The 72,089-nt window shown below is 31.2% G+C and overlaps 4 protein-coding genes, 1 long non-coding RNA gene and 1 pseudogene across 5 annotated transcripts; 3 read left to right on the forward strand and 3 right to left on the reverse strand.

The window, feature by feature from the left end:
* Positions 1-7,216: 7,216 nt before the first annotated feature.
* LOC114128251 (putative nuclease HARBI1) lies at positions 7,217-8,734 on the reverse strand. Its single transcript, XM_050208916.1, has 5 exons — positions 8,545-8,734; positions 8,347-8,485; positions 7,951-8,270; positions 7,684-7,858; positions 7,217-7,528 (listed from the first exon to the last, which is right to left on the reverse strand). The coding sequence occupies exons 1-5, from the start codon at positions 8,697-8,699 to the stop codon at positions 7,235-7,237; spliced, it is 1,083 nt and encodes a 360-aa protein (XP_050064873.1). The 5' UTR covers positions 8,700-8,734; the 3' UTR covers positions 7,217-7,234.
* Positions 8,735-12,030: 3,296 nt separating this feature from the next.
* On the forward strand, positions 12,031-13,223 carry LOC126553805 (uncharacterized). The gene has a single exon (XM_050208918.1). The coding sequence runs from the start codon at positions 12,081-12,083 to the stop codon at positions 13,212-13,214; it is 1,134 nt and encodes a 377-aa protein (XP_050064875.1). The 5' UTR covers positions 12,031-12,080; the 3' UTR covers positions 13,215-13,223.
* An 8,388-nt stretch (positions 13,224-21,611) lies between these two features.
* Positions 21,612-22,929, reverse strand: LOC126553804 (death-associated inhibitor of apoptosis 1-like). Its single transcript, XM_050208917.1, has 2 exons — positions 22,568-22,929; positions 21,612-21,711 (listed from the first exon to the last, which is right to left on the reverse strand). Exons 1-2 carry the CDS (start codon positions 22,908-22,910, stop codon positions 21,680-21,682), a joined length of 375 nt encoding a protein of 124 aa, XP_050064874.1. The 5' UTR covers positions 22,911-22,929; the 3' UTR covers positions 21,612-21,679.
* A 4,257-nt stretch (positions 22,930-27,186) lies between these two features.
* On the forward strand, positions 27,187-27,939 carry LOC126553803 (uncharacterized; annotated as a pseudogene).
* A 13,919-nt stretch (positions 27,940-41,858) lies between these two features.
* On the forward strand, positions 41,859-42,807 carry LOC126553807 (uncharacterized). Its single transcript, XM_050208920.1, has 2 exons — positions 41,859-42,626; positions 42,760-42,807. The coding sequence occupies exons 1-2, from the start codon at positions 41,859-41,861 to the stop codon at positions 42,805-42,807; spliced, it is 816 nt and encodes a 271-aa protein (XP_050064877.1).
* Positions 42,808-65,754: 22,947 nt separating this feature from the next.
* Positions 65,755-66,749, reverse strand: LOC126553806 (uncharacterized). Its single transcript, XR_007606582.1, has 3 exons — positions 66,653-66,749; positions 66,289-66,570; positions 65,755-66,151 (listed from the first exon to the last, which is right to left on the reverse strand). It is a non-coding gene; the product is annotated as an uncharacterized LOC126553806 (long non-coding RNA).
* Positions 66,750-72,089: the final 5,340 nt, after the last annotated feature.

A 72,089-nucleotide genomic window follows, 5' to 3' on the forward strand; every position in this document is an offset into this window, starting at 1 on the left:
ATTGGAACTTGCGTTAAAAATGTAGATGGGCTTAATATCGGGTTCCGAATACTTTTTTCATAGTACGATTCTTGAAACGATTTATACATATCATATAATAAGGTGAAATTATTTTTCGTAAAATCTAAATTCAAATTATCATAAGGATATGCTATTGAGTTTAAAAATACTTTTACATTAGTTATATTACAATGATCGAATACACCACAATCTTTTTCTAACGAATTTTTACGTCCTTTTTGTAATCCAATTATATTAAATCGTGGTTTTTCTAATTTTTATGCTGTCTTCAAGTTCGACACAATTTTTTTTTGTGGTTCCGAGTTCAGGATATTCAAAAGTTTCAAAAGATCTGAACGGGATAAACAAACTTTTTTCTTTTTCAATAAGTTTTAATAATTTTAACCTTTATTCATCATCAACAGTAATATGTGGAACCTTCCAAACTATTTTATTCAAAACAACTTTTCCAGAATTTGTACTTGCATTGGTTATTACCTTTAGAGCGTTTAAATCGTTGACATCGAGTTAATATTAGTTCTAATCTAGAATTAACTAATATCTTTTTAAAGTCTTCAAATAGACCTAACCAATATTTCAACGGAATGCATGCACTAAATTTTCCATTATTATTTGCTGGGTTTGAACTATTTTTAAAAATCCAACCAGCATTTTCATAACAATTATAATTATCAGGTGTACCTGATAGATAACCTTTTAACGAACTAGAAATACCAAGTACACGTGTACTATCTACTTCTATTCTATATGAACCTTGAGCTATATTGCACAATACTTTTATTGAATTAACACTGTTTAAATTTACCACTTTCTTTGAACGATGACCATCAATGTATTGCATGTCTGGTTCATAATTTTTTTTTTCAAATCCCAATAAATGTCCTATACTGTTTGCTACGTTAAAACGTATTGTTGCATTACTGAATATGGTTGTCCTAAAATCTACTGGATCAATTCCGATATCAAAAGTTATTTTCTCTGTTAGTTTTATTAAAATGTATTCGTTAACATTATAAAAGTCATCTATTTGCGTCAAAATTTGATTTTTAATATCCTTAATACTGCAACGATCTCTGATAGTTAAATGTAATATATAAATTACCATAGCCAACAATACTCTAAACATTGGGAGCATAGAGGACATCCTTATAGTTATGTTAGGGTGAGCAGTCAAGCAAGCAATAATAAAACCGAATCTAAAAACAAAAGGTAATAACCAATCGAAAGTATCATAGCCCGTATGCTTTCTACCCGCAGGAAGGTAATAACAAATAATCTGGTGACATATTATGGATACGTAATTACCACACGGTAGAGTATATTAGTTGCGGAAGCACTCACCCGATAGAATATTATAGTCATATAATTGACGCGCGCTATCGCCCGGATGACGCAAAGCGTGGGCAGAAGCGGATGCAGGTGCAGAAGACCAACAGGAGTCTGAGGGTACCGTGGGAGTCCCTAGACGATAAAAAAGGGGGTCCAGATTAGGCACAATTCAGACGTGATCCACCAGAGTTAGAGCGAGCACCTTCACGTCACCCAGATCAATAGTTTTGTCATTTGGACATAGAATATTTTTCACAACTTCAATTAATTGGACTTAGAATAATTTTTAAATAAAAACACTTAGAATAATTTCGAGAGTTTTCATTATTTCAAAAACAACCTTTCCGATTCGACATCAATTCAACTGATTGTACGTGGCACGTTACAATACCGTAACACCCCTTTTTCAGTGTGATATAACAGGTTGGAAATTTATTATTATTTAGTAAACGATCGGGGTTTTCTAAATGTATTTCAAACTGGTTATTAGTTTCATTTATGTTTGGAAATGTATTATATGTTTGTAAATTTAACAAAGCAATTTCCGAGTCATCGTACTCATCAATTGCTGGAAAATAATGTACAGATAATGTAGTCGTATTACCAGTTAAACTTAATGTAATTGATTAATACATTGTAATAATTCAAGACATAAATGTCCATAATTAAATGAATTAAAATCTTGATAATTTGAATAGTTATATAAAATCGTGTTTCCTTTGAAATACTTTTGTAATTCAATTGGTGGAGGTAAATCACCGAAGCTATCAAAATATACAACCTTATCTTTAATTTTGTAAAACGCTACCCAATGACTTCCATCACCTGAAGATACGTCTAAGTTTAATATACCACATTCAATTGGTCGTGGACTTTTAGGTAAGTCATCTCGTGAAAAGACTCCTCGGAAATGATTGATATTAAACTTTACAATGTATTTTATAATGTCTCTAGATGTGAGTGGTCTGTCAGGTAACGTTTTTATCAGTTTTTTTCCTTGATCCATTATTGATTAAATTCAATCCGCTACCTTTCTTTTTTTCGAATTTTGAATTGCATTATAAACACTAGCACTCCCAGACATTAAACTACCGAGAGCTGATAACCCCGCGAAAATAGGAATTAGAGGAATCGCACCTCCTGTCTGACCTGGTGTTAAAAACAATCTTTTACCATTAGGATTTTTCTTAACCTTTCCTTTTTTTGCAGCTAGTGTTCTCTTTTTTATTTTTTTATTACTTTTATGTTTACCTTTATAACTCATACCTATTTTCTGTTTAACCTTCATCATACTTTATTTCAGTATTTATAAAGAAGTTTATAAAACCTTCACCAGTCTTATCTGATTTCTACTTACAGGTTGAGCACACTATCTTTCACTGGTTATAAATTTAAAAAATCCAGAGTATTTATAAGAAAAAAAATGGATTTGATTGAACAGAAAGATAAATTAGATATTTCAAACGTTGATACTCAAATAATAAAAAAAAACGTCAAGACATGGACCGTTATTACCTGATACTATACGTGCTATTATAGTCGGTCCTAGTGGTTCAGGTAAAACAAATATAATGTATAATCTAATCACTCATGAAAACGGAATAAGATTTGAAAATATTTATTTATACTCAAAAACTTCTAATCAAGAAAAATATGTTTTATTTAAAAAAATAATAGATGATATAAAAGGTGCTAACATTTTTATATTTTCAGACGCTGATAAAGTTATAAAACCGAATTTAACTAAAAAGAATTTTGTAATAATTTTCGATGATGTTTTATGTGGTCCGCAGTCGATAATAAGAGAATATTTCGGAATGTGTAGACATTCAGGTGCTAGCTCTGTATTCTATTTAGCACAAACATATTCTAAAATTCCGAAGCAACTGGTAAGAGATAATTCAAATTTATTAATAATTCTAAAACAGGATGATACAAATTTAAAACATATATTCAATAATCATTCATCAGCGGATATGGATTTCTCAGAATTACGGAAAACTTCTCATTTCTGCTGGAATCATAGTGATTACGGATTTATGGTTATTGATAAAACACGTGAAATGAATGAAGGTAGATATAGATGTGGTTTTCATACTTTTATTAAAAAAATAAGTATATAAATATAGTTGTAATATAGACAAAATCTACATAGTATTATCTTTAGTTGAAGGAAACAGATATATTAAGTTCATTATTTTCAATGAATAAAGATAAAGTTTTGTTAAAAAATTTGATATTATCAAAAAAAAATATCAAACGTAAAATAATGAACATGAAGCGTGGTGTTATAGATTCTGATAACTATTTTCGCGAAACATTTATACCTTTACTCAAACCATTGACTTCAATTCCAGAAAAAAACACTTCATTTATTTCTGACACTACTAAAAAAAAAAATACCTTGATCACTAGTGATGGAGATAGCGAAAACGGATCAAATTCATCGTTCGATAATTTTTTAATTTCTAATCCTAAACTACAACGGTATGATCAATCGTATGGCATGCATTATGATTCGGTTAATGATCAACTTAAAATATCAGATATTCCTGTCACTTTTGATTATGGTAACTTACGCTTGCTTGATAATTACTACCCTTGGACTAAAGGACTTTGGTCTTTATTATATGAGAAAGTACCAAAAAATATGACGATAAAAGATATGGAATCATATTATAATATTCTAAAAACAAGTAAAGTTTATTTAAAGGCAGACGGGAAACCTAAAACCTCAAGATATTTCAAATGGATGAACGTTGTAAAACCTCTATATGATCGAATGAAAATTGATGAAAAACAATTAAATGAGGAAGTATTGAAAATAAATAACACAAAAGTTAAAACTCCTTCTCAATTAAAATTAAAAGAATTTGATAACTTTTTATCTAGCCCAGGCGCAAAACGAAGAAACATTATTGATGATACAGCCATATCAAATGAACCATTTCACCTTCTTCTTCAGTGATTAGTTCTAAATTTGAAGAACCTCCAACTGTTCAGCTATTTAAATTTAGTTTATCACCGTCAGTTAAGAAAAGGATCTGGTTTATATAAAGATGTAATACCTCATACACAATTAGTGTATTATGATGATCCAAATGAATTAGTTGTTAGATTAAATCTTTTAACATCGTCCCAAAATGCTGATAATACTGGTGTAAATAATGAAATCATATCTATTATAGAAGAATTACGTGAGAGGAATATTATAGTTTAATGTCTACATTAGAGGGTTTAGGTAATGAGCTACATCGACCTGCAAGAAAAGTATTTCCAAGACGTAGTATAATAACACGATTTAAAGATGACCTTTGGCAAGCTGATTTAATGGATATGCAATCTCATTCTAAACAAAATCTTGGTTTTAAGTATATTTTAGTTGTTATAGATACATACACGAAATATGTATGGGTAGAATCATTGAAAAATAAAACAGGAAAAGAATGTACAAAAGGTATGTTTAATATATTAATACCCGGTTGCACCAAACTAATCGTTATCTATCGGTAAATTATTTTTCCTCGTGTTAAATTTTAATCTAATGATAAATAAACGTTTGTTAAATTAACACTTGTTAAATTTAAGAGTGTTGCACAATCATTGTTTTGTATTTCGGTTATTACCAAAATACTGGTTAACAAATAAATGGTACCTGCAATACAAGTTGATAATTGATATTATCATCATAATCATATCATCGAATCTTATCAATGATAAACTGATTTATACTTGTGTATAATTTAAAAATGTCTGTTATAAGCTCGAATTAAAGTTTATTTCGTGCCTTCGTGGCTTTAAGTTTTACTTTATTGTGTATAATTTCTGAACATGTACAAGAAAAATAGAGGGAAGAATTTTACAGAAGACGAGAGAAAACTTTTGTTAGATTTAGTTGTGCCATATAAAGAAATTGTTGAAAATGTTAAGGTAAAGTTATATCTCATATTATATATTTATATTATTATTATTGTTATTAGTTTCATTGTATTTATAAAAGGGTTCTAAATTTTAGACTGATAATATTTGGAAATTCAAAAAGGACGAAGTATGGGACATTATATTAAAACAATACAATAGTAATACACGGCAACTTTCTGGGATACGAAACGTATCTCAGTTAAAGACTTGCTATGCTACAACAAAGAGAGACACCAAAAAAGAAAAATCAAATAAAAACGTATGAACATTATTGTATTTTAAATAATATTTTTAATATTTAATATGAGTGTTATTAAGACTTGAATTTTTATTTAGGTTGAAATTTACAAGGAACATTATAATAAAACTTTACTATCTTCTGTAGATGAAATTGATGCCAATATATTAATTGATTTAATTATGCCACATAAATATACTATTGAACAAGTAAATATTTTATTTAACTTAGAAATAAATATTGTTATTCTTAAATTCTGTAAGAAAATGTTGTGATTTATCATAAATTATGTAAGAAATAGTATAATGGTATAATAAAGCCCCCCCCCTGTTTGTGCCTATGGTACAAATAGATTATAATTTTAGGAAAGTATTTAAAACATTGTACTTAAATACTTTTTCTTAAGGAGCACTCTTTTCTAAAAACCACAGTTAATCATTTGTTTTTTTAATTTCTATGAATAGAATGAGTGTCCACAAAAAATTGATGGCATTTGGGAATCTATTCAAGAGTCATACAACTGTCAAACTACTACTGGATATAAATCTAAATCAGACCTACAATATATGTATAAAGCATACATTAAAGAAGCAAAAACAACGAAACGTAAACACAAGGTATCTTCTTCAAACCACATTAATTATTTAATTTATTTTAAATAATAAAAATAATTTTAAAACTAGGAAGAAGTATATAAAACTGGTGGTGGGCAGTCATCTCTTCCATTGACATCAATTAAGGAAAAGGTCATGAGTATACTTGGTGATAAAATGGATCCATTAGAAAATAATTATGATTGTGATACTGAATACAGAGGTAATTTAAAAATTGCATTTAATTTTATTTATTGGGCACAAATACAATTTCTATCTAATGTTTGAAATAAGCTATAACTGTTGAAGAAAATAGTCCTATTGAAGAAAATAGTCTTGTTGAAGAAAGTAGTCCTGTTGAAGATCATAGCTATAAAATTCTGACCGTTGAACCTGTGTATGATGGTATGATCTGTTCAATTTTTTTTAATACATTAAAATACAATAAATTAAATTATTTTTTTTAGACACTGGTGTTTACAAAGACATAACATTAGTGGAAGATCAAATTAAAAATATAATGGATGAAAACAATACAGGTATTAATTGGATATTTTTAATTTTAATCCTAATCATTGTTACACATATTGTCAAAATAATTAAAATATTTTTTTGTTTGGTTAAAGAGTTTGATCCGTTTTTATTTCAATCAACATCTAAAAAAGAAAATAGGAAACAACCAGCGAAAGATATATCAGTTCTATCCTCTTCAAAAAAAGTTTATGAAGGATTAAACAAGATTGTTCAGCAACGTTCAACAATATCAAGTACTAAGTTGGATATGGAAAAAGAACTCTATCAACTTAAAATAAAAAAAGCTAAAATTTCTTTAGAAACGACAGAAATTGAAAAAGAAGTTATGCAAAAAAAATTAATAACACAAAATTTAGAAGTTCAACACAATGAAATAAAAAATCAAATTTTGTTATTAGAACTTAATAATAAAAGAAGCAACTAATTTTTTTTTAATTTGACAAACATTATTTTTATCATCAATAGTTTTACTACTTTATTGTTATTTTATTTTATAAAATGTTATGTTTATTGTTTATGTTATAAAGGTAAAATGTTATGTTTATTGTTTTAAAGAAAAAGAGTATTCTATTTTTTGTTACTTTATATTTTTTTTTTTTTAAATATGAAATACAGTGTTTATTAAATTTGTTCTCACTGCATTCCCAACTTCATTTTGCCTTGCTATTGGTAAGGTTGTAATTTCTTGAAACAATTCTTGATCATCAACTATATCTTCTGGTGGCATCACATCATTTTCCTGGATTAATAAATTATGGAGAACAGCTGTTGCAACAATTGTAGCCATGGTAGTGTCTTCCTTTGTACGTAATCCAATAGCTAATACTGGAAACCTTCTTTTCCAAATTCCAAATAGTCTCTCAATCACATTTCTAGTTCCTATTTGTGCTTTCTGAAATCATAATTTTACATTTGAATTATATAATATAATATAATATTAATAAATATATATAATATAATATAATATTATAATATTAATAAATATTAATAATAATAATATAATATAAAATAAAACTATTTGAATAGTTTATTAAAATTATAAGCTACCTGATATCTTCTCTCAGATTCTGATCGTGGATTTAGTAAAGGTGTCAATAAATAGCTTCGACATGGGTATCCTCCATCCCCAAGCAAAACACACTTGCCAAACTCATTATTTTCAAATTGTGCTCGAAGCATGCTATTATCAAAAATTGTTGAATCATGGACAGAACCAGGCCATCTAATACAAATTTAATGACATAGTTTTGTAAAAAAATTCATAAATTTATGTTCACACATAATTTTTACATGCTGTTTTATATAACTACTTACCTAGCAACTAAATTAGTAATTACAAGATTACTAGTACATACTGCTTGTACATTGATGCTGAAATATCCTTTTCTGTTTCGAAATTGTTCCCCTATATCACTATTGGGTGATTGTATTCGAACGTGTGAGCAATCAATAGCACCTATTACTGTTGGAAAACCTCTCATTCTATAAAATCCCAACTGTATAGCTTGTTGTTCATTTTGAGAGGTTGGCATTTTAATAAAGTGATGCCGAAGTTTAGCAATTGCTACAGAAACACGTTTAATAATCCGGCAAACAGTAGATTTGTGAATATGGATTAAATCTCCCATCACTTCCTAATTTCGTTTATAGGAATTTAATATGTTATATATTTAATTATTAGGTTATTTCATAATCATTTATAAAGCATACCTGAAATGCTCCAGTTGCATAATATCGAAGAGCCACTAACAATTGATTTACTGGTGAAATTGCATTATTGCGACACGTTTGATGCATAATTTCATCTTCGATCATGTGCAACAATATCAAAAACGTTTGTTTGGATAATCTGAATACAATTTTAATAAATATATTATAATTATATACATATATAATGTAAGTACTCACCTAAACCGACATTTAAACTCATGATCGTCAAAATTGTTTAAAGGATTATACCTCTCACGAACCACTCTAGGTTTTGGAAGTCTCATAATTATTTCTAAAACTATTTCTTCATCAGATGAATCATCTGATGAAGATAATTCTACTGAACTACTCATAAAAAATTAAAGTTAGAAATTAGTATTTAAGTTAAAAACTAATTAAGAATCTATTAAAACACAACACATTACACAATATAATATTACAATGAAATAAAAATATAGAATCATATATTTATCAATATTAAATAATGACCACAAAATATTGATAGCGAAATTTAACCATACATAAAATTTTACACGGCGATAAATCACCCTCTAATTTAACTGGTGATAAAGTAAATTTTTAACTACAGATAACATTTAAAACATGGTTTATGCAACAGATTTTATTTTAACTTTAGTTAAATGAGTTTATCTCTGTGTAAATATTTGGTGCAACCCGGCATAAAACAAGCTAATCCAAAATTATTACAAACAGATAATGGTACAGAATTTTATAATAATCAATTTCAACAGTTAATGAAAAAAAAATAAAATTAGACATTATAGTACGTATAGCAGGTACATGTAATTGGTTTAACAAAATATCAAAAATTATTTATAATTATAATCATACAAAACATAGATCAATTAAATGTACACCATATGAAGCTAGAATAAATACAAGTAAAATCAAATCAAATATACAAACAAATAAAACATTATATAAACCAAAATTTAAAATTAATGATAAAGTAAGAATATCAAAATATAAGCATATATTTTGTAAAGGATATACACCGAATTGGACAACAGAAATTTTCACAGTTTCAAAAGTTTTACATACAGAACCAATAACTTATCAGCTATAGGATGGATCAAACAATATAATTCTAAGTGGTTTTTATGAGCAAGAAATTAAATTGACCGATTTTCCGAACACATTTCTAATTGAACGTATTATAAAAAAAGTTAAAGATAAAATGCTTGTTAAATGGATGGGTTTTGATTCCAGTCATAATTCATGGATATTATCGAAAGATATTTTTAAATAATTTTTTTTTTTATATATATTTTACCTTTTTATAAAAATAAAAAAAAAAAAGTATTAAATTAAATTATTTTAGTTATTCATATAATGTTTTCCTTTCACTTTGAACGACACCCACTGATGATAATTGTTTAAATTTAGAAATAATTATTATCACTAGATAGCGTGGAAAAAACACCTACTGATGATAATAATTTAAATTTAGAAATACTAAATATCGATTTTCTTAAACATAGTGAATATTAGAATAATTATTTTTTTAATTTATAATGTTCGTATGCTAGTGAATTAATCCCATCGTTTGTTATAAAACGTTTATCATCGTTACCACTTAGTACAAGCTTATTCATTGTTTTAGAATGAACAACATGTTTATTCGATTGAATAAAATTCATGTTTCTACAAGTTTGTTTATTATCAAGAGAGATTTGGTTTATGTACGCATTTAATACTTCTATATAATTTTTAAAATACATATGTTGATTAATTACATATTTTTTTACACCTTTAGCTTTTTTAACCTCATCGTTGTTTTCAGTCTTGTAAGCATATAATTTCGGTCTTAATGAAACAAATTCTTTTAAAATTTTTCCTCCCATTTCATCTTTAAAATAACCAGGTTGGTTTTTATGATTTTCGCTAAAACAATAATGATCTTTTGGATAGTTTGATGTATCAAAATACGGAAATAAATCATATCTATGTTACGGAATAAACTGTATAAAAAGGTCTTTTTCAAGACCAACAACATCAATTGGGTAAGACAAGTAAGACTGACAGATAAAAACCACACCGGGTAAATACAAATAGCAGAACAACGGTGTGATTTTTATCTGTCAGAACGAATCACGCGGACCAATCAATAACGGACTAGATGGCCGAAGACGGTATAAATACCGGACACTTTCGACCATCTAGTCAGTCTTTTCCAAACCTTCAAACTGTCAACATCAACCAAAGAATCCAGACAGAAGAAGACCCGGACCACCATAGAAATACCGTTCAACGACCTCAATCATCGTTCAGCAGCCGACTACGGACGAAATTGCCGCTCCACGGCAATAACGTGATTCACCGGCTGACCAACAACGACGAAACGCGGATCTACGGCTTCAAGTATCGTTTAACAGCGGACTACGGACGAAACTGCCGCTCCACGGCAGTAACTTGCAGTGTCGGCTGACCGACAACGACGAAACGCCGCTCTACGGCTGCCAGCATCGTCCTGAGAATCCCGGCGCTGACTATCCACGTGGCTACCGCTCGACGGTATAAGACCCGTGTCGACGTGCAATCCGGCGCTGACTATCCACGTGGCTACCGCTCAACGGTATAAGACCCGTGTCGACGTGTAATCCGGCGACGACGATCCACAGACGGTGCCGTGTCCAGACGCCCGGCGCTGACTATCCACGTGGCTACCGCTCGACGGTATAAGACCCGTGTCGACGTGCAACCCGGCGCTGACTATCCACTTGGCTACCGCTCAACGGTATAAGACCCGTGTCGACGTGTAATCCGGCGACGACGATCCACAGACGGTGCCGTGTCCAGACGCCCGGCGCTGACTATCCCCGTGGCTACCGTTCAACGGTAAAAGACCTGTGTCGACGTGCAATCCGGCGACGCTTCAATAAAACGGCCCTTTTCAGGGCCAACACACTACCCACCTAGGCGCTTAATTAAGCTGTCCTATCCGATCCAGGCTCGTTGTCGGAATACCGCTTACATAAGTTTGTACCGACATCGGCCGGATCCCACGCCCTATGTATATATATTTTGTAATATAAACTAACCCACTGTACAGTTTGTACCTAACCTAACCATCCGGACGAACCGTATAAACTGGCGCCCAACCCGTGACTCAACACGACCAACCAGAAGAGAGGAGAAACAAATACATACGGCAAAACAATATACTCGTCGAGTTTACTAGTCGGTACGGCAGAAGCATATACCTACTCGTCGAGTTTACTAGTCGGTACGTCAGAAACGTATACCCGATAATAACCAGTACGGTTATTCTTTGCAAACAAATTGCCTAGCTGGCACGGCTGACAAACGGATCTACTAGTCGGTACGGCAGAAGCGTATACTCGTCGAGTTTACTAGTCGGTAAGTCAGAAACGTATACCCGATAATAACCAGTACGGTTATTCTTTGCAAACAAATTGCCTAGCTGGCACGGCTGACAAACGGATCTACTAGTCGGTACGGCAGAAGCATATACTCGTCGAGTTTACTAGTCGGTACGTTAGAAACGTATAACCAATACGATTATTCATTGCAAACACATTGCCTAGCTGGCACGTCTGAAAGATATAATCAACAAACGGATTTACTAGTTGGTACGGTAGAATCATATACCCGGCAATTTTACTAGTCGGTACGGTAGAATCGTATATCTGTCGATCTTATTAGTCGGTTCGGAGTATTATATACTTGTTATTAATTATTAAAACGACAACATGACTAGACGGAACCAGGCGACGCCTGGGGAGGACCCGACGGAAAAAACACGACAGTTAGAGGGAAAGGTAGCAGCATTAGAAAAGACCACACAACAGCTACATAAGAAACTAGAGATGATGGAAAATCAATATGAAGCGTTACGACAACTCATTAATGACACAGATACCAAACTACTAGTGACGACAGCACGGCAAGAAAAAGATATCCAGACATTACAGACCAATGTTACTTCATTACAGAATACAAAAAACGATGGTAATGTTATTAACACTATCACCAGATCAACAGTAGATATTACAGCCCCAACATTTAGTGGAGAGAGCAAGACAGAACACCCAAAACAATTCCTTAAGGATATGTATAATTACCTGGATCACAAACAAATTACTGCCAGAAGAGAAAAAATGATAGTAATAGAAAACAATCTTCGTGGAAAAGCATCAAAATGGTACACAATGATCAAAGATGCAGCTCTAGACGAAGTAACATTCAGTGAATTGTTCCTCAAGCATTTTTTCTCTGAAAATCATCAATGGGAGATTTTCATTAAATGCACAGAAGCGGGAAAAAAACCTATTAAAAAGGATTTTCAGGAACATTTTCATCATTGGATGGCGGAATTAAAACACTTAGACTCACCTAAGATGAATGAAGAACAAGCAATCAACTTAATTACAAAACATTTCCCGATAGCTATCCAAGCATATATACAAACAACAAAAGAAAAGAAGTTTTTACCTATATGGGAAAAATTAGGTGAATTAGAAAATAATAAAAATCACGAAGAGGAACCAATCAAACAAAATAATCAAACACAACAATTTGCAAGTCGATATAATATGCAGCAACAACCACGAAACTTCAACTATCGGCAGGGGCAATATAATGCAGTACAACAGACACGACAGCCGATTGGGAATAATCAAACGCCATACCAACCAAACACGCGGCAATCAGCGGGAGAAAAAACACAACAGAACCAATACGTCCCGAAAGCAGTAAAACAAATGGTAATATACAACGATGATGATAATGAGACATACGAGGAAAACGATATAGAAACTGAAAACAGCGATGAGTCAAAAAACCAAAAATGGGGGACGATGGACCTGGATCAGCCACTGTCATAAACACCCCTGACCAAATACAAACCACAAAAAAATTAGCAATATTAAAAGCATCGGACCTACTACAGGACGACGAATATGACGAAGAAATAAAAAAGACAACATCAAAAGGATGCCCATACGTTAAAATCAAAATCAAGGACACAACATACGAAATGTTAATAGACTCCGGAGCAGAAATAAGTGCAATTTCGGAGCACTATCAACAGGTAATAACAGACGAAAACCCTAAAACACCGACAATCCCGGTAAACGGACTACACATATACAACGCAATAGGGGACAAAATGACAAAGATAAAGACTCAAATATTACTACCAATCCAAATTGGAGAAAATGTATTGCAATCACCATTTATGGTAATAAAAAATCTTAACGAAAACGGAATATTAGGAAATGATTTCCTGGAAAACCACGAAGCATCAATCGATTTCGGGAGAAGAACATTGGTATTGAAAATTAATAATAAAATACACGAAATACAACTAATGGATAAAATACAGGAAAATCCAGTACACCTAAGGGCAATATCAACGAAAACTGTCACAGAAGTTCACAAGGAAAATAGAATAAAAAACTTACCAGGTCATTTACAACAGAGGTTAGACAAACTAATTCATGATTTCCCAGAAGTATTTAGTGAAAAACCAGGCAAAACCTAACCTAACCGACATCGGCCGGATCCCACGCCCTATGTATATATATTTTGTAATATAAACTAACCCACTGTACAGTTAGAGCCCGGTAATTGCCCGGCTAAAACCCAAGCGCCCCCGATTGTGTCGACCCACTTATGCAAGTCTGGTCGGAACAAATCGACGCTTTACTCGGCCCTTGCTTTGTCAAATATAATTATTATTTTATAGAAATAGAAACACGTAATACTCAAAACAAAGAAGTGTATTTATTTACGAAACGGGTCGTCCATCCGGACGAACCGTATCATCTAATATCATCAAAAAAATTAAATGTTCGAATATTATATATCAAAGAATCTGTATCCGAGTACAATAATCGTATTTTATTATTATATTTATTTTTCATTACATTATAATGAAAATCATACATAAATGTTTTCGAGACATCTAAAATTGCAGACCCTACATAAATTGCTTTATCGAATTTGATAGTTTCCTTATGTTGGTGAATAGCCATAAGATTTTCAGAGTATATAGTTCTATCTTTAAAAGTATTTTTCATCATCAATTTATTTGCTTGTTTATCTGATGTAACCAGTTTTAAAGAAACTCTAGTTCGAACATTCTCCATACATTTACCAAAAACGCTATTAATTAATAACTTCCAAAAATCTTTTTCAAATCTGTTTTTAGCTTCTCTCCTCATTCTCGTACATAGTTCGATATATGAGGCCATCCATTTACTCTGTGAAAATTTGATTTATCGATGAATTTTTACTAATTTAAGACCATTAGCAATTGCTTGTTTTAAATTTTTATAGTGTAATATATATTTTTTTTTTTTGATGATAAAGTAGTTAATAATTTTTTAACTTTTGAATTTGGAGGACATTCGTTTAAAGGTAAAAACGGGAAATCATTATGTTTTTCATGTAAATATTCAGGATAATCAATATCAACTTCTAATATATATCCGACTTTTGAATCATCAGGAATTTTAGTAACATCTATGTTCAAGTCATCAACCCATTCGAAATCTTTGAAAGGTAGCTCAGTTAACATCGAATTTCCATATAAATTTACACAATCAAGATATGTAATCCATGAAATTGATTTATTAGGATTATAGTTCAAACCTTTAATGTTTGGTATGTTTGCTTTAGCATATCTTTTAACTGATTGACAGATACCCCCTCTGATTGAGGATTCAAAATATAAAAGCATGTTATAATCAGTCAATTTTTCTAATTTAACCTTAGTATATTTAAGCATACAATCGAAAGCAAATCCTGGAGCAGTCATATAATGAGCAGGATCTAGACTAAGAGTGGATAAACATAAATCTCTAAAATTTTCGAACACATCCGTTAGTATGGTGACATCAGTTTTCAAATAAAGATCACTATACTCACCCAAAGTTTTAATATTAAATCCTTTCCAAATTTTTTTAGCATGAGAATAATCATTATTATTAATTTCTTCATTTTTTAAAGAGTTATAAAATGCAGATTTTGAAGGTAATCGAGTTTCGTTTAATTTACTCCAACTATCAATATACTCATAAGGGAAAACCCCATTTCGTGTGACTAAATCAAATGTTTTATTAGAAAATAATTTTAAAGTTTCTTTAAACCTTGATTTATCTTCAAGTAAATTTTTTGCAAGCTCGCTTAATGAGGAGGCCATAAAACGGAATGTATCAACGAATTTTATACTAAATCTCGGAGCAATCTCTTTACTAAAAAATATATATTTTTCTACAGAATTTGGAATAACATGTATATTCTTATCATCAAAACCAAGTTCTCGAATTATAAAGTGACTATCGTATGATAAGTTATGAAAAAAAAATGGAACAAATGATGGGTTGGTTATTTCAAAATTACATTTAAAACAAATACATTGTCTATATTTATCAGTAATATGACAGTGATCTCTAACTTTATATAATTCATTTTCTTCAAAAGATAATAAACATATTTTACAAACCTTTGCTATTTGAAATTCTTTTTCCTCCTTTTCAGTCAACGTAATCATTTGTACATTAATTTGATAAATATCATTTATATTTTTTGAAATATCAATCATATTTTCCATAAACTTTTTTGCCGCATCAATACCTCTATAAATTATTATGTTTGTTGGAATTTTAAACTGTCGCATTAACTTTTCTGTGATAATATTATAGTCGACTTTTACATAAAATGCATAACTCATAATTTCATGTAAATGTGTGATATAAGTTTTACTAGTTTCAGTGAATTCATTTGTCTGTTTAGGTTTTAAAATACATTAAAAGTCAGCATAAATAACAAATGGTATTCTAGAAGTTTTTTCATAACTTTTAAAAAATATGAATTTATTTTCTTTTCCTTCTTCAAACATTATCGGTCTTCCTAATTTATTCTTACTACACATTTTTTTATGTTCAGTTAATCCTGTTTCACCCCAAAGTTTACTTTTACATGGTTTATTTCCAAAAGTTGTAAAACACCTCTTGCAAATAATTAATTTAGAACAATTTTTAGTTTTCTGACTTCTAATAAATCTTAAAAAATCTTTAATATAACAATAATGCGATGTTTTATGATTATTGACAAAAAATAGATCAAAATGATTTTTTTCTTCTTTATTATTTATAAATAGAGGGAAAATAGTACCTTTATTATTTAAACTATAAACATTAACTGAAACATTATTTAAACGTTCAAATTTTTTAATTTGATTTATTGGTGTTGGGAAATCAATACATTTAAAATCTAACTCACTCTTTTTTTCGAGAAAATCAAAATATTTTTGGTTAAATCGTGATTTATTAGAACGCTTATCATATTTGGTCAGTATACAATATTTAAAACAGTATTTATCTTTATTTTTAACGTTTATAATAGCCTTTTTTTTTCGTATAAATTTAGGTAAATCTGCACCTCCTTTTAATGGATTTACTAAATTGATTCTCAACTGTAACCCATCTATTGAAACAAGTGTCCATCCTGAACCTTTAGCAATAAATTCAGATTCTTCAGCTAATATTTTATCAAACTTTGTGTTTAACAAACTAGCGAAATCGGATGAATTACATGCTAAAACATTCGAAGTTTTAAAAGCCACATCTTGTTTATCATGTGTTATAGGACGTGTGTAAGTAGCGTCAACGTGTAAATTAAATTTGATCGACGTTTTAATACACGATTGTTTTAACTTTAAAATTAACCCATGTGAAATATAGTTAAAAAATAATTTGTAATCTATATAATTTTCACAGTTCTTAATTATGAAAGTTTTTGAACCTTTTCTAAATATTTCTATTTCAATAAGTCCACTTCCAATCGTGTTCATACGCTGTTTTTTTGTTATTATATTTCTGTTTATAATGAGGCTGAAATAATAAAAAACACATAATATTTATATATAAATGTATGTTTTTTTGTTTTACATTTTTAAAAAAAATAATAATAATAACATTCTTAAATAAACTATGAGTACTTAGTTTTTTTAAAAAAAAATCATTTTAGATTCAAACAAAAAGATTCTGTTAATAAATTTAGATCATCCAATAATGTACAATAATCGCTATGCAGATGATAAGCTAAAAGCTAACGTCTGTTTTCGAAATCTAACATAACCATACAAATCATAATATTTATTAACAAGTAATATTTCATTTCTCAAATTTATTATATTCTCTTTTAAGATTTTTATTTTTTTTATATCTTGTAAAAGTGTTTTAGCTAAGTATTTTTCATATCTTAATATTTTAATTTTTCTTTTGATTAAAATTATGGTTTTTCTTTGTTCATGTTTACTTTGTACTTCCTTCTCATCATTATTATCGATTTCTTCATCCAATCGATGAATTTCAATTAAGATATGGTTAAGTAAATCCATTTTCTAAAAAAAAAAAACATTTTTTTTATGTTTTGGAAAAGCTATTGTGAACAAAGTAATACTTCTATACAAGTAGGTGTATAAAAAAGAAAAAATGGAAAATAGATTTATTTAAACAAATTTATTTATTAAATCTTCTAGTTGATTATTCAAAATTGAGGAACGATAACGTAAACGTCTATTACATTGTAGACCAATATAATAAGAAAAATTATAATCGTCTAAAATGTTTCTTTTTTCATTTCTTAACTTGTCTATTTCAATTAGGTTTATTATTTTTTGTTTTTATAAACCATGAATCTTTTTATTTAAAACTCTTATATCTATTTTTTTTCTTTCTTCATCTTGATCAACACTTTTTTCGTTTTCTAAAACTTTCAATTCTAATTCTTCTATCAAAGATTGGATATATATGATTTGAGGAGATTCCATTTTTTTAAAAAAATCTGAAATTATAGGTAAATATTTATTCGTTTATTTTTTTATTTTAAATATAAAAAAGGTAGGTAATGTAAAAACTATATCTCATTTACACCACATCTAAAAAAAAAATGTATTTTTTTTTAATAATTTGTACCACTTTTCAAGTTTATAATTCACACCAAATAAAATTTTAAAAAGGGGCATTATCTAATCTGTACCTACTAAAATTATAATTTGTAACATTGTTCACCTTATTAAAATTATAATTATAATAAAATGTATATATATATAAGTAAATTTTTGTTTAGCAATAATTCATAAAACATATAAAATCAATCATACTTTAATTATAAATAAATGTATAAGTAAAACAAACTCTATATATATTAAATAAGTAAATTCTTGTTAAGTATATTATACTATTTTTTAAAAAATAAAACATAATTTATAACTATTTATATCAACTAAACTCTGTAAGAAACGAGAAAAAGCTTGTAACTATTTTTATATATGTGGTATATATAAATATATATATATATATATTTATATATACCACAGAATATATTCCGTGTATATACCGCACATTTACTACAACTAAGCTGATTATAACAAAAATAATAATAACTATAATTAAGTCGTTATAATCAGCTTAGTTGTAGTAAATGTATAAGACGTAACAACACAAAATATTGTTTACGATGTATCTGTGTGACTGTGTATATGTGGTTTGGAAAAAAACTATTAAAATATTTATTTTTTATTTTTAAAAATGTGAAGATATAAAATTATACATATTATTATTATTATAAATGACATACTTTTAAATGTTGTACTACACACTAATCTTTTTGAACTATTCAAAATGTTTCGTACTATACTCAATTTTAGGGCTGGTACAAATTACATTTTTCATTTCGTTTTCTAACGTGATGTAAAAAAAAAAATAAACTAAAATTAATTTATTTATGTAACGCAAATACATGTTATATTTTTGATACAAATTACATATGTATTTAAATGAACCTATTTGTGGTGAAAATTGTGTAAAATACCATTATTAAATGTAATCATTTTTTATAGTGGAAAATTATAATAGTCAACCGATTCAAATAATAAAACTAAAATTCTACATGATAATAGTAAATGTTTAATTTAAAGCTAGTTAATAGTAGTAAAGTAATAGTACTTACATTTCTGGAAAAAAATATACTGGCTTCTAGTTGTAGTGAACCGGTCTTGGTGAAGATGGTTCAGCACGATTTAACGACGAAGTCCACTTTGTCGTATGTGTAGGAAGTTTGAATTAAAAGTTATTTATTCACTGAGACGATGAATATAATAAAAGCAAGCCCGATGTATTGTTAAGTATAGAACAATGTCATCGGTCTATGTGTGAGTGAGGCTTAACTATGTCTAATTCTTAATACTACCACAACCCATTTTATATTAAACTATTTGGGTGTAGTCCCCCAAAATATACGTACGTGTCATGGTAAACAGGAAATTCGACTATACGTTTCTATTTCATATTTTACTATAACCAATTATTTAAATACATATTTTTTAATCTTTAAAAAATATATATATATATATATAAACGATTATTAAAACTATGTTCATAATCCAATTATTTAATATATTATTATTCATTATTCTAAATCTAACCAACTAATATCAGCTCAGGGCAACAGGAATGAAGTAATGTAATATGCCGGATTTCTAGATAGTGTTTCTACTGAACTAGCTGTATGTCTAATTCTTAATACTACCACAACCGCTTTTATATTAAACTATTTGGGCGGCGTAGTCACCAAAATATACGTACGTTTCTATTTCATGTTTACTATAACCAATTATTTAATTTTAATCTTACCTTGCTAAATTTACGTACCTTGCTAAATTTTATATAACCTTTCAAATCTGACATTGAAATGTAGAAGTCAATTACATTCTTTTAGATACAAATCGCACTTGTTATTACATTCTATTTTTTCGATTATGAAAAGACGTACCTTTCAAATTTTATTCTAGTTAGTGTTTTAGCTGAACTGATTATTTTAGACTTAAGAGGAGGAGTAGAAGTGGTTACATATATAAGAGATTCATCGATACAGTATATTCAGTATACTTCAACAGATTTTACAATCTAGACTTTTTTTAATAAAATTAATTTAATTTTGAAAAAATGTCCTGCTTCTCATTTAAAAGCGATGACGAGGAGTCGGTTGTATTTTCCGAAGTAAGTAAAAAAAAACATTTTTTTTTTCTTTTTTTATCACAATATAATATAAAATTATTTTAATTAAAAGACTTTTTTTTTTTTTTTTTTTTAAAAAAAAAAATTATTAAATATTTTATGAAAAATGTAGTTTGTAAACCGTCATCAGCTTATCGTCTATTTTAATTATATGACAATATTGCAACAACATCTCAAAAAAAAGGTACATCGAAAAGGTTAGCTGTAAAACCGGAGAAGAAACCGGTATCGAAAAAGACGAAAAAGGTGAGTTATATAAATTTATGACATACTACGAAAAAGTAAAAAAAAAAAAAATATAATTTAATTATTATTTTATAGAGCACCGCTATTTGTTATACAGACAAAATATTAGATTTAATAACAGATCCAACTATACCAACCGGTGCAGAGAACACCTTGAATATAAAAAAGGATGATTGTTCATTAACGGTTAAGACACCTGTAGACAATACGGCTGTAGATTACTGGACTATAGCACATTATAAATGCGCTAAAATTGCTAATATTGCTCTGCAAGATAGGTAATAATAATAATAATATATATATATATATATATATTTAACTTAAGTGAAATATTTATAATACAATTTAATTTAACCTAACCTAACTTTTTTAGATGGAAGCATGTTGAATGCTCACTCAAAATATCTTTAACAGGACAGCATCCGGATGATTTAACTACAGCCAAAGAAATGGTGACGCTCATTCAATCTGTTTTCGACAAAATGATGCGACATCCCGCCAAGAAGCTTCTCAGACACAGACCAAAAAAAAAATAAACTTATAAAATGTATGTAATAGGATATGGTGTTGGATTAATTTTATTTAATAAAAAAAAAAAATTTTATATTTATATTTATTTTTTATTATTTAGATAAAAAAAAAAAAAAATAATAATAATTCATTTATAGGTTAAAATAAAAATAAAAATAAATAAAAATAAAAAAAATAAAAATAAAAATATTGAAAGTTGGTATATAAGTGGTGTTAATTTTACATTTTTTTTTTTTTTAACAAGAACGATAAATTAAAATAAATTAAGAAACTTTTTTTTATATTACATCACTAAATCTTGTAATATCATGTTCGACAATGAATTAAAATGAAATTGTAGTAACTCGTACATAAATGAACAATCTTCACTTTGTATATTACTGTAGCTGAAATCATAATTTTGAATGTATTGATTTGTAAATTCGTTTCGTTGACAAGATGATGGTAACCCATTTACGTCAGACTTAATTAACGTATAAGCTGTATCAAACGTTTTTTGGTATGATTCCAATTTTTTCTGTTTTTCAACAATATACAAGTCAATACAATGTTGTAATTGTTTCAAACGATGAAGATCAATATGAGATAATGTTATATAATTATCATTAGAATATAAAACTATAGTTGATTGGTTTACATTAACAGAGTAGAAAAAATTATCAGCTATCTTAACACGTTTACAACGAGTATGCAAATTTTCGATAATTGTATTAAAATTGTTTTCGCACATTAACACCACTGATCAAGATCTAACGTTACAACTTTTTTAGTTAATTTACATTCTAATAATAAAATAATTGAAATTTGCTTATTAACTAGAAGTCCAACGGTTACACTTTTCTTACTAAAAGGACGAATATCGAACACAGATTTTGATACAACGATTGATGGATTCATATTGATAAAATAAAAAAAAACAGTAAACAGTATTTTTTTCTAGAAATATGAATATGATCACTAGACAGCTTAGCTCAAACTAACAAGTTTTCTTTATCCATACATGTTATATACTAAACAAATGTAAGGTTAAAAAAGAAAAAAAATAAAAAAAAATGTGAACGTATAGTATCTAGTTTTATAAACAGTAAAGAGTTATTATACTTACCTACCTAATTAGATAGAACCTGAAACATTTTTTAAAAATCATTAACATAATAAATTTAAATTAGCCTCGTTATCCCACTAGGCTATACGTTCAAGAGGTATTAAATAAGTTATTAACACATTTAAGTTTATTAAATTCAGATTTTTTTTTATTGAAATATAAAGTTTAAAAAAAAAAATAAATAAATAAATATTTATTAAATGAACTAAACAACAGTATCATATGACCTTGATCCACAATCATAATCACAAAATATCGATAATCTTACCATATTTTTTTACTACATTTTCAACAAACTGATTTCCTTTTGATAATAATACAAAAACACATTTCGGATTCCATCTTGAATGTTCAATCCATGGATTATCTTCTTTTTCCCAACGATGCAATATAATACCGCAGCAAAAACATTCAACAATATCTTTTTTCCCTGAATATATAAAACCGCTTTCAGCTAATGAGTATTTATCTTGAGATGAAGTCAACGGAAATAAATTGAATGTTTTCAATCTTGATATAAATGTAGTGAATTCTGGATATGTAGGATATGCATTGTTTCGTACTAACGAAACAAGTGAACAAAAACTGTTGTTAATTTGTTGAAAATTCATTTTTTATAAAAAAAAAATAAAAAAAACTTAAATGAATTAAACTTGATTAAAACTAACAGAACCTGATTGAACGATGGTTGAATATTAACTGAACTGTCTGAACTGGAATGAATTAAATAAAACGACTTTTATCTATAATTTATTAAAAATGAAATTACAGTGTAACCTGAATGTTTAACTTACAAGGGAAATAAATAGTGTTGAAGTGTGTATACACTGTTTAAACTTTATGTGTAACAGGGGAAAAAATAATTGGTTTAAGGCGGAAACTATACCTTAAATTTTAAAAATCTCCGCAGTCAAAAGTGCGCAGAACATACATTATGGTGTTTGAAAATCAGTGTTTTTTTACTGGTACAGCGGAGAAAAAAAAGTTTGAGGGGGAAAATCCACCTAAAAATTTTACAATCACCGCAGTCTGGTACAGCGGAGAAAAAAAAGTTTGAGGGGAAAAATCCCTCTTAAAATTTTACAATCTCCATAGTCAAAAGTGCGCAGAACATACAAATGTATACTACTGATTTATGTAGGATCTGCAATTTTAGACGTTTCAAAAACTTTTATGTATGATTTTCATTATAATGTAATGAAAAAGAAATATGGTAGAAAAATTAGTTCTTTATATTCAGATACAGATTCCTTGGTATATAGCATTCAAACAAAACATTTTTTCGATGATTTAAAAAATGATTTATTGCCATATTTTGACACATCTAATTATCCTAAAGACCACTATTGCTTTAGTGAAATTCATAAAAGCCAACCAGGATTCTTCAAAGACGAACTTAAATCAATAATTCTTAAAGAATTCATTTCATTGAGACCGAAATTATACGCTTATAAAACCATAGATGATACTGTAGAAAAAAAAGCAAAAGGTGTAAAAAAATATGTAATAAAAAATCATATGAAATTTATTGATTACATAGAGATATTAAATGCTTTTATCAACCATAGACCTGTTGAGAAAAAATAATCTCACAGAAACATGAATTTCATTCAATCGAATAAACATGTTGTTCATTCAAAAACAATGAACAAGCTTGTTCTCAGTGCTAATGACGATAAAAGATATATAATGAATGATGGGATAAATACATTGGCGTATGGTCATTACAAACTCACAAAATAATTAAATTAAAAACTTAATGATTCAACAATCAGTAGGTATAAACAGCGTTATTTAGCGAAATATTATACAAAATTCAACAGCTTTATTATTTTTTATTGAATAAATTTAGCACTAGGAGCGGTATTATACAACAGCTTTATTATTTTTCATTGAATAAGTTTATTACTATATAGCGCTTTCTGTTTATATCAATTGTTGATGTATTAAGTTTTTTAAAAAAAGACTACGGAGTACTAGGAGAGCATGTGAAATAATTAATTTTACTTGATAAAAAAATTTGTATATATTTTTTTATTATAAAAATGTGTCATACATTAAAAAAAAAAAAAAAAAATCTTTATTTTAAAATATCTGATGATGTTGTCCACGAATTTTGACTCGAATCAAAACCTAGCCATTTAACAAACATTTTTTTCCCAACTTTTTTTATAATACGTTCAACGAGGAAAGTGTCTGGAAAATCAGTTAATTTAATTTCCTGCTAGTAAAAACCACCGAAGATTATATTGTCTGATCCATCTTTTAGTTGATAAGTTACTGGATTTGTCTGTAAAACTTTTGAAACTGTAAATATTTCCGTTGTCCAATTTGGTGTATATCCTTTACTAAATATATGTTTATACTTAGATATTCTTACTTTGTCATTAACTTTTAATTTTGGTTTGTATAATGTATCATTAAATTTAATTTTGTTTGTATCCGCTCGAGCTTCATTCGGTGTACATTTGATTGTTCTATGTTTTGTGTTATTATAGTTATGCGTAATTTTCGATATTGTATTATACCAATTCCATGTACCTGTTGCAGTAAAATGTTTATATATATTATTTTTAAGAGTTTGTATGACACGTTCAGCCATCGAACACTTAATAACACTGTATGAACTGTAATGTTCAATTTTATATTTTTTCATTAAATTTTGAAATTGATTATTATAAAATTCTGTACCATTATCTGTCTGTAACAATTTTGGATGAGCTTTTTTCAATATATTAAACATACCATTTGTACAATCCTTTGATGTTTTATTTTTCAACGCTTCCACCCAAACGTACTTACTATATGTGTTTATCACAACTAAAATATATTTAAAACCATAATTCTGTCTAGAATGAGATTGCATATCCATTAAATCAGATTGCCAGAGGTCGTCAATAAACCGCGTTACTACACTTAATGGTTCGATTATTGGCTTAAATACATCACGGTAATAGTTGTCAGAATCTATAACACTACGTTTCATTTCCATTATTTTCCGTTTAATATTTTTATTTGATACTATTAAATTTTCTAACAAAGCTTTTTCTTTGTTCATTGTAAATTTATAAACCCAATACAACTGTATCGGATGACTACTGATAGCACTATATACGGAATAACAGTACTACACTGTATATATATATATATATAAATTATTTTATTTTAATAAACGTATGGAAACCCCATCTGTATCTTCCTTCATTCATTTCCCGAGTTTTATCGATAACCAAAAACCCATAATCACTGTGATTCCAACAGAAATGAGACAATTTCCGAAATTCTGAGAAATCCATATCTGCAGACGAATGATCGTTAAATACATGTCGTAAATTTGTATCATCTTGTTTCATTATTATTAAAAAGTTTGAGTTATCTCTTACTAACTGTTTTGGTATTTTAGAATACGTTTGCGCCAAATAAAATACAAAGCTAGCACCTGAATGTCTGCAAATGCTGAAGTATTCTCTGATTACAGATTGTGGACCACATATAACATCATCAAAAATTATAATAGAATTTTTCTTAGTTAAGTTCGGTTTTATAACCTTATCAACGCTTGTAAATATGAAAAAATTAGCACCTTCTACATCGTCTATTATTTTTTTAATAAAACATATTTTTCCTGATTCGAGGTTTTAGAGTATAAATAAATATTTTCAAATCTTAACCCATTTGCATGAGTGATCAGATTATACATTATATTTTTTTTTCCTGAACCACTGGGACCGACTAGTATAGCACGTATAGTATCAGGTAATAACGAGCCGTGTCTTGATGGTTTTTTTACCATCTGAACATCTACATTTATAACCTCTAATTTATCTTTTTGATCAATCAAATCCATTTTTTTTCTTATATATACTCTAGAATTTTCAATTGTTAATCAGTTATTGATGACGCGTTCAACTCGTAAAATAAAATCAAACGAGACTGACAAAAGATTTGTAAACTCTCTTATAAATAGTCTCTCAGTTGAAGCATGTTTCAAGCTATCAGTATTGTGGTCCTGGCACGAAATTAAAAAAAAAAAGACAAGATCGTGGTGATAAAAGAATAAACCCATTGGATGCTGCTTATCGTGATCACGATATTGTGTATGAAAGGAGTAAAAAATTAGACGATAGACATAAAGCTGATAAAGTGTTAGAAAATCGTGCTTGAAAAAAATTTAAAGCAAAAGACACTCCTAGAAAGAGAAATTGGTTGCGTACGCGGTAACAAACGTAATGAAAGCTAAAAGAAAAATAGGTATGGGTTGTAAAGGTAAACGGAAACGTATTACAAAAAACAATAGTATGCTAACTGCGAAGAAAAAAAGAACCTCGAAGAAAAAGAATAGTGGTAAAAGGTTGATTCCCATCCCAGGACAGTCAGGAGGTGTAGTTCCCTTAATACCTATATTTGCAGGATTGTCAGCACTTGGTAGCTTAATGTCTGGAGGCGCTAGTGTGTACAACGCAATTCAAAATTCAAAAAGTAAAAAAGGCAATGGTTTATATTTAAACAATAATGGGTTGAGAAAAAAAAAATAATAATGATTACGCTACCTGACAGACCGCTTTCGACCCAAGATATTATAAAATACGTAAGAAAGTTGAAAATCAATCATTTCCGTGGAGTCTTTTCACGTGATAGCTTGCCTAAAAAACCGCACGTCATTGAATGTGGCATATTAAACTTAGACATATCTTCAGGTGACGGGAGCCATTGGGTAGCGTTTCATAAAAATAAAGATAAAGTCATATATTTCGATAGTTTTGGCGATTTACCTCCACCAATTGAATTACAACGTTATTTTAAAAAGTTTAAAATAGTATATAACTATTCTAACTATCAAGACTTTAATACATTCAACTGTGGACATTTATGTCTTAAATTTTTACAATGCATGAATCTCTTACACTAAGTTTAAATGGAAAGTCGACTGTATTGACTGCAAATTATTTTCCATCTCTAAATGTTTACGAGGATTCAGAAATAGCTTTGTTATCTTTGCAAACGTTCAATTCATTTCCAAATATTATAAATGCAATTAATAACCGACTGAAAATAGAAGTAATTCCTTCAAAGAGAAATAAATATAAATTGCACACTTTTGAATTTTGTTTGGAAGAAGGATGCTATGAAATAGAAGATATTAACAATAAAATTGCAAAAGAGTTATCCCAAGTTAATAACAACTACGGAACACAGCTAACATTCAGTGTACGTATTGATCCTGTTGATTTTAAAACGTATATAAAATGTAATGGAATACTTCAGTTCAATACTCCATATAGTATAGCACCTGTTTTTGGGTTTAAAAAGATAAGATGTGGACCGTTTCATGAAGCTCGTCGATCGGATAAAGCGGTCAATTTAAACACGATTAACTCTATAAAAGTATTGTGCAATATAGCACATGGGTCATTCAACAACCAACTTCAAAGTCATTCGATATAAGAGTTTTTCCCGAGTGGGAGAACAGGAACAAAGGTTGTTCAATCTCCGTTAAACCTTATATATTACAGATTAAACAAAACAGATATTAATTTAATAACTGTTCAGTTAGTTGACCAAAACAATAATCCAATTGACAATTTTAACGAGACGTTGACAGTTGTTCTGCATATTAAACGTCACGGATCTCATTATTAAATTTATATCTTAGATTTTGTAATGTACGAGTCAGTTACTTTAAGTTTAACTGGGAATGCTACCATATTATCCGTAAATTATTTTCCGTCTATAAACCTTTACGAGGATTCAGAAATAGCTTTGTTATGTTTACAGTCATTTAATTCATTCCCAAATATTAATGAAAATAATAATAAATTTTCTATACAAATAGTTGACGATGAAAACAATAATACTCCTATGATGTGTTATATTAAATTGGAAGAGGGATGTTATGAAATTGAAGATATTAATCAACGAGTTAAGAAGCAAATAGATGACTATAATAGTGAAAACTTAACCAAATTAACATTCGATATTTCGGTTGATCCTAATGATTTCAGATCATATATAAAATGTAATGGGATACTACACTTTGAGATTCCATTTAGTATGGCACCTGTATTTGGTTTTGACAAAAGACAATACAAACCAGAGTATGCAATTCATCGATCGGAAAAAGCAGTAAATTTAAACACAATTAATTCTATAAAAGTAATGTGTAATATAGCTCAAGGATCATTCAACAACCATCTACAAAGTCATTCGATTTACGAATTTTTCCCGAGTGAGAGGACAGGATCTAAAGTAATTCAGACACCGCCAAATTTAATATATTACAAATTGAATAAAACAAATATTGATTCGATAACCGTTCAGCTAGTTGATCAAGATCATAATCCGATTGATAATTTTGGTGAGGCATTGACAATCGTGTTACATATTAAACGTTACGGATCTTTTATGGGATTAAAATTCAATATAAATCCGCTACTTCGGATCAGTTCAACTAGTCATAAGACTAAAGTGGTACCGGTAACATCAAATAAAGTAAAAAAATTGACGTTGACAAATAAAAAAATTTTACAAGCTCTAGGTTATCAATTAAAGCAAAATGCCTGAAAGTGATATTTTAGATATAAGTTCACGGTATGAAACGGATTCTAAAATAACAAAAATTGAATATCATTCATACACACCGTATACTACATCATTTAATAATAACGACGAAATACGTATATCAATTCAGCAAACAGATGTTTATCCGTATCTACACGAAAGCTTTATTTTTCTGGAAGGAATGTTTTCGGAACCTGACAAAGTTAAACTATCTAATAACGGTTACTCTTATCTCTTTGAACAAATACGGTTGGAAATGAATGGTATAGAAATTGATAGCACGCGTGTTCTTGGAATCACTAGCTCGTTGAAAGGATACTTATCCGGTACACCAGACAACTATAATTGTTATGAAAATTCTGGCTGGAATTTTAAAAACGCAACACAATCAGCAAATGATAAAGGTGAATTTAGTGCTTGCATTCCATTGAAATATTGGCTAGGTTTTTTTGAAGACTATAGAAAAATATTAGTTAATTCTAGATTGGAATTAATATTAACTCGAAGTCATAGTGATTTAAATGCATTAAAATTGAAAAGTGGTATAAATACTACTACAGCCAAAGTTACTTTAAACAAAATAGTATGGAAGGTTCCGCATATTACTGTTGACGATGGAGAAAGGTTGAAATTATTGAAACTTGTAGAAAAAGAAAAAAGTTTGTTTATTCCTTTCAGATCTTTTGAAACTTTTGAATATCCTGAACTAGGAACCGCTAAAAAAGTTGTATGGAATTTTTTAAAACTGCATCGAAATTAGAAAAATAATAATCGGATTGCAAAAAGGACGTAAAAATACGTTAGAAAAAGACTGTAGTATATTTGACCATTGTAATCTAACAAACGTTAGAGTATTTCTGAACTCAATAGCTTATCCGTACGATAATTTGAATTTAGATTTTACAAAAAATAATTTTACCTTATTATATGATATGTATACATCATTTCAAGAATCGTACTATGAAAAAAGTATACGGAATCCGATATTGAGTCCTTCTACTTTTCTTTCAAACGCTCCAATTATAGTCATTGATACTTCGAAACAGAACGATTCAGCCACAGCCTCAGCAGTAGATGTACAATTAGAAATTGAAGCTTCAGAATCGCTTACAGGTGTAACTGCTTATTGTTTATTGATTCATGATCGTATTGTAGAATATGTACCTTTTACTAGAGAAGTAAGAAAACTTGTGTAAATACAATTTTTAATAATAAAAAGTTTATTTAATAATTTGTGTTGTTGTCTTGAAATAATTATTTCAGTAGGTGAACAATATATGTGTTAACACCGTATTGTGTTACATGGTAAATCTGAGTTAGCGTAACATTTTAATAAAAAAAAATTTGAAATTTTTTTTTTTTTTGTTACACAGTGAACGTGTGTAGAAATCTCTCTTTGTAAAAAAGGTGCTCAGAACATACATTATGTTTTTTGAAAATCAGTGTTTTTAACTGGTACAGCGGAGAAAAAAAAGTTTGAGGGGAAAAGTCTCCCTTAAAATTTTGAAATCTCCGTAGTCAAAAGGTGTTCAGAACATACAAATATATACTACTCAGATAATTTAATTTTACCCATTGTTATATTTCAAACACAACTATTAACTAGTTATATCACAACTACAGTATACAATTATAAATCACAATTCACTATTATTGAATTATTCATGACAAAATAAACATGGAATTATTTACATAATTGTAAATAATCTATGATTATTTATTAAGATAACGATTATCACAAAACACCACTATTTACTACGGTTATAGATAAACCATTTATATTGTTTATTTTTATTACACAGATATATAAAAATACTAGATAGCCGACTTGGAAATGATTTTGAAGCCCACAAAATGGCCGAAATTCTCTTATCTAAGAGGTAAATGTTTACATATTTACAACACTGATACAGAATATCATTGTTATCAATTTAATATTTATCATATGAATATTAGACAATAGACATTCTAAGATCATGATTTTTAATTTTTATAACTCATATTATTAACTTTAGACTCATTAAACAGTTATATAAATTATTAATAAGTACCTACCTACTTTTTGAAATACTATTTCCTTATGTGTTTAAATTTTTCAAAGTAAGTTATAATGAAGTAAATATATTTTAATGTTTATGTATACATTAAACATTTTTTGCAATTCAAACAATTTTTAGAAGAAAAAACTGATGGAACTGTATCAGTTTTTAAGTGTAAACTTTGCCCATTAATATTTTTGAAATCTGAGTGAGTGAAATGTTTACTGCATACTCTGCTATATTTTGTAGGAACAAATCCTTTTATTTGTATTGCATCTATCCACTTTTTTGTTATTTCTTTATTTAATAAAGGAAAACTAAAAATCAAAAGATAATGTACCTATACATTTTATTTAAACAATTTTCAAAATGATACTTACGAAAAAAAATGGATACCATTATTTGCAACTCTTTTTCTGTTGCACTGCCAAACACAGCAAAAATAAACCATTTTGTAAAAAGAATACTACTTATGGCACATTACTATAAAAAACTAAAATTTATTAATTAGATGCCTACTTGTTTAAGAGAGCTAATCATTGTGCATCATCTTTTAAAAGATTGGTATGATAATAAAAATGTGTATAATATAGCAATCTATAAATATATATCCTTAATATGTTAGGTATTATAATTATAATTATTTATTTTGGTCTTGCATAATTGATTTATTCATATAGGTTATAATATTTGTATTTTGGCATGGGTAACAACTAAAAATTAATTAATCAAAATCATTCTTAATATAAGCAAATTGAATTTTACTAATTTAATGAATCATGAGTATAAGGTTTTAACTTTTAGTCAAACGTATGAGCTGCAGATTGGGGACGAGGTGGCCGTGCGATCTAAGGCGTCGGTTGCGGCGCAGCCGGTCGTTGGTTCGATCCGCGGTCACCGGGTGGCATTTTTCTTCGGGCAAGTCACGGTGTCCGGAGAATAAGTGCCGCCATCCCCCACCCCGGGGCATTGCAGAAACCTACGGGTGCCCCATTAGAAATTCTGCCAAATAGGCGTCCGAACTAGGCCTTCGGGCCTACTCCCGGACTTAATACGCCATACGAAATAATAATAAGCTGCAGATTTAATTACACCCTATGTTTAGAGTTAATACAAGTAAATTCCAGCCTTCACCTAGTTTATTTTCTTTTATATTAAATTAAATTATTTGTTCTTTCTCTTTGTTTACATTATTAGGTTGTAGTATGACTTAGGAACATAAACGTTTATTTTTATATTTAGTTAATTTATTAAATGAACTCAGATCAACCAAATTCAAGCATGTGTGTATTGGATAAGTTTTAAACTTTTTTATTAAACATGTTTATCTGCATTGTATTTCTCGTTTATTATAATAAATAATAGTATTAATGTTATTATTAATTAACTAAAATAATAATAGAATTTAAGATAATAATTATATTTATTATAATTATATATTAATAATACATTTTTAATAGTTTTGTTTCCCGCCATAACATTATTACGGTTTATCACTTTATCATAATATATATTTTGTAAACATTCACCTTGTGGTGATTACGACGTGTTATCATCACTTACGCTAGCGCGTCCGCCGTATTATTGTCGCCACTATTTTGTCTTCCGTTCCTAACGTCGATTTATTTATATTGTATATGTTATAAACGTTTATATTGTATTCTGTTGTGTATTTTTTTTGTATCGTCTTTGATCGCATGACGACGCGCCATCTTAGCTTTTTTTCCCGCCTCGCGCGCTAACGTTTTCGCCGTTACGGGCTCCAAGCTCTTTTTGCTCGCCTCGAGTACTCACTCCTGTTTTCGCGATCCGACTCGACGCACTACTGTCCACTCGTTCGCCTGAACATAACCTTTGTCACGCGACTTTTATTCTCTCGTACGACGTTTAATTTGTCTCGCCGCGCGATCGACCGTTTAAACACTTGTCATTGTGTATTATTTATTTGTTTAAAAAAATTACGTTTTCAAACATTTTTCTAAAGAAGTGTTGGTTCGTTTAGTTTTTTTTTTATATATATTTTCCTTCTCCTGCCTGAGTCAGAACTAGGTATTGTTTTAACTCAACCTATCACAGGGTAGCTAAAACCTCTTAGATAAGAGAATTTCCACCATTTTGTAGGCTTCATAATTTTTACATTGTAAGAATAGGGAGTCGTCTATCTAGTATTTTTATATATCTGTCTAAGTCAATTGTGTTTCTTAGTATAAATTACCTATTTTTTTTGTTACACTTTTAGGTTTGCAATTTGATTACAAACTACCAGCTGATATGTTGTGTGGAAAACATTTTGAGGGAGAAAAATATAATGTTTCTTAATGATTTGGAAAACATGTTACGTCCACATGCTATATCTACACTATGTCTAGGTATGTAAAAATTAATATAGGTAACATTGAACAGCAATAGTTTTTTAATCACTTTTTGTTTTTATTTATATTCATAGAAAAGATGATTGCGATGCGAGTATGTCTTCAGAGTTGTTGACTAGTGACAAAGTTGGAATATTAATCAATTCAACTAAAACAGTTTGCAAAATTTGTTCTTATTGCTAACTTTATACTAAATGTATGTCATGCACAACTAGTATCTTGATATGCCATTATGTAGTGTTTTAATTTAATTTAAATACAACTCAATTAAATCATTGATTACTTCATTATAGAATAATGAATAACTGCCCGGAAAAAACTATAACTTTAGGTGTTAATGAACAGATACACATGGTAAAAAAGTTTATCTTTTTAAATACTGATTTGGATTATCTATGGAAACTAGTTTCTAAAAATTATTCTAATTATACCTTTATTTCAGAAATTTAATTTCATCAAAATTTTGTTCCGGAGAGGTCAACAACATGATGATCATATTGATTGTACCTTTTATATTGGATTGATCATCGTTGAAATGTTGAGTGAGTATATTTTTATTCATTGAATATAAATTAAACAAATCAAAACACTTAATGACGTCCCACTTTGAAATATCAGACTGCGGACTGTCAGTTATGCAGATGTATGAAATGCATGACTGGTGTGGTTACAAATTGTGTATTAAAATTATGTCTAGTGATTAACATACCTATGTATATGAGTCTTGGGATTAAAATATTTTACAAGTTATTGTAACAAGACTAGCTACTAAAAATTAAATTAAACCGGGCATTTTTTAATGAAAAGTAATTTAAACATGATTTAAGGTACCTACTGCCTTGTGGTTATTCTGTAAATATATTTTTTTCGTTTACTATTAGAAACAATTATCAATTTTTTAATTACATCTTGACAAAATATTGCTATTTTTTTTTACATACTACTAGGTATCTATGTGTCGTGTAGAATATTTTCTTAGCATGCAAAAATATCTTATTAAGTTATCAAAATATTTTTATAATAATATTATTAGATACCTAGTTGGTTTATTGTTTTAAATATAGTAACATGTTTTTATAGTTATTATTTAAATATTTCATAATTGTTTAAGTGATCTTGTCTTACATTCACACATACTACTTCCTAATACCAAACATTAATTAATTATTTATGTTGTAGTAATCATTTAGCTCTACAAATAGTGATACTTTTGAATAATAAATTTAGTTAAATAATTTTTTAATGCCCTTTAGTATGACGAAATAGTTATTTCCAGACATTTTAACTATAATTATTAAAATAGACAACTATTATACAAATTGGTAGTTAACCTAAGTTGAACTTGTTCAACTTATTGAAGTCTATGTTTAATATATTTTAATTTTATAATTTTTGACACAACAAACAGAAGAAATCATTAATTTCGTAATTAACAATTCTGTCTTCTTTAAGAATGCAACTGATGGCTATCCAGCGACAACACAAAGAACACGACACCCATTCTACGCATTCATCTTCCTGATGACAACGATGTTTATCTGAGTGACAGTTACAGTATAGGCATATGTTTGTCATGTCTTCAGAATTTTCCAAGAGATAGGTCTTTAAATATGCTCTGTGAATGTTAGGATCAAACTCTAAACTAAACTTAGAGCTGTCCATAATTGTAAATGCGTAATATATTACATAAACTCCACAATTAAATGTATCTTTTTGTATCGGAATGTTTTCTAAAGGGCATGCAATTAGTGTTAACGTTGGACATCGTCGTTTGTCGTCACCGTACGTACAATTTAATTTCAATGTTTCAAATACTTTTTTGGAACGAAGTTTTGCAATCGATTTTCTGTGTCATACGGCATACTTGGATAGTAGTATGTTTTAGTCGGTTCTGTATCCCCCACAAATCCAGGAGATCCAGGTACCCCGCCCTCCCTATCGTGCGCGTGCCATGCCCCTCCATGCCGTTCCCGGCCTTGCCCCTCCCCACCATTCCATTACCTGCCCGGCCATGCCCCTCCCCTCCATTCCTATCCACTACATGCCCCCCCCCCCGAAAATTATAAGTAGTCGAATTCAATATACTCGATACGATTTAGTTAAAAGTTTACTGATATTTAAAATCATGTGTAGAATACATTCGTTTTGAAACAGTGTATTAGTTAATTTTAGTTGATTGAGAGTTAGTAACCGATTAATAATATAATATACAACATAATGAGACCTCATCAATAATTACTTATTTATCTTTTATAGAAGTGAAAAATGAAAGTGTCACGTATAATTTCATTCTTCATCTATAACATTTCAATACAGCTATTAACTCTACAACGATTTAAAAGTTATGGTAAACAAAACGATTAAGATTATCACATATCTATGTTATATATTATCACCCGCAGTATTAATATTATAACAACTTGACATTTCTATAACACCTTGTTGTTATTAGTTATATATTATTTCTCTTTCAACTAAAAGTCATTAGGAAAGGCTATTTATGTGTAGGACATCACTTTCCATTCCAACGTATGGAAAATAAATATTTATCATACGTTTTATAGCTATGTGGATGCGGAAAATGTATCATATATAAGAGACCCGATTTCACTCAAAGGAATCATACTGTTCTTCAAGCTACTCCTTTCATCTACTGGAGTTATATAATATACGAAAAAATAAGATAATAAATAATAATATATCCCTAAGAGAAAAATATATTTAATTAATAAATGAATATTATATTATTCATCGAAATAATGTTTAGCACTGGTTAAAACTCTTGAAAATGTTATTATAAAAAGTGAGTGTCTCACTTTAATTAACCTTTAATGACTGCTGAAACATTGACGACCTCTGATTATTTTTATTATAAATTTTATCTTTTACCTTACACTATACAGAACTATTAAATCATAATCATCTATGTATTTGTAACGAGATATCAATACGCGATGTTTACATTTTCACGCGGAGCGCGTCGTCGTAATCAGTATTCCGGCCGCTTGAGATACATAATGTCGTCAATAGATCGCGCTTTTGACGACCCCCGTATTAAAGATATCTTTGTCAGGTATAATTTGTATTAATTATTATATGTAAAATAATAATAATTAATACCAAAAGATATATTAATACCTATATAATAATATGAGACCGCACAAGCGTGATCCAAGACAAATGAAGACATATAAAACACCGAAAAACATGAAAGTGCCATCGAGCCTTCTGCATTATCACTACCGCCATACTAGGTGATAAATATAACCGCCCAGACGACCAGAAAGGTATCCAGTCCGACTACTGCACTCGAAAGCCAGATCGTACAGTTTATCCCTGCTCAGGAATATTGTAAATCAATATTGGACCTCACACATAAACTGTCGACCTGGTAACTACAGGCAGCATTCGGATTATAGTTTCCGACTATCCGCGCCGTCATCAAGTTAGTTCGCCGCCGTCCAGTCAATTCGCCGTCATCGTAAAAAAACACTCTTAACGAGCCGTGCACGCCGTTAAGGAGTATTGCCGCAGTCAAATCATCGCCGTTAGCAAGTGTTGCCGCCGTCATCCGCCTACAGTACGGTATTTTCACGACGACACCGCCACCATCTCCAGGAACCGTGAGTTTTTACTATTTGCACGATCACTATTTCTCGCAGTGTGTCTGGAATATCACTTGTGGATATTAACGCCTGCACACTCGAGAAATACATCGCGAGCTTACTGTATCCGATTTGTGTCATATATTACGGGACAGTATAATATATGTGTTATTCATGTTAAATGTTTTTTTATTTGTAGCTCGAAGAGCATAATTAATATATGTTAAAGAAAATATTATACACCTTTTAAATACGTGTTTCATATCAAATAAAGTATAAGTATTTTATAGCCAACTAAATTTTGAGTGTTATAATTTTACTTACATATTCTAAAATAGAATATAATATAGAGCGATGTTTAAATGACATAACCATTAACAATAATATAATGAGTAATATAGGAAAATTATATTAATATTAATTGCTGCACTTGCTGCAGGCTACACAACAGTTGCCTCGTTCACCAGAAGATTTATTAAGATTGGTATCTTCATACGTTTCTGGTAGTGCTAAACGTACAGTAATATTATTAGAAATCCAGGAATTTTTTGATGGTCACAAGAAAAAAATATTAAAATTAGCAAACACAAGATGGTTAGCGTTACATCAGTGTGTTGTTAGAATGCTGGAATGTTGGGTAAATCTTACACACTACTTTACACTTGCTGTAACAGAAGACCATCTTAAAAGTGCTGAAATAATTTTGGATATGTTAAGAAATCAAGTTATTAAATCCTATTTCTTATTTTTGAAGTATTCATTACAATACTTCAATTCTTATAATGCCATGTTTCAAACAAGATCAATAATAATTCAGGACTTGTATAGTAACACAACTAAACTTTTAAAACTACTATGTCAAAACTTTATTAAACCATCATTACTAAGAGACGATTTATCTAAATTAGTATATTCTGATCCTAACAATTTACTGCCTGAAAGTGAGGTTTTCTTTGGAGCAGAATGTGAAATGGAGATAAAAAATTTACCTGACTCAATTGTCTCTGAAGTAAGAACTCAATGTCTTAAATTTTATATAAAAGCTGCCAAAGAAATAAGCATTAGACTACCATTAAATAATAACATGTTTAAAGAAATAACATTTTTGGATTCATCTATAGCTTTAGACGTAAGCAACCGTAGCTGAGTTAAACATTTTCCAGTTCTCTCAAATATTTTTGAAAATTATATAAGTCCAACTAAACTAATTGAAGAGTGGAGAGAATTGTCATATTTTTTTAACAAGGAAGAAATTAATAATTTAAAAAAACATGAGCATTAATGAAATGTGGCATAATATTGGACAAGTAAATGATTTTACAAGTGATACAAAAAATTTTTTAAATATTTCTAAACTGGCAAAAATGGTATTGACATTACCACATAGTAACGCAGAAGCGGAAAGGATATTTTCTGTTGTCAACGATGTCAAAACCAAAAAAAGGAACCGTATATCTGATGACACATTAAATGCTGTTACTGTGATCAGATCATCATTTCAAGATAAAAATATTTCATCTGCAGATTTCAAAATAACTAAATCACATACAGATTTGCACAATATTACCATGTATAAATAGTATGTATAAATTGAAAATTGACATTTGTTGTAATTGTACTTAAATAAAACACATATTTGGTCATTAAAAATACGACAGACTTTATTAATTATCTACTCAGTCTATACCAAAATTATACTTGAATAATAATAATCTTTATTAGAAGTTAGCACTAACTATAAATTTCCTGAAAAATATATTATTATATTATAATTATATTTAATCGTACTATCTGTATTATCATAAAGATAATAAACTTTATAAACAATTGTGATTGTTATTATCAGCTATCCATGTAAATTCAATTTTTTTTTACAATTGAGTCAGAGCAGGGAAATTTTTGTGGGAAAAGGGAAATTAAGTTGCACATAGTGGGAATTATCTCTAGTTAACATTCCCAACACTGACCTATACTAGGTGGAGGGTATCGACTCACTTTAGCATACCCCGACATAACCCCGACACAGCTCGGGTCGAGTCAGCTGGCCACTGCTCGACATAACTTATACCTGTACGGGGAGAGTGGGGTATCGACTCAGTTTAGCGTAGCCCGACATGAATCGGAATACAGCTCGGCTCGGCTCGGTACGGTGTCACACGCAGTGGGTTGAGATAGCTGGCACGTCATACCCCCCAAACTTGTAAAGACTCTGAAGATTACATTAATTCATAATGTCTATTACACATACATGCACACGTGTCTTTTCCTACATATCACAATATTACCATGGAAATATCTGATGGGGGATAATATGTCGGATGTGAATGCCTCACTAAATACGTAGTAATACCACTTATGTATATGAGACTAGGTATGTACTATAATTAATACATAGGATACGTTAATTTCACTAAGATTTTTAATAAATATTTAAAATATAATATAATTAATAAATATATTATAAATATAAATATTTTAATTTATATTTTTTAATAAATATAAAACATTTTGGATTAAATTATAAGACTCGATGATTTATTGTAGTGAAAATACAATATGATAGAATAAATAATAATATACATTGTATTTATATATCACTTAAAGCTGATGTCAAACGATCTGCCCCGTCGCCCGTTGAAAACCAGACTTAGCGTCTGATTCCCATCTATATTATACAACGCCTCTTGCTCGTCGCTGATGACTATTGATCATGGAAGGAAAACTTCGATGAAACCATCTAGACTGTTGTCGAGGGTACACCTCACAGTCCTACCGTACTGCGTTTCTTGATTGCACATCTTCGTTATTGGGTATGTCCGGCCCACGGTCAAATCGCCCACCGACATGAAACGGACGCTCGATTGTACGATCAGCTGTTTCTTGAATCCTTCCATGATAGATGTCCTGAAAATGAATTACACATTTAATATACGTCTTTCATATTATTATTATACTCATATGTGTTCATTATATGTCTACGATATGATATATATTATGTTTAGGATCGAATAGGAAAAAAAAAATATTACTCACTTAGAATTATTTAACTATATATCTGCTTGAAAAAAACGTCACGATCTCCTTTCTCGCTTTTATCGTCGTTATCGTTGTCGTCGTCGTCGTTCTTTTCGTATTTATCCTTACAACAGTCGTACTTAGAGCACTTGTATCGATTGCGAGTAGTAGACGAGTGATATCGAATATACTGATATAGCCCGTATTTATATGATTGAAAATACCCTACTCGAATTATTAGCTATACAAATATACATGAACCTGAAGGTGTATGGAAATGGTCAACAACGTATCGTTTTCATTAAAAGGCATTAAAAACTCTCTCTCATTAGAAGCGGTCTACTTTCCATCATTAGGATGACGAAAACAACAACGGCCTCACAACCTTTACATCATAGTGTTAATAACATGTTATAGTAAATAAATGAATAACGCAATGAATACAATATTAATGTTATCGTCAGCGAGAATATCAGTTATAGTATCAAATCAATTGTAATAGAGAAGATAATATTATATGTTAAATTAGCTTCTACCCATATATCTTATAATCAAATAACATAAAATTATTTATTTCCTATACTATATAAGTATATACATATATTATATATTCATATCTATAAATAAACAGTTTTAAGGTATAATTCGCGATAGGTTACTGATATTTAGATATACTATATGTTTACAACATCAATAAGCATTTTATTGACATTCGAGTTGATAACGAAATAACGAATATTTAAAAACTTAGGTGAAAATACTAAAAAATACTAATAAAAACTTTATTAGGTTCATTCAAAATCTATTTTAGTATAATTATATTATTATAGTTATTTTTTCGTTAAACTAATTATATATTATTATATTTTATTATATTTTAATATGTTGTAGAGTCCTTAATAGACCATACAAATATAATCATCAAAAATGAGATAAATGTTTAACTGGAAACATATTTAATGTTGAAAATTTGGTTATCAAATGTCAGTTCATTTGTTGTATATTCCTCAGTATACTTCACTAATATATTACACTAGTAAGACTAATATATAAGATAAATCGGATTTCGATGATAGTAGAAAAATATATAATAATTTTAAACATTGTCAATATTTTCAGTGTAATAGAATATACCATAAGATTTTACGATTATATTATAATAAGTTTTATAGAAATTGTTATAAATAAAATAGTTGTAATATATGTATACACATTTCTTTTATAAAGTATTATTGTTATACACTTCGATGATACAATAAATATATTTTCCCACATCAGTTTACGTTATATTATTTCATTTAAGTATATATTTTATTTTATGATATTAGTAGGGTGAAATAGCCGGTACTGGGTCCCCCCCGCTTCACCACCCCCACCTATATTGCGCCACCCTGCGCCACCCAGCGCCACCCCTCCCCTCACGCCCCATATACACTACGTCATCGCGCCACCCCCTATCCTCACCAACCAGTCCTATCCACCACGTCATCGGGCCACCGCCGCCCATACTGCGCCACCCCCTCCCCCTCCCGCACCATATACACTACGTAATCTGAGCACCGCCGCCCATACCGCGTCACCGTCGCTCCGCCCATCACACTATTATCATGTCCTATTATCGACGTCGTCGACGGTGGCGCCATCTGTCCGAACATTTGGCTGACGCGGTTCTTCTGCCCCGTATCAGCTGCTAAATACGATATGTGTTATCACGCTATCATGTTATCTTCGATGGTGGCGCCATCTATCCGTACATGGGGCTGACGCGGTTTTTTCGCCTCGCATCCGTACGATATCTCCATGTTATAACGTTATCCCCCCGCCACTTGCACCGTATTTCGTGAATAGGTTAAGTTTAAATAATTACGTGAATTTTCGGGCCAGCTAAGTACAATAATTATTTTAAACAAATCAGTAACACTCTATTAGCTTAACGTGTAAAAAGTGAGTTTCATTCTAAAGGACAAAATATGACAGACAAAATTGAAACTATCTCTGTGGCTTGCGGCAAACGCGCGAGAAAAAATATACAACATTCGTTAATAGTGCAACCGCCTAACGATTTAATCGACTCCACAACTTTCGTCATAGACTTTGCGGGACGGAAATCCATAAACATCGGACTTGACGCCGCGAACGTTTTCAACGTGACCGTACAGATTATAACGCCATCGCGACATGTATGCATAACAAGTGTTTTTCTGCAACGAATTTTCTCACTAATGCCGTACATTCTCTCGAATATATCTGACCCGACGGTTAAAAGCCGCAATAGACTTTTTCTCAAAGACGAAAATAACACGCTGTCCAGAACTACTTATAGCGGTGAAAGGATGCTAGCCGTCGAATCGCACTTACAACAAGGATGTCGCATGGTGTTGAGCGGGAGTGATCTATTAAGAATACACGAAATGCAATGGGCCATCGGCGAATCGATCTCTCGCAAATCTAACGTCACGCGATGTGCAGTTATGGTTCAGATCGATCAAATAGCTACTTATCTAAGTACTTATGTTTATGCCGATAAATCATCGACCGCAGAAGAAATTTCAACAGCCACCCACAATATCCACCCCGATCTTCACGCGTTGAATATATTCCCGAATAGCGAGAATAGTTTAGTAAATCAGATAAAATTGTATGCGAACAAACAGTTGGCGATGTGTTGGGCGACTAATATTCAAAATAACGGAATAGATTACATCCCGAGCAATGACGGGGCCGGTGACATTGAAGAGGTGATTATTATACAGTACAGTATTAAAATATATGTAATAATATAATATTATTTCTTATTACGATAAAATATGTAATATTATGTATACAAATATATCTTATAACATGCATTTATACGTTTATTATTTTTCACAGCTTGTTGGATTCCACGAAAACGAGGGGCCGGCCATGTACACATATTAACGACGCCCATATGTCTGACCTCCACATCCCGAATAATATTAAGATTAAACACATGTATTATGATATACAAATATATATATATATATAATATATATATATATGCACCATCTGTTTTGTATAGGGTGCTATTATTTTAGTCATAAGCATAATATAGTTATAAAATAAGATTTGTACAATGCACTGTTCCTTACATATTATATTATATTTTAGAAAAAAAAAAAAGTTATGTATTTTTTTTTATTATTCCATTTATTACAAAAACATAATTACAAATATTCAATATTGGATGTATAATATATATTATATAGTTATATTACGATATAAGTGTCGTATGCATTCTATGGTAAAATGTGAATACAGATATACCGTACAAGGGTCGAATGCATTTTAATAAATAGTAAATATTATAGTTTCCGAACTTCTCCGGTAAACGGATTGTATAGCATCACTCGATCGTGAATAACTAGACAGTAGGCGTTTAGTGTATTCGCTAATTTCAAAATCGTAAAGGGCACGATTGGGCAGAGTTAGTTTTTTGATTTCGGTGACTTTTTATTAGATTTAATTTTTCGAGATTTATTATTTTGTTTTTTTCGCGTCGCCCATTTTTTTTTTTCGTTTGTTAGTCCGCGGTGTAATGACGCTAGATTTCCGTTCTATAGTATACGAGCCCGCGCTTTTATACGGCCTTAGATATACGCCTTTGCCTAAATGCACAGATGTGCCGACGTCCGATCTAATACCGCGTATCGTTCTAACCGCCAACACCGGGATTAAAGTTAAAGAGCCCCCCGTTTTCGGAACTCTGATGACGCGAGGCGGTTTTAGATTCTGAACGAAGTGAAGAATGTATTGATTTTACAATGATGTGTGTTTTTTTTTTTTTTTTGTTTTTGTGTCTGTGTACAGCATAACTAGTCGAAATAATGCTCCAATTTCAAACTATGGGGGTGGTTTCCGATGTAAAAGTGAATATCCTTGATGCATTATAGAAGTAAAAAGTTAACATTTTCCAACAGTTTTCAAAAAAATCGAGAAAAACAAAAAAAAAATGACGGAAAAACGGGAATTTTTACGCAAATCCAGTTTTCGACCAAATCAATTTTTTTTTATGGTTGTAATTCAAAAACTAATCGCTGAAAATACTTGAAATTTTCACCAAATGTTAATGTCTGTGATATCTGTATATAGTTAAATTTTCAAAAAATTTTGGCTTTTTTTGAGTTATTTATAGACCACTGAAATTTTCGATTTTTTTGAGAAATTTTTTTTAAAGTGTCGATAAAAAATTGTTGGATGCCAAAAAGTTTTGAAAATTTAATACAAGGTTCCTTATGAGTTGTTTTTATTGGAGCTAAAAAAATTAAAAATCGTTAGTTACAATTTTTTTTATAAGTGTTTATAGTTCAAATTTTTACGAAATCTGTCGAAAACGCGAAAATTTGCAAGTAATTTTGAAGTTGAAAAATCATAAATTTTTTTTCTTTTATAACTAAGTTTTGAAAATTTGGTACAAGGTTCTCCATAAATTTTTCTTCAGATATCTGTAAAAAAAACTCTACCGGATTCAGACAAAAAATTTTTATGAGTGTTTGAAATTTAAATTTTTACAAAACCGCGTTAAATAACGGTTTAGCCTCAAACGATTCTTGATTTTTGTTATTATTCAAAAAGTATAAGTCGTATATACTTGAAAATCTTACCAGTTATTAAGATTGGCATTTTCTTTATATGGTTTAATTTTCAAAATATTTTGAGTTTTTTTGAGCTATTTATAGACAACTGAAATTTTTAATTTTTCTGAAAACATTTTTTTGGCCCTATCAAAATACTTGAATATTTTATACAAAGTTCCTCATATGTTATTCTTATAGTGATTAAAAAAATATAAGAATACATAGGCACAATTTTTTTTTATTAACATTTGAAGTTCAAATTTTGACGAATATTTGCAAATTATTTTGTAGGTATATTTCATAAAAATGTTTGTATAGGTAGCTAAGAGTAGAAAATTTAATACAAGATTTTTCATAAGGTTAGCTTACAATAATTATAAAAAAACTTAAATTTTAGTGTATTCAGGCCATAAACATAAACCACCTTTTTCACCAACCACTGGAAATTATATCCTAGGCTGACAAATATCTTCGTTCAGAATCGTTTTTCGTATACAATGATACCTATCATTGCATTCAAATTTAACCTACCCTTGTCCGAGGTCAACCTCACCCCCTAATGTACAGCAGAACGGTACCCACTTGCCCGCTTTTTTTTTATTGAAATATAAAAAGTTAAAAAAATTATTTATTAAATGAACTAAACAACAGTATCATATGACCTAGATCCACAATCACAATCACAAATATCGATAATCTTACCATATTTTTTTACTACATTTTCAACAAAATGGTTTCCTTTTGATAATAATACAAAAACACATTTCGGATTCCATCTTGAGTGTTCAATCCATGGATTATCTTCTTATAGGCACAATTATTTTTTTATTAGCATTTGAAGTTCAAATTTTGAATAATCTATAAACGTTGAGTTCATGGATAATATCAGCTTAGTCCGTGGTTTGAACCTCGAATTAAAATATAGTGGATACCCAACGACCTATACAAACAACCATTTTTCTGGGACCCAAATTGACTCGCTAAAACAGCTGTTGCAAACTACACCTAGCACTTGTAATCATATTAGTGGCGACTTTTTTCAAGATAATTTACCGTCAACGTTTAAATTCCACGAATTAAATTAATTAATAAAACTTCTAGGAAATATATATATTATATAATTCAATTCCTGATTACAACGACATTAGTATATTTTGAATTCCCTTGAAGCGCTAGTAGTCCTTTGTACATGAAAAGTCACTTTGGGAGCTCCTTATCACCTCTCGTTGGGTATCCAGTATATTTTAATTCGTGGTTTGAACATTATAATCTATACAGTGGTACCAATATGTAATTTAAAATTTTCGAAAATAATGTTATATTATTATACATTTATAGTAAGTTTATATATTATAGGTACGTGATATTTGAATATTTCACTGACAGTCGCTATGCTCAAATTATTTTTATAGTGTACCTACATTGTGATTATCAAAAATCAAAATATTTAGTTAATTGTAATGGTATATTCATAGACTTATAATATTATATTATATTTAATATAATAACCTATAATACCTCTCATTTCGTCAAGGTATGTTTACTTTTTAAATTTTAATTTGTTTAATAGTGGTTTCTGGTAATCTGGTTGTGAATCGAATATTAATTGTAGCCTGCACGTGTGATTTTTTTATTTTATTATTATTATTTTTTTTTTCATTGAAATTGTTTTGTCGAAATAAAATATATTTTGGCCAATAAAATAAAATTTCCTACTCCAACCGATGTGATTATGGGCAACTTTACTATGGACTAGACATTTCAATGCAATAATTGAAATAGCACAATGTATAGGTAAGTATTATTAACAATTTTATACTCTTTTCGGTGAGAACTTTATTGGTATACACTGAGAGTTACAATTTTTGACACATTTGTCTTTGACTTACTAATTAACATAATTCACCTACATTTTCAGGTCCTATAACCCTGAGGAAGCAGATTTAAAAAAGTGTATTTATTTATTAGTGCATGTCTGCATACGTTATGCTGGCTAGCATATCTGCCTGCTTCAACCAGCAACTCATTCACAACCAACTAGTCAACGTATAATAAGAACAGGTACTATAAAATTTTGTAATTTTTATAGGTAGAATTTTTTTTTTTTTTAATGATCCATGATGAATGTAGGTAGATAGGTAGGATGTAAAAAAAAAAAAAAACTAAAACGATTTTTTTTTTTTTTTTTATTCAAAAGAAATTAACCGGTCCTCCTGGTCCTCCTCCACCTCCATTTGACTCTCTTCTTTGTTCTACAACAGAATTAGATAATATTTTGTATTTACTATAGTTTTATGAATAGTGTATATGTGATAGGCATATAGTCAAATCAGACATTTTATTAAATTACATTTTTGTATAATTTCACTATCATCACTAATGGTTTTTTTTTTTATATAATATATAATTAATTAGTACCTAATAATTAATAGAAAATATCGTTATATTTTTTAATTTCTTAAAATCATTTAACTAAATGTCTAGACTGGTAGTGAAATTGAATAAAAAATGAACTTATTTGACTAATTGTCATTTAGTAAAATGCTTAGTTTGACTATGATATAATATTTTTAATAAACTTATTCTTCAGTGTATACACATATTCTTTAGTGGTACACTATTGTGGTGTTTGAAGTTGATAGTTATCCTATTTTTTTTTTTTTTTTTATGAACATCAGTGATATTCAGAATTTTTTTTGGGGGAGGAGTGGTTATTTAGTTACATTACAAAAAAAATCCTTAATAAATACACATTTAATGTTTGGTTGCAAATATTTGAGAGTCTGAATGTAGTGGAATGTATTTTGATATTGTGTGATTATGAAAACCAAAAGTGAGCCATTTTAGTTATTTCAATCATGGGCGTCCATAGGTAACATTTTAGGGTGGGGGGGGGTGTCAAAATAAAAAAAATTCTCAAATGTAAGTTAATAAAGATAATAATAATATTATGGTAATATTTATTGAGCTACAAGTCCATAATATTTTTTGTTCAGGGGGGCAAGTGCCCTATCTTGCCCCCCCCCAATGGGCGCCCATGATTTCAATTGAATTGCAATATCAATAATTGCACTATCATATACCTATTATTTAATTAACTATAGAGTAATTTAATATTTCCTGAAGTTTGAACTTTTCTCTTGGATATTCCACTGATAAATAAATTAATGAAGACATGGTTTGATTATAATTAACAGGAACTTAGTATAAATATTATTGTATTTAAATATTCGATGTGTGCATAGTGATATTTAAGTATTAAAAAAAAAAAACTTGCTTACTATTTTTTTTTCTTCGTTTATGGGGGCAGCACCCCCATAGTAATAGTTATGAATAATTGTAGATATCTATATAATACATAAATAACTATATTAAATATATAATTTCAAAGTTGATATTGTTAATAAATTATAAATCATTTAAGGTCCACAAATTTTGAATGATGGTATTTTGTTTAGCATATGAATAGAGTTAAGATCATAAAAATAAAATAATTAGGTATCTACATAAGATAATAAATATATTTTTAATCTAATCATCTTGATGAGATAATACATACATTTAAATAAAACTCCCTAAATAATGCTTATTTAATTTATTTTTATTATAAAATTAATTTAATTTCATGAAAATTACATCAATAATTTTTAAATTATTCATAATAAAAATTAATAATAAATTAAATGTGCATTGGGGCATTGATATTTTATATTTTGTAGTTTCATTATTTCATTACTGTACAATAGTATTTCAGTACATAAATAAATGGTTGTATAAAAAGAAACATTGATGTGTATTTATTAAAATAAACACATGATTGTATGATATGTGATTAATATTTATAATACCAAAAGAAGTATGTAGACAATACAGGAAAAAGTAATCTATATAATTTTAAAAGATGACCGTTGTTTTTTATTTACATATTATACAAAAAAAAGTACGTATAATGCTTAACAGTGTGTACTTATCGTGAGTTAATTTAATTGTTGGGCAAGGGATCCCGTACAGGTATTCATGACATCAGTGACAATGTCACACAAATATATCTTATTGGATAATATTTTGAGATTAAAATCAGTAAAATGAATGAACTGAGTATAAAATACAAATTACTATGTCTATACTATTTTGAAAGATATTTAAATCAGTGGTTTTTTTTTTTTGACACTGTGAACTACTTTGAGAACTTTCGATACGTCACAGACCACTATACATTTTAGACTTTATTTATTCTCATAGCCAAGAATCAATTTTTTACACATTTTAGAATTTAGGTTATGAATAAATAAAATATAGTGAAATTTCTTATAGCTTACATATTATAATAATAAATAATAATAATATATAATATAATATAATATATAATAATAATAATGTTTGTTATTGTTCAAGTTTAAGTAAAAGTTTTACATTTATCAACAATTTAACACAAATTTTTATTATTAAAGAAAAATGTATATTGTATTATTATTTTTATCAAAAGTAAATTAAAATTATAAAAATACGTTAATGTGATTTTTGGGCTTGTATTTCCTTTACTAATAAAGATATTAAATTAATATAATTAATATAAAATTAAAATATTTGTTTAAATTTTGTAGGTAGGTATGGTTTGCGGACCATAGGTTGGTGGGAACCTCTGATTTAAGTATACTATGGTATATGTATATGATGGGTTTCAAACACATTTAGTTACAGGAATTATTAAAAGCATTTGTATTTTCCAATTTTATTTAGGAATTTAATTTATAATGATTTATAAATATTATTTTTAATAAATCCTACTCTACTATTTTTTCTTTTATAACTTCAATATATTAGGTAATATAATGTATAATATAATTTTAATCCTGAACTGGTTCATAAAACGTCACTCCGATGTAAATTTGTTCAAGAATTACTTACGACAGCAAATCTTATGAAACATTTTTTAAACATCGCAAATTATATTATGCATTTAAAGAAATTCTAATTGTTTGTGTACTAACATTACTTATCCAGTAAAAAAATAAAATAAAAATATAAAGTTACGTCAATATTGTACTTACTTTTGCTATTTGAATGTCAATGTTAAAGTGTCTTGCTTGAGCGTTGAGTCAAACTCGAATGGTCCAATTATTTTCGTAATTTAACGTGTGTGCCAAAATCGGAAGTTTATCTCTACTGATATATGTCTCAGGTACCTATCATTGACAATTTTTTTTTTTTTTTAATTAGTTATCATTACCTATCGTAATTTATTACCCGTACTCGCTGTATAATTTTACCAGTTTTCTACCGATGCTGTACGGTGTGGGTCTAAGTCATAGATACTATTCATTGTTATATCTTATGTTTTGGCCTTTTGAAATTCCAGCCGTCGTATTACTAATTGGTGACACGCGCGACGAAATATCAAAATACATTTCTTTTGGATTTTTGAAATTGTAATCGTTATCTTAATAATTGCTGACACGCGCAACAAAATATCAAAATACATTTTTTTCTATACCTTCCTTTCTACCTATAGTTATTGGCAACAACTATTCGATTATATATTTTATTTTAAATTCTGTAAATTCTGATTTAGTGTGTTTTTAGCAATCGATGTGAAAGGGACTTGTTTTCATACACATTTATATATCTAATAAATACATTGTTTTTCTGGTGAATAACTACTAACTACTTAAGTTTATAATCTTAATATCTACCTAGTTGGTTGGTACATACTACATAGGTGCAGTGGTATGTTTACGGGTGGTGATCCGAAAGATATATCATGTTTTAGATCCATACTTTGATTTTGAATGAAATTTATAAAATATTATTATTTGTATATTGTTTGGGCCTCTTCTTCTGTTTTAATAATATTATAGCCTATAGGTAGTAGTGGAGCTTGCTTAATTGTAAATATCAGTTTGCGTTGGTATTTAAAGCTTGCTAATACTACACAAAAATCAAATTATAATTATAATTTGGTCTCCATATTATGTTTTTTTATAAATTATTTATAACTATAGATTTAAACAAATTATTATAAGTTTATGCTTCAATAATTTTCAAATGCTAAACTGAATATTATGCTCAGTAAAAAAATTTGTGAATCGATGTTTTTAGAAACGTCACGAGTCATATTTTTTTTTTTGAAATTGAGATATTAGTAAAAACGTATATACCTACTATAATAGTCATATCATGTGTTTTTGAGTGAAAAAACCTACTTTATAGGTGTAGTATTATTAGTAGGTGTATGATATATTTTAATAAGTACTTTCTGAAATGTGCAGACTCAGGACACCAAGTTGTGCTCTTTTTCCGCGCTTTTCTAGAATTGTGACACACAACATGCCACTCTCCTGCATGTCACACAATATAAGGTCTTTAAAAAAATATGAAGCTCATATTAATGCGGATATCGCTCTTTTACAATCTAAAATAATGTTCTTCCAACAAACTGGTTCAAAATCAACTGACACATATACCATTAAGAACCATACTGAATGCTGTAGAATAGACAGTATACATGCAAATGGTAAAAGTGGTTCAATTTGTTTTATTGGAGAATCCATTAATCATAAAGAAATAACCTGCAGCACAACATTGCTTCAAGATCAAAAGAAAAACACACACTTAGAAGCCATTGAAGTTATCATTGAAAATATTACCTATATTGGGATATATTCATCGCCAAATTTTCCTGTACAGAAGCTTTGTGATTTCATTGAAACGGTAGCTTCCACCAAAAACAATGTTATCTTTATTGGTGATTTCAATATAAACTTCAACAAACCGCCAAAACAACTAGTTCAAATATTAAAACATTTCAATTACAAAATATTGGTTGACGGTATTATTACAGATCACGGAACAACCATTGACAATGTCATTACAAATGTTGACATTGCGGCTTTGGTGTACGAGTCCCTCATAAGTGATCACAGACCTATTTTGGTTATGAACATAGATACTTTCAAGGAAATAGAAAAATATTCTGAGACTGTTGATGACCAAATTGTACAAGAAGAAGTCAAAAACAATTTTATTAAACCAAACGTTCCTGTAATCGATGGATTTCCTGTGGAAAAATCTAAAAAATCGATTAAATCAACTAAGGTCCTGAATAATAATAACTTGGACGATATTGAGTTCATACAGGTTGATAGTGACACTATTTTGGTTCTAGAAACTAAAACTAAATCAACCAAAATAGTTGATTATAATATCATAATTAATGATATTCAATTTATTCAGGTCAATAGTAATACTCTCAAAGTTCCAGAAAATTGCAACATAAGGCCAGATTCATTATTAGAAACAATAAGTGATAATGCAACTGTGTCAAAAAATCCAAAAACAATAAAAATATCAAGTATTAAGAATAAAGTTGACATAACATCAAGTAGTACATTTTGTGGCTTTACTAACACTGATGGTGTATCATGTTATGCTAATTCTGTCATACAGGTTTTTTTTAATTGTCAATCTCTTGTAAATGAAATTCGCAATAATTAACTCGGACCAACACTTCAACATAGCCTACACGAATATACAAGTAACAGTGGATCATGTGATACTCGAACAATCAGAGAATATTTGGACAACGAGACAATATTATATACTCTGCAACAGCAACAAGATTGTATAGAATTTTTAGAAGCACTTATGGACCGTAGTAGACCTACATTTGAATCTTTATTTGGATTTCAAGAATTGTATACCATTCGTTGCAATACTTGTAAACATACAACGGCCAACAATGCACCTACAAGTTTGATTCTACATTTTGAGATTCCACAGCACAGATCACAAACTTTGCAAACATTATTTTCAACAAATCAAAATGTTTGGAATACATTAGATGATTACAAATGCAATAATTGTAATAACATCGGAAGTTCTGAAGATAAACATCAGATAATAGTGGCAAATGAGTATATAGTAATTCAACTAAAGCTATTTATTCCAACATTTGTAAATGGTCAATTTGTTCCCAACAAGATAACAGATCTAAAACTTAGTGGCGTACCCACCTCTATTTTGGAAATTGCTGGAGCACAATACAAAACTCAAGCTGCAATATTACATATGGGAGATAACACGAGTTCTGGCCATTACATTGCATACCTGAGACAAGGAACTTCCAATTGAGTTTACGCCAATGACACAATAGTTGTAGAAAAAAGATGGCCAAACAACAGCAAAGATGTATATGTTATCATTCTAAAAAGAATGTAAAAATATTTTCCAATTGGAAAAAAACAAAACATAACACAACTAAAAATAAATTGTAAACTTAACCTGCAAGTATACAATATTACAATCTGACTGTTATTGGATTCAAAAAGGAACGTATAAACCGCCAACTATTCACTTACATAATATTATGTATGAGTTGCCAGTCCCAAGCCTGGATAAAAAGTGTGAGGGTGCTAACCTTATAATAATTGTTATTTTTAACATAAGCAGAAACCTAGATTTTATTTTTATTTAAATAATATCGAACTATATATTATTATCCACACTTCTGACCTTAATACCTTATACTATGTATGTTTGTATTCAATCCTCCAAATACAAACTACAATTTTAATTGTGCGGTCTTAAGATTATCAACATTTATTATGTATTCGCCTAGGATCATAACATATTTTAATAACTTATATAATATCAGTTATACAGCAAAGCCTATCTTCCAGTGTTGAGTATTTAGATGACTTTAGCATGTATAATAGATGTTATTTTCCATACATAATTTAAATTGTTTAGGACATTTTATTTTGTAATTTTGTGCCAAGTATATAATTATAATATTCTGTGACTAAAAATAATAATCAGAGTTTATTTAAATTTATTTTTCATAATACTTCATATTTTACATGTACATTTAACTATGATACAACTCGAATACTAACAATTTATTGAATATATTATAATACATTAAAGGTAAAAAGTAAATAGGCATAGGCGATAAGGTCATAGGCGGAACTACGGCCTGGGCCAACTGGGCCATGGCCCAGGCTAATTGGTTCCGTAATAATGTATACATTTGCTAAGAATATATTATTTTAAATGTAATAAAAAAAATTAGGTATAAATACGAAAAAATTTGAGAATTAACTGTACGTAATAAATAGAATAGTTTAAATGTTTAAAATATTTAGTAGTATTATAACTAGCCATCGAAATCAAATCATTATCAAAAGTTTTTAAATTATTGATATTTATTTTTAGAAAATGTCATTTTGAGAGTCTCGCCATATTATTTTCATTGTTCATGCGTTCTGTGCGGGTTTTATCTTTTTTATTATTATTGTGTTTAAATTTCCTAATCGTCAATCGTTTATCGAATAATTCAAATATAGATATTATATAATTATTAGTTAATAGTTTAATATTTTTTACTATTTGACGACCATACCTACTGGTGAACGGACTGAGGATACAGATGCTTGGTTAGCAAAATGGACAAGTAAATTAACAATTTTATATTTTTTTTAAGTGTTAAATTTAATTATTTGTATACTAAAGCATTACTACATGTAAGATCTAGGTATTTATTATCTAGTTATTAGTTTTCAAACTAAATGTACTTCGAAATCATTTATGAAAATCCGCAGTGCTACAACTTGGTGTATATTAGTGGGTGTGCAAGCAAATATTATAGAATATAGGACCCATGTAACCAAGTACCTAAATACCCAATAAATTCTTTAAAAATATCACTTGCTGTTTGTAGCTATAAACATTATTATACACAGATGGTTAGGTTAAGTTAACCAGTTAAACAGACTTAATAATTAATATTAATATTATATAAATATATAATATAATATATGTATCTAATTTATAATTTATACAATTAAACTACAATTAATATTTGTATTCGACAAAAATGTTATAACTACTAACTAGTGTGCGGATTTTTATGTAAAAAAAATATTTATTTATATTTATATATACATTTTTTTATAGGTAAATATATAATTTTATTGAATACAAATTCTAAATTCTGATTTAAAATAAGCACGTTTCATTACACCCTGAATAAAACGAGTCTTTTTTATTTTACATATTTTCACATATCACGTATTTTTAAATATTTCATTAATAGGATTTACAATATATTTCGTAAATATTTCACTTTTTATACCTAGGTATACAGTTTTTATTTGTTCCTATCAAAATTATTATATTTAGAATTTAGAAATGTTGATCTATCAGCTTCTATTGATATATGGAGTGGTTATAAATAAGAAATAACTGATAAAGCTATTAATAGGAGATTACAATTTGTAATAATTTATACAATCTGTATATTGGTTGGTTTTTAGATATATTATCCGAAAAAGTCCAAATAAGGAATCAGTTAATTCCAATTTAAAAACTGTTGAAGTTCAAAATACCACAGCAATTGCATTGCCCTCTGATAATTTACAATCCGAAAATTTGAAATTGCAAACAGTTTTCATCGAACATAATGACCCAGCTTACCATTACCATCTGATCGTTTAGAAAGACACTCAAAATTACTCAAAGGGCCCTGTCAAGTCCACTTATCTCTTTATCCAAGAGTAAAATTCGGGGATCGATTTCGTTCTTTTCAAAAATCATGGTACGAAACTTTTAATGGTTAGAATACAGTGAAAGTATAAACGCAGCATTTTGTTTTTGTTGTCGAGCATTCTCTTCGAATAATATAATTAAAAAAGGTCATATCGATCAATCGTTTATAAAGAAAGGTTTCACTAATTGGAAAGGTGCCACTGAAGCTTTTAGACTACACGAAAAGTCACAATATCATATTGATAGTGTAATGTCGTGGGAACATTTGAAAAAAGGAATTCCCATTGATGTTCAGTTGGATAAACAAAAAGAAATCACATTAGCAACTCGTGAAAAAATACGTTTAGAAAACCGAGAAATTATCAAACGTTTGATTGATGTTATAATTGTATTACCAAAGCGGAAGTTCATTCAGAGGACATCTTGAGCATGAAGATAGTGTGAATAAAGGACTATTTTTAGAAATCGTAGATCTACTTAACGATACGATCCTATTATAAAAATTAATTTAGAACATGGGCCTAAGAACGCACAATATTTAAGCGGTAAAATTCAAAATGAATTAATAGCGTCAGTTCATAATGTGATGTTTCAAGAAATATGCAAGAGGTTAAATGGTCAACAGATTGCAGTTATGGCTGATGAGACCAGTGACTGTGGTCATATTGAGCAAATGGCAATCGTAATAAGATATTTTGATGATGTAGAAAATAAACCTATCGAAGCATTCATCTCTGGAGCGTCTAGAAACTACTGATGCACAATCTATTTTTAATGTTTTAAATACAATAGTCCATAAGTTAAAACTCGATTGGCTATCTGTTTCTTCCGTTTGTTTCGACGCCGCAGCCGCAATGGCAGGTCATATTTCTGGAGTTCAGTCCCGATGTAAAGAAAAAAACTCTAAAATATTATACGTACACTGTTTTGCTCATTGCTTAAACCTTGTACTAGTAGATTCTTGCATTTCCCGTAAAGAGAATAGTATGATTTTTGATTTTTTTGGAACAGTTCAAATAATATACAATTTTATTGAAGGCAGTCCATCTAGACACGCGGTTTTTAAAAAAATTCAAAAAAGTGTTGGTGTAAAATTAAAGACCTTAAAATCCCTTTCGATAACTAGATGGGCGTGTAGAGCAGAGGCTGTAACAGCAATTCGAGACAACTTCTCGGTAATAATTCAAACAGTTAATGAAATAAATTATTCTACTAAGCAACCAGAAATAAAAGCTAAAGGAAAGGGTATTATTTCCCAATGTTTAAATTTTAATTTTATTATCTGTCTCGAACTGATGCATCCTATTCTACAGTTGATTGTAAAAGTTAGTAGAGTACTTCAAGATCCCGGATTAAGTATTTTGACAGCTTTGGAGGAGATTAAGTGTCTTCGTTTGGAAATAGAAAATATGCGTTCCGATAGTTTGTTTTATGATGATATTTATGATCAATGTCAGCACATTTGTGAAGAACATGGTGTAAACATACCATCAGTTAGACCCAGAAAACTGCCTGCACGTAGAGATGAAAATTGGAAAAATCAGTTTGTATTTGAGACCAAAAAAGAGGAAATCCGAGTTACTACAATGTATCCATTGATTGATTCGTTAGTACAAGGAATTGACGAACGTTTCAACCAAGAAAGCACTTCAATCATTACTGGAGTGGGGAAAATGTTGAAATTTGAATTGAACAAAGATGACATTAATTTATTGACAAATCATTTTGATTTATCAAAAGATGAATTTGTAAGTGAAATACATCTTTTGAAAGCACGAAACAAAGATGATATTCTTACTAATAAAGACTGTGCATTTTGGTTTAAATGGTTACGAGAAAATGGTGTTGAGACCATTTTTTTTCAGCATAGAAAAGTATTAAAAGGTTTCTCCGTCATACCAGTCACAAGTGCTTCGTGTGAAAGAGCTTTTTCGAAGCTAACACATATTAAAACTAAGTTACGGACGACAATGACTCAAGGACGATTGGAAAATTAATGCTTCCGTATATCGAACAAACCATGGCAAAAAATATCTAAACGCTTTTTTACACGCCCCGACTATAGGTACTAGAGAACCCACAGCCACTACCGATTTTTCGTTTAGCCTTCATACCCGTAGTTACAAACCACGCGGCGGCTTTTTCTTTAAAATCTGCGTCTTTTGCTCCCGCTCTGCTCCAAGCACGTTCTTCCAATACACTGTCGGCCGCACTGCGATCGGTCAGAGAATTACTTTTATCGTAAGCTATATCGTGTTCCTGCACGCCGAATCCAAACCGTTATTCCCGGCAACCCGAGAGTGAGTCTTTTTTTTTAATTAGTCCCCGGCCCGCAGTACTGATAACCGGGCAGATGTAATTCAAACGGTAGACTATTTATTACGGTGTTCAGTAGACCTGCACCGCTATTGGACTTGTACTTCGAACGCGATAACATTATATGAGCACGTCGCTCGAACGTCACGCGTATTTATACAATGCGGTTTGTCGACCAAGTGATAAAGCTCAGAGTCGACAATATCGATCCACTATCGTTATGTAATAACGGAGCGTCACCGCGCGCCCCGAGACATGGACCGCTGTTTCCGAACACAATACGCGCGCTGATCGTAGGCCCGTCCGGATGTGGTAAAATAAATCTTATTTTCACGCTTTCGGTTCACGAGAACGGGATTAAATTTGAAAATGTGTATATTTATTCAAAAACGCTAGATCAAGCTAAATATGTAATGCTCGATAAAATTTTGAGCGGTGTTCCAGGCATTAAATTATATAAATTCAGCGAGAACGAAACTGTTATTCAGCCGGAAAAAGCTCTACCTAACTCGGTTTTTCTTTTTGACGACGTCATAACTAATAATCATAACATTGTTCGCTCATATTTTACCCACTCAAGACATCATCTTATAGATGTGTGTTACTTTGCACAATCGTATTTACGCGTCCCGAAACAATTGATCCGCGACAACGCTAATTTTATAGTGCTTTTCAAACAAGACGAAATTTAAAACACGTCTACGACGAGCATTGCTCTGGCGATATCAAGTACTCAGAGTTTAAAGATTTTTGCTTGGCGTGCTGGCGGGGCGGGCGATTTGAATTCGTCGTTATCAGTAGTGAAAACGCGCGTGATGACGGTCGTTATAGGCACGGCTTCGTCAAGTACGTCATTATATAAAAAGACGGCGAGCTTAAATTTGCTACATTGACTCGGGATTATGGATAAAGAGAACAACTCGACAGCATCATCGCCTACGATATTGACGGATATAATTCAAGCGAGGGCGAATATAAAAAAAAATATAACGTTAAAAACGGGCAGGTTTGAAACGGATGCGTTAATAAATAACACATTTGGCTCCATTATCGAGCCTCTGAACGAGATACGTTCGAATAACAAAAGGAAACCTTTCCAGGCCACATCGCCTCCACCCGCATCGTTACCCTAGAGGGCGGCGTCGCCATTGCCAGATGCGGATTCTATTGTGAATCGTTCCCCGCTCCAACAGACTTCGCCTACAGCGTATGTAGATTTGAATGCACGTTTCGGTCCTTGGACAAAACCAGTGTTGGACCGAATATACGGTCCAAGAAAATTATTTAACGACGCGTTCGAATTGGGCGGAAAAGAAATACAATTTTTCGATAACGTGATACTCATAGAAGGCGATACACGTACATACCCGGTGACGGCGGGACTTATCGATTTGTTATTCCTTAATTCCCCCGAGTCAGGGAAATATACTGTTATGGTCTATGAGATATCTGTAAGATATCTACAAGATATCAAGGCTAAGTTAGCATAACCATGCCTCGTGTCGAGGGCAATGCGGTTGCTACTATGACCACATTGTGTCGGAATAGTAAGCGCACCAATAATTATAGTACACTAATGATACATTTGAGATGTTATTGCACATTTTCAAATTCGTGTTCGAATTTGCAACAACAACAACAGGACAACCTGGTTTTGCCCAGAAGGCGACCCACGACGTAAACAAGAGACGCACCACAATATATAAGGGAGCCCGAAGACCAGCAACGACAGATGTACCAAAGCTATCAACAACTGAGCACTTTCACGTCACTCAGCCACTTATTTTATTTGTTACATGTATTTTATTTATATGCAATAAAGACATATTTCGTTATTAAGTTTAACTTTCATTCAAATTAACCATTTGGATTCAAATCTGATACTGGCACGCAACAATACACAGGCGGATTTAAATGCGTATAAACTGATCTTAATTCAGACATCGGCGCACAGGACGTTGAACGGTGAACGTATTCGTAAATCTAAAGGACCTAAATTTGGAATAATATCAAATTTGTTTTCGAGAAAAAATAATATTTTAACGGGTGCGAGTATTAATATACGATTACAAAAACACCAATATCACTTATTGGAACGATCCTAACGAGTTGATCGATAGACTGCGTCTATTGTATTCGTCTCTCGCTGCGGGCAACATGGCAGTTCGTAACGAGATAATATCGATTTGTGAAGAATTAGTCGAGGCTAAATTATTGAAAAAAATACCCAATGTCTAAGCGTGCGATTGCGGCGGAACTTCACGCGTCGGCCTAATCCGCGACGTTGAGTCATTGTTTACGGTAAAAACGATTTATTCCAAGCAGACCTCGTCGACATGCAACAATATTCTGCCGTGAATAAATCGTATAACTATATACTGTTTATTATTGATTGTTTTACTAAACGTTTATTTTACGCGCCCTTGAAGACCAAAAAGGGTGAGGAAGTCACTGCAGCAGCTGGTAAAATTTTCGCACAGAGCAGACCTAATCTATTACACGTTGATCAGGGCCGCGAATTTTACAATAAAAATGTTGAAGCTCTAGTAAAAAAGCACAATATAAAAATGTATGTACTATAGCGTGCATAAAGCATCGATAATAGAAAGGGTCAATCGCACGATTAAAGCTCGTATGTTTAAAGAATTCACTAGCAGAGGTTCGCACGTTTGGATCACGATTTTACCCGCTTTAGTAGACGGTTATAATAATTCAATGCATAGAACGATCGGTATGACGACGATGGAGACCGACGCTCACCCGTCACGGGTAACACTAAAATACGATGTTGAAAAAACGGGGAAAAATTTAGCGTTGGTGACAAAGTCCGCATTAGCGTGTACAAGGGTGTTTCACCAAAGGATATTTACCCAATTGGTCTACGGAAATATTTACTATTATTAAAGTGAATAAGTCTACGCCGGCAACATTTATCCTTGAAGATTATATGGGGAGCCCGATCGCCGGCGGTTTTTACGCTGAAGAAATAAGCAGGACAATGTACCCCGACGATTATCTGGTGGAAAAAGTAATTCGCACAAAGGGTCATCGTGTTTTCGTTCGATGGTTAGGCTTTTCGGACGAACATAATAGTTGGATAAATAAGGTGGATTTAAAAATATAAGCACAGTTACCGCGGTACGATGGACGCGTTTGGAGGTTCACCGACCAGTCGGTTGAATAAAATAATCGCGGATATAGAGGAAAAATACGAAAAAGAGCTCGCCTTACACGTCGATTTAATCGAGATAATCGATGGTAAAATAACGGTACTCGGCGGAAATTTTACAAAAGAGCTAGCTATACATACTTATATAATTGACACAAACGTGGAAAAAATCTCGGCACTCGTACCGTATATCGATAAATATTTTTCTCAAAACGAAAATAAAATTAAATCTTTTATAGAATCCATAGACAGTATAAATAAAAATATTAAAGATTTGAAAACTGACTTGACGCACGCATACACCAGGATAGTTATACTCGAGGATAGAATCGATGGATATCATATATATTATATATATATTATAATATAGCTCTTGCAATAGCAAGAATTATGACTTTGGCTATTCTGGATATCCAGTGCATACTTGGTCCCCACTCAAAGTACATGATAAAAGAAAAGTCTATAGTAGACTTGGACGGGTGGGCTAGCCAACATTGATTTTTAAACATATTAGAACACGCGAAAATACGCCAAAATTCAATGCTGTCAACATGTAGTTGTATCGCAATTACCATCACTGTCACCGGTTTGCGGGGACGTCCAATATTCGGAAATAGGAAAGATTTTAACATCACTACATTTCGATTGCATTTACGTGAAAGGCGAAGAAAAACGGCAGATCATTCAAGACTTCATTCCCAATGTCAAAATCATCGAGATGGGCACAGATTTGGGCTGTCCGCGTCTCGACCAGCTACATGCGGGGCCGGGAAAAAATATACAACCGTGCTATTTATACCATATGAATTTAGGTAGCACGCAATGTACATATAATCGAGTTTTCGCATTGCTTAAATGGTTTAAAAATAATATGTAAAAATAATGTGTTATATTATTTAATTTTTGTATATAATATTTCTGAAATATATGTATATTATATTATATAATTGTGTAAAGAGTTTTATTACGCATATATCTGTGTGCGTGTGTATAACATGTATCTACTCCACATCTGGGATTGACGGTTGGTCAGCGTTACACAAACGACCTCACATTCCATAACACGATTTTTAAAAATAATTTGTAGAATAATATAATTTCATTTCTGTATACACGATATTATTATATAGTCTCCTGCAAATAGATACATACATAATATAATGCCCACGAATGTCGAGTTTTTCACACAAATAAGCGTATTCATTAGCCACATCTGGACAACCCTACAGGCGGTGTGTAAAATACCATCATCTGGCGGCGAAGGTCAACCCGTCATTCGCTTGTGATCGTAGCGACATATTCCGATTACAACGCGCAGGATCCGCTAAGCGGATGGCCCTTTTCGTCCGTAATATGCGCATATGCGTTTATCAATCGATGTATCCGCTCGATATTGTACACGTCGATAGATTATGGTGGGGATGTCTGCTGATAATAATTTTAGACGAGCGGGCATCGGTCAGTGAATATTAAATCAGTCGTATTTTCTCAACTATTCGAAGCAGTCATCTCTTCATATTATCGTCCATCTACACTACAGTCTAGATTTTACAACATCTCCGTTCAAATAAAATGAGTTTTGTTTAATAAAAAATAATATTATTATTATATGCAATCGAGTGTAATGTCTATAATTTTTAAAATATCATTCGTTTGTATATATTATATGAAACTAACAGGAGTTATATTTTTCAGTTCTGAATTCATTCTCTCACCACATTCAACAACGTCAATATCCGCAACTATACGATCTACTAAAAATACAAGTGACTTCGGTTCCGTACATTCATCAGATAAATACCGTGAACTTAAAGTGCGTTAATTTTAAGTCGAATAAAATAATTAAATATTTTTTAAAAAATAATAAAAATATCTATTCATGCATAACGACATGCGCATACACACGCGTTTACCAAATTTATTTTTATCTAACATTTACTGTTTCTGTTCTCAGTACGATTATGGCATTTTTACAATCGCTAAAGGCTCAATTGAACTCCGTCAACCTTTCTGTCGGGGAACTACGCAAAGACGTTCGTTACCCCATAACACAGAAATGTCGAGACGAAATTTGGTACTGCAGTGTCTTGCATATTATCGGACCTCGATGGCGCTGGTTCAATAAATATATTTCTACCCAAGGCGATCCGGATGAACGATGTGGATATTGAAACATATAATTTAGGCGTTGTACCTCCTGTTAGTCTCATTTATAAGGGATTGAATAGAAGGAGCTTTATCGTAGATTTTGAATGAAATCTATAATCGAAATCCTCTATGAACGGTTATCGATAATTTTCTATTATTATTATTTAATTGTTTTATTATTTTTAATAAAAAAAAAAAAATTGTAAGTTTATTCTTATTTATATTTTATCTCAACACTATAATGATAATAATTTATTCGTAATAGTATAAAAGGTTTAGTTATAAGGTTTCGATATTTCTTAATATGTATATCTTAACATGTATTTATACGCATTTAGGAGTTGTATAATATAGTTATATATATTTAGCGTGTTGAATAATTATTCTAGCAAAGATGAGATGGTTAAAAAAAAAAAATAAAATATGTTTTTATTTTCATTTTATCTAGATCCTATAGTTTTAAGGGACATATAATATAATTATATACATTTAACAAGTTATATAATTATTATGTTCGAGCAATGAGTTGGTTTTAAAAAATATATTAACATCGGTATTCTATAAAATAATATTTTATTACATAAAATTAAATATATTACATTTTAGTGTTAAATTCAGATATTATTTTCTTTTTCCAATGTGGGGTATTTTCTTTACGGGGAATATCTTCCCACTCAAAGTCACTCAAATGAAATGATTGAGCGTCATATGAAAATATGATACGTAATTTAAAAAAAAAAAAATATATAATAATTTTATCTATAATATTAAGACTCACTTAATATTTCTCTATCGTTGGGGAATTGTGCAGATAATAATTTTAGGATGGACGGTGAATTCCAGCTCGACATCTCCTGCGTAGACTGTTGCAATGGCGGACTTGAATCGGGTGATTTCCACGGAAATTGTTGTCCGGCGTGAAACCCGAGCGAATAATCGACGCTGGGTTCACTGTGTTCTGCAGCTACAGTAAGCATGAAGTCACGCGGATCATAAGACTCGAGGAATAATGGTGGCGACTTAAAATAAAATAAAGTTTAATTTAAGTAGTAGTATGAGGTGTGGTACAAAATGATGATAAAAAAAAAAATAATAATAATAGTTGAAAAACTTACCACGCATCGTTTCTTAGGGATATGGTCGAAAAATGAGCACTCTGACATATTAATATATTATTATCACACGTTCGAAAATACTTGACTCTAAAGACTGACTGATGAAGAAATGACCATCCATGTTCCTGTAGGTATGTTGACATATAAATCCCCATCCACGTCTTATCACACAGCGACTGAGTGGGGATTTTTAAAATAATAATAATGTAGGAGCCCTCACTCGGGACTACCCGAAGGACCACTCGACATATTATCGAGAATATTATACAAATTGGGGGCATTGGCCATAACCTTTAAACGCCGTAAATGGCAATAGATAGGCAACCCTATGCCTTCGCCTGAATATTGGCAAGTCGGCAACCTAATGTCCACTGACCGAACGAACGGGAGAGAACGGGAGGGAATTTAGGACAAGTACAAGTTGATTATGGGGAGGGGGCTCGGTGGTCGGATCGATATGGTGCAATGATCACCGAGCTTACACAATTAGGGACAAAACTTAAAATACTGAGGTCTTGAGATGCTGACGACGAGGTTGCTGATCTGGACGACCTGGGCGGCCTCCCACACACCACGGCGAGTGCTGGCGGTCTTACGCAGGAGATGAACAGCACGATGAGCAGACGAAGAGATCGTAACCGATGAGTATGCGATGTATAATGTACTAACCTTCAGTAGGAGTCGATGTAATGACATTCACACACGACAAATCGGTTGATGAGGAAGCTCGCAACAAATAAAAACTCCAATAATTTTATGCCTGGATGGCGAGACAAGTATAATGAAATTCGTGTCGCATTGACAACGAATATAAATAATAAGTACAACAATGTAGAAGCAATAATTGCTGTGTTGGTTGCGCTCAATGCGACTTACAATACAAAAAAAAGCTCAGCAAACTGTGAGAGAGAAAAACAATAAACAATAATAATAATAATAATAATTAGGGCGTTGGCCGCATAATAATAAAAACAATGATAAGAATAAATAATGATATAAACACAAAAAATGATAATGGACAGCAATCTGACCAATAATTTACATAGATAACATAATATACGACAACGATAATAAATGAACAAGACAATTATAATAATTCAACAAGTAACTATATATGGGGAGGTGGATGAAAGAGAAGGGAAACGATTAAAAGGAAGAAGATAAGGAGACTGGTCGTCGTCGGGCATGGACACTTGGTTGCGCTAATTGTTTGGCGCGAACAAATAATATTACCGAAATCGTGAGATTTGTCGGGCAAGTGTGTGTACGAGTGTGCGTGTGGTGATAAGGACGATAAGGAGTAATGATTAACTTCGCCCCATCACGTGTACATATATTTAGCTCAAGAACGATAATATTAGTCGCAGTGAGTATAGGAACGCAGCTATGCGTATAAGGTGTATTGTATAGTTTATAAATATATTTAACTCGATATAGTATGAGTTGAAATACTAGGGGTAAAGCATAACTATAATATTACTTTTTAAGGGGTTATGTATATATTATATATATATTTTACTCTATACTATACATATTACATCGAAACACCACGATCGACATTATAACTATATGATTCATAAGAATACTGAAATGGAAATAATAATAATAATTTAAATAAACGGTGTTAATATATTTTAACATCTTACAATACAATGAATTTTTATACATTTAAATACACAATGCGCGGTTATTTCACAATTATATAATATAATATACAGATATTTTATCAGGTTAATATGTAATAAATATGTGATAATTTAACAATAGAAATATTAACAACAATAAATCAGTATTTCGCGAGATAGTGACCGTGCGCCAGAGTCGTGATATTATCCGGCAACACATACCGCTTATCGTCTGCTCTGTTTAAGACGAGCTTCATAGTTTTAATAGTGCGCACTTCATGCTTAAATGATCTTATAGAAACATTTTCTCTATACGGAGTAAAAGGCATGTGGCTATAACAATGTGCCGGGGATGGTGTGACCGCCGTCGACGGAGACACAGCAGGCGTTGAGGCAATTCGATGTATTTGGGTGACAGCTTTCAGTGCGGAATCGGCTGCGATCATTTTCTCCACGTTACCGTCGAATTCATCGTCGCACTCGTACGATTCTACATCGTCGACATCGTCGGCAAACAAGAATGGCTTATGTTTATTGTCACGTGCCTCATAACACCTTTCGCGCGAATGCAGACTTCCTGTTCCACGTCGTAGGCGTATGATTTAGCACGCAGCTCTATGTACTAGTAAACGGTACGGCCATTGGTCTCGTTCTTGAACAGGCCTGGAATCCGTTTCCTAGCAGTCGAATAGCACTTGTGGTCGTTCGGTAAATTCGAGGTATCCATAAACCGCATAAGATTTGGATTGTCTATCAAGTCGTCGTAAAAATCATTCGTCACCACACGATAGAATAGTGAATCTGAAATATACAATAATAATAATAATAATAATATAATATAATATAATATATATATTGTTATTCAAGACTTCATATTGTATACACACCAGTATTGGTGTACAGCAAATCAATCTTATCGCCGTAATGTCGCTTCATGACATCATAATGAAATCCGTACATTAAAACTTTACTGAGTTCTAGTACGGAAAATCCTATATAGATGGGCTTACAGAAATCCACTTCACTGTTATGCTGGATAACCACCGAGAGATTCTCACCATAAGTAGTGCAATACTTGAACGTCGGACGGTTTATGAGCTTTCGCATTCTGACGGGACACGATACGAGTTCCAAATTAAATCTTTTCCGCATGTTTTCAATCGTCTTACCTATATACATGTAATAAAAATCGAGTTGATATAATTTATAAAAAATTCGTAAATTGTGAAATAAATTTATAAAAAAACGTACCGAACACCGAATTATTTAGATCCTTAAAGAATTGTTCTTCGAATTTGTTAGCAGCCTGCTTCCGTAATTCCGTGTTCACATTTATGTACGGGGTTAGCCACGAAGATTGGCGGAACTCCAACACTCTGTGAGTCTGAAATGTACGAAAAAGTTGTAAGACACGATCCGTATACACATAATAATAATAATTTTAATAATCACTTTTTCGACTAAAACACCGTGGGCCATGGCCTGTTTTAAATTCATATAATGAACCACGTAGCGTTCTTTCCGCAAAAATGTGACCATCAACTTTCGGACGCTCGATCCGTGCGGTATGTTGGCGTGGGGCAAGAACGGCATATCGTTGTGAGCATCATGCAGGTGTTGCGGATACGATATGTCGACTTCGTAAATTCTACCCACATCGTCCGTCTCGCTCATCCACTTTAGCTGGGCTAGCGCGACTTCCGGATTCCCCGGGTACCATTCGAAATAGCTAATCGGCATATATTTGCACATTGAGTACCCGTACAAATTGTTTGCTAAATATATAAGGAAAAAACATTGATTCACGCATATTATACAACTTATATTTTATAATCACCATCTAGGTATATGAGGGACGTGCTGGGTTCATAGGCATTGTATCCGGGCGTCTTAGTATTGTTGGCACGCGCGTGGCGCTTACTAGTCTGAACCAGTCCACCACAAGTGCCCGACTCGATAAAAATAACTTTCTCAAAGTCCGCCAAAAGTGAAAGTTGAACTTTCGTAAACTTCAGCATGCAATCGAAACTGAATCTGGGCGATGTGTAGTAATGCGCAGGGTCCAGGTGATATGTGGCCATACATATATCCCTGAAATTCTCGAACACGTCGGCGCTTATCAGCACGTCGATTTTCAAGTACAAATCCCTGTAAGCGCTGAGCGTCGTACAGCCGAAATGATTCCAAACCCGTAATGCGTGATTGTAATCCACGTCGCTCACGTGCGTCTCCGTCAACGCGCTATAGAATTGAAACTTATCCGGTAGCGACGTAGCGTCCAATTTATCCCACGAATCTGTATATTCATACGGATATACGCCTTTCCTCGTGGCCAACGCCATCTCCGAAGGGTTGAACACTTTCGAGACTTCGCGGAACTTATCGAGGTTCGCGGAGGAGAGGTTCTCCGCCAAGTTTGCCAAGCTCGTCGCCATGAACCGACACGTATCCACAAACCTGACGGAGAACGAGTTGTTTATATATTTCGAAAATGAAATATACTTCTCCTCGGTGTTCGCAATTACCGATATTCTGTTATTACCAGCGTCCGGCAAGTTTGTCACGATAAAATGTGCGTCGTAGTTGGAAAGATTATGCAGGAAGCACGGGACGAATTTAGGTGTTTTTAATTTGAGATTGCACGTGTTACATAGTGTTTTTAGAAAACGACCCGACAAGTGATCGTGATGTGCAGTTTTACAGTTTTGTTCGCCAAACGAGCAACCGCACAAGTCGCACAGCGTCTTGCTATCGTGCACACGGAAATCCTCAACACTCATAATAATCGGTACATTTACTTCTTTATATAATCTGGCTATCTTATCGGCCACATCGATGACAGCGCGGACAAAACGCGCTGCCATATCGTCCTCGGTCGCCGAGCCGCGAAAAATGACGGGAGCTCTCGGTATGTCGAACTGTTCGAACAAATCTGACGGTACCCCCTCCGCTGCGACGACGAGGTAGTCGTAACTCATGGGATGGTGTTTGTGTATCGCCGTAGTATTAACGCCGTATCTCCGGTCTGTTTTCAGTAATAAGGCTTCAAAGTCGGCATACACTACGAACGGGAGACGTTCCGTCTTAGACCACGCCTTGAACTCGAGCGTATCCCCCTCTTTCGGCATCAGAGGCAATCAGGAGTGTTTTTAGCGATCACTATTTTAAAAAAACAATTTAATTAATAACCACGAGCAAATTATTGACGTTCCGCATCATATGTGTAAAATTCTAATTTTACACAGAAAAAACTGATTTAACTACTCTTATTACTCTTATTGCGACGAATTAGTTTTTATACTTGTATAATATATACTTGAAAAATGTGTACTTACTATGATAGTTTTGTACGTGGATACTGAGTTTGTCCCGTCGGGTGAACGTCTTGAAGCATATCCCGCACGAATTCGTCGATCCATCGTGGGCTTTAGCGTGTCTATTCAGATCGCGCTTATGAACGTACACTTTTTCACATGATACACAGTTAAACATTTTTAAAAATTTAATATGATATTTAAAAGAGTGAGCGAAGTAATACGAATGTACAACAGTTGACGTTGAACTGCACTGACCGTCTGTGGCACACATACGGCTGCGACACATACGAATATTTGGTGCGCGGGTTGACGGGCGGGTTGTGAAGGGTATTCGTAAACATCAGCACGATGGTCGGTATCTGATAACTGGAGATAACGTTGTATACTGTGGATAACTATTCGAATATTTTAATTTACATTATTATTTTTATTACGAATAATTTGCTTGGCTAGCATTCCTTACGAATTGTCACCATATAGTCGTCAGTTGCTGGTAGTCCGTCGCACTGATTAGAAGCGTATTATCCGCGTTTAAACGTTAACGGATAGAACACACTTTCTACGATTTAAATACAATTATTTTTTATACGACACATTTCAATGAATTAAAATGCTCCATCGGTTGTCGATCACTAGTGCGTTTGGTTCAAGAGAACACGGTGTAACGTCTCACACAATCTTGTACCCAGGTTCGGTTTGTGGAGCGTACCCTGACGAAAATGGTAAGGTCGCCAACCCGCAGCCGAGATTTGGAAACCGGAGCATGCGGGATTTTATAATAGTATGTGGATAAAAGGAAGGAAAATAAATAAAAAAATAGTTATTAACACATTGTTTTTGGGGATGGTTATTCCGTAATATTTATATAATAATTAAAGAAAAATATGAATGGTACGTTATGGCCAAGAAAAGCCACACGGCATAAAAACTTCGCCTCAAGTAAAGGTCACGCAAAAAAGAATAATAATAATAATTTAAATATAGTAGCACATCATACTAGGGCACGGCTCCGAGCATCGGTTACCGGCGCGTATATAACAATAATAACAAATATAAGATAGTTGTATATCTAGTTTAATATTTAATTTAATATTCAATACCGGCCAAGGTATTTATTTTGTATATAATAATAATAATATAATATATCACCAAAAATGTCCAGTGGCTGGAGAGTCGTCTCCGAGACCCCTCGGTGATGGATTTTGACTACTCCAACATGTTGTTCAATGGAGTGGAACAATACAAGTGACAAGATAATACGGCCATTAGCTTTATCATGCACATGATAACTTACATCGACGACGTTACCTAATGGTTATGTCATCATACTTGGCCGATATAATAGAATATATATATATATATATAATATTTTAATTGGTAACACTAATTAATATATTGGTGTCCGGTCACTCCGGACCACGGGTACTAGGAATAGTGACAGTATGTGTGTGCACATCATTATAACTTGGTGTCGTCTTCGGGCAGCAGCAGAGGGGCCCGCGGGACGAAGAGCACAATCGCATCATATTATATGGGTTAACGGAATAGAAATATATTACATTGGATTTTGTCCGTTACAACGGATTCGGAATATCCTCAGTATACAAGCTTTTTATCGAGGTTGAAAACATTCGATTCACACCCGCCTTGATCGTATCAAGATAAATATTCTCTGGCTGAATGCGGATTCATTTATTCCGGAACTAAGGATTTGGTACAATGTTACTACTGTGGCATATTGTTGGTGAATTGGGAGGAAAATGATGAAGTTTGGCAGCAGCACGCCGTGCATAACCCTAAATTCGTATACGTGTTATTATATAAAGGCGCTCAATTTATTACGAATGTTCAAAATGAATTAAATGACATTATCATCATGACATCATAATAATCGCGGTAATAGTAATGATCGAGTCCATAGATGTAAAACGGAATCGTATGATGTCGTCGGATAACATGTAGATTATTCATGCCGGTTATAACACGATAACCTGTATATTTTTATTGAATAAACATCAAATTATATTAAACGATTCAATAGCGTTAGTATTTGACTCCGTATCCTACTAAAAGAATGCATGTATGTACATGTTTTACACATTTATGTATATGTTTTATACGTGTATGTATATGTTTTATACGTGAATGTATATGTTTTACACATTTATGTATATGTTTTATACATGAATGTATATGTTTTACACATTTATGTATATGTTTTATACGTGTATGTATATGTTTTACACATTTATGTATATGTTTTATACGTATATGTATATGTTTTATACGTGTGTGTACTCACGGCGATCGTGGTACAAGTGGCGGGGTTTTAGCGTGATAACATGGAGATATCGTACGGAGGCGAAAAATCCGCGTCAGTCCCATGTACGGATAGATGGCGCCACCGTCGAAGATAACATGATAACGTGATAACACATATCGTATTTAGCAGCTGATACTAGGCGGAAGAACCGCGTCAGCCAAATGTTCGGACAGATGGCGCCACCGTCGACGACATCGATAATAGGACATGATAATAGTGTGATGGGCGGGGCGACGGTGACGCGGTATGGGCGGCGGTGCTCAGATTACGTAGTGTATAGGACGGGGGCGAGGGAAGGGGGTGGCGCAGTATGGGCCAGAGTGGCCCGATGACGTGTTGGATAGGACTGGGGGTGAGGAGAGGGGTGGCCCATAGTGTATATGGGGCGGGAGGGGGAGGAGGTGGCGCAGTATGGGCGGCGGTGGCCCGATGATGTAGTGGATAGGGGGGAGGGTGAGGAGAGGGGGTGGCGCGATGACGTAGTGTATATCGGGCGGGAGGGGAGGGGGTGGCGCTGTGTGGCGCAGGGTGGCGCAATACAGTCGGTGGGGAGGTGGTGAAGCAGGGGGGACCCAGTACCGGCTATTTCACCCTACTGATATTAACTATATATATAATTAAAATATCAGAAGACTTATTCCATCATGTTAATATTAATATAATTTTCCTATATTACTCATTATATTATTGTTAATGGTTATGTCATTTAAACATCGTTCTATATTATATTCTATTTTACATTTCTACATTTTCCACAAACGTTCGGTTTTGAGCCTGAACTTTTATTCTAAAAGTTTTGCACCCCTCATGACTACAATACATGAGCACATTGCAATGGTTATTAAAATATTTAACCCTTTTCGCATTAATAACACGCGTATTGTTCACAGTTCTTATGCGCTTTCTGAACATAATAGGACATTTAGTCTTATCTAAAAGTTTTTTACTGTTAACATGTGTATATAACATATGGGACCACTCATCATATGAAAATGTTAAAATTCCTTCAAAAAATGGACATTCATTGCTGTTATATTGTTTTGGAAAA

The sequence above is a fragment of the Aphis gossypii genome, unplaced genomic scaffold (assembly GCF_020184175.1).
Source record: "Aphis gossypii isolate Hap1 unplaced genomic scaffold, ASM2018417v2 Contig00333, whole genome shotgun sequence".
Classification (NCBI taxonomy): domain Eukaryota; kingdom Metazoa; phylum Arthropoda; class Insecta; order Hemiptera; family Aphididae; genus Aphis; species Aphis gossypii.

What these genes read in the sequence shown, in the direction of transcription:
- LOC114128251 (XM_050208916.1), bottom strand. Translation starts at nt 8,699, where the DNA reads ATGAGTAGTTCAGTAGAATTATCTTCATCAGATGATTCATCTGATGAA. An exon ending in GAGTTTAAATGTCGGTTTAG is followed by an intron (nt 8,486 to 8,544) that starts GTGAGTACTTAC and finishes AATTGTATTCAG; the next exon opens with ATTATCCAAACAAACGTTTT. An exon ending in ATTACTAATTTAGTTGCTAG is followed by an intron (nt 7,859 to 7,950) that starts GTAAGTAGTTAT and finishes AATTTGTATTAG; the next exon opens with ATGGCCTGGTTCTGTCCATG.
- LOC126553805 (XM_050208918.1), top strand. Translation starts at nt 12,081, where the DNA reads ATGACTAGACGGAACCAGGCGACGCCTGGGGAGGACCCGACGGAAAAA.
- LOC126553804 (XM_050208917.1), bottom strand. Translation starts at nt 22,910, where the DNA reads ATGAATTTTCAACAAATTAACAACAGTTTTTGTTCACTTGTTTCGTTA. An exon ending in AAATGTAGTAAAAAAATATG is followed by an intron (nt 21,712 to 22,567) that starts GTAAGATTATCG and finishes GTTGAAAAACAG; the next exon opens with AAAAAATTGGAATCATACCA.
- LOC126553807 (XM_050208920.1), top strand. Translation starts at nt 41,859, where the DNA reads ATGACAGACAAAATTGAAACTATCTCTGTGGCTTGCGGCAAACGCGCG. An exon ending in GGGCCGGTGACATTGAAGAG is followed by an intron (nt 42,627 to 42,759) that starts GTGATTATTATA and finishes TATTTTTCACAG; the next exon opens with CTTGTTGGATTCCACGAAAA.